The 70,982-nt window shown below is 40.1% G+C and overlaps 5 protein-coding genes across 12 annotated transcripts in view; 2 read left to right on the top strand and 3 right to left on the bottom strand.

The window, feature by feature from the left end:
- Positions 1–18,840, bottom strand: part of pacsin2 (protein kinase C and casein kinase substrate in neurons 2) — a 31,164-nt gene extending 12,324 nt beyond the window's left edge. For 3 of the 5 annotated variants that reach the window (XM_017693958.1, XM_017693960.1, XM_017693961.1), the window contains exons 1-7: positions 18,699–18,840; positions 6,623–6,713; positions 6,360–6,516; positions 5,316–5,551; positions 3,054–3,209; positions 2,585–2,760; positions 1,153–1,273 (exon numbers count right to left, since the gene is read on the bottom strand). In XM_017693958.1, coding sequence (XP_017549447.1) covers positions 1,153–1,273; positions 2,585–2,760; positions 3,054–3,209; positions 5,316–5,551; positions 6,360–6,516; positions 6,623–6,679 — 903 coding nt within the window. In that variant the 5' untranslated portion in view covers positions 6,680–6,713; positions 18,699–18,840. Of the gene's footprint in view, positions 1–1,152; positions 1,274–2,584; positions 2,761–3,053; positions 3,210–5,315; positions 5,552–6,359; positions 6,517–6,622; positions 6,714–18,225; positions 18,329–18,693 lie in introns of those variants that run through there. The other 2 variants (XM_017693959.1, XM_037538228.1) reach the window with 2 other exon arrangements.
- Positions 18,841–30,252: 11,412 nt separating this feature from the next.
- On the bottom strand, positions 30,253–40,657 carry ttll1 (tubulin tyrosine ligase-like family, member 1). 3 transcript variants are annotated; one of them, XM_037537060.1, is made up of 10 exons: positions 40,413–40,657; positions 39,541–39,747; positions 39,223–39,431; positions 38,736–38,916; positions 37,889–38,026; positions 37,682–37,790; positions 37,062–37,205; positions 35,325–35,411; positions 34,459–34,622; positions 30,253–31,588 (listed from the first exon to the last, which is right to left on the bottom strand). In XM_037537060.1, the coding sequence occupies exons 2-10, from the start codon at positions 39,666–39,668 to the stop codon at positions 31,468–31,470; spliced, it is 1,281 nt and encodes a 426-aa protein (XP_037392957.1). In that variant the 5' UTR covers positions 39,669–39,747; positions 40,413–40,657; the 3' UTR covers positions 30,253–31,467. The 3 variants fall into 3 exon arrangements, with proteins under 3 accessions (XP_037392957.1, XP_037392991.1, XP_037393028.1); XM_037537094.1 differs by having other exon boundaries at positions 40,536–40,657; XM_037537131.1 differs by lacking the exon at positions 30,253–31,588 and having other exon boundaries at positions 34,455–34,622.
- Positions 40,658–43,719: 3,062 nt separating this feature from the next.
- Positions 43,720–49,820, bottom strand: LOC108425362 (zinc finger protein 99-like). Its single transcript, XM_017693956.2, has 9 exons — positions 49,668–49,820; positions 49,279–49,472; positions 48,989–49,093; positions 48,615–48,710; positions 48,379–48,489; positions 47,514–47,634; positions 46,545–47,382; positions 46,414–46,466; positions 43,720–46,262 (listed from the first exon to the last, which is right to left on the bottom strand). The coding sequence occupies exons 1-9, from the start codon at positions 49,684–49,686 to the stop codon at positions 43,855–43,857; spliced, it is 3,945 nt and encodes a 1,314-aa protein (XP_017549445.1). The 5' UTR covers positions 49,687–49,820; the 3' UTR covers positions 43,720–43,854.
- A 279-nt stretch (positions 49,821–50,099) lies between these two features.
- zgc:171422 (uncharacterized protein LOC100001353 homolog) lies at positions 50,100–56,196 on the top strand. 2 transcript variants are annotated; one of them, XM_017693953.2, is made up of 8 exons: positions 50,100–50,190; positions 50,648–50,850; positions 50,969–51,061; positions 51,347–51,442; positions 51,539–51,649; positions 51,765–51,885; positions 52,349–52,918; positions 53,696–56,196. In XM_017693953.2, the coding sequence occupies exons 1-8, from the start codon at positions 50,187–50,189 to the stop codon at positions 54,934–54,936; spliced, it is 2,439 nt and encodes an 812-aa protein (XP_017549442.1). In that variant the 5' UTR covers positions 50,100–50,186; the 3' UTR covers positions 54,937–56,196. The 2 variants fall into 2 exon arrangements, with proteins under 2 accessions (XP_017549442.1, XP_017549444.1); XM_017693955.2 differs by having other exon boundaries at positions 50,189–50,280.
- A 5,821-nt stretch (positions 56,197–62,017) lies between these two features.
- On the top strand, positions 62,018–70,274 carry LOC108425360 (endothelial zinc finger protein induced by tumor necrosis factor alpha-like). The gene is made up of 9 exons (XM_017693952.2): positions 62,018–62,130; positions 63,426–63,628; positions 64,096–64,176; positions 64,422–64,517; positions 65,219–65,329; positions 65,580–65,700; positions 66,220–66,862; positions 66,968–67,023; positions 68,887–70,274. Exons 1-9 carry the CDS (start codon positions 62,127–62,129, stop codon positions 70,101–70,103), a joined length of 2,532 nt encoding a protein of 843 aa, XP_017549441.1. The 5' UTR covers positions 62,018–62,126; the 3' UTR covers positions 70,104–70,274.
- Positions 70,275–70,982: the final 708 nt, after the last annotated feature.

Below are 70,982 nucleotides of genomic sequence, written 5' to 3'. Positions count from 1 at the left end.
AAGATTTCCAGCCTTTTTCAAACCCAAAGTTCCCACTGTGTGACACACTAAAACACTATTCAATTTTCAAAACTTTCTATTAGCTGCAATACACTTAACAATACTTACTTTTATTGGTCCAATTGGGCATTTAAAAAAAATCTAAAAATGAGTTGGAATATTTAAATAACATGAATGAAATAAAGTGCCACACTGAAAGTAAGATTTAGCACAATCAGTCATGCAGCTTTGAAGCAGTGCACATACACCGATCACCCAAAATCATAATAATAAATTGGCTGAGAGCTGTCTAGATTTTTAAAGCAAAAAATCTGCCAATTCCAAATCTTGTCTGATTACAAAGGTGCATCACCACCAGTTAAGTTTGTAATACTAAAATGAATGAACTGATGATGCATGATGCAAAGTGTCTTAAATACCTAAATTACCTCTTTTTTTGATTGTACAATTCTGTCATGTTCTATTTATTTTAAAATTACAAAGTGAATCTTAAATAAGAAAGATAATCAGATAGAAACCATTTTTAAAGCAATTCTTATTATATATTTAGCTCTTCTGTTCTTTTGAAACAATCAATCAAAACACCAAGCAAATGCCATACATTGTAATTAAGTTGCTGCTGGTGTCTAGCTGTGCGACACCAATAACAGTATATCAGTATAGATGACACACTGCCCAGCACCATGCTGACCAGTAACTTTCACCTAACCAACATATGTATGTCTTAAGTCATAAAGCATGAATGATAATACGTCTGTGAGAGTAAAAGGAACTTCTGGGAGAGAGTGACAGAAAAACAGAGAGAGACTGTGTACCCAGTACAACAGATGCAGATGCCAACACTGTGTGTAGGTGCACAACTGCGCACTACCTGCCAGACTGGTTCATCTCTCTGTAACTCAACTGATACAGAAAGATAAAGTTACTCTGGAAAATAAACTCCCGTCTCAGGCTGCTACAGTAAAGCTTCACATGCTGCTCTAAAAATGAGCCCATTTCACTTCTTAGACACTACAGACCTTACTTCTCACTAATCGTCAGCTCAGCAGGTGGAACATTAACTGATCCATCCAGGCAGGGCATTTCACTATTACTCTGTTCCTCATTCCTCAAACTAGTCCTGCACTAGGAAAGAACTGTGCATGTGTGTACCTCAAACTGAGGCCAGTTCATAGGCATGCCCGGGCCATGGTTGGAGCGGAACCATTTCAGATCCTCCTCTGCGTCAGCTGCCTGGATTGTGTCTTCCAAATTCTGATACACAGTCTGGAACCTGAAGAGGGAACACAGGCTTTATTCCACCATACAGTGCTTCAGGGTGTAGACATCTGCTACCTGACCTGAGCCAGACAAAATATCGGTTTTCAGGCCAACTTTTCACATGCAGCATCTGGATGGGGCTTGGGTTTGTTTTCTAATGAGTGATTTTATGTAGTAGGATCTCTTTCTCGTAACGGTAGCTGCATTCGGATTTGCTCTGGAGTCTGAAGAGTGGGTGAATATGCTCCTGAAAGAAATCACGAATAATCCTAGGTTGGTGGAAAGGTCACAGCGGATCCTTCCCCTTGCTTGTTAAGCTTGCCCAAAATATATTAAACATTTACACAGTATCATTAACAGATGATAAGAGGTGGGTGGATGCTGTTCTCTAGCAGGTGTGGTCAACAATTCCACAAAAATATACTGATACTGTTAAAAACTGCTCAATAAATAATAAAAATGTTAGTGTTTTACAGATGTGTAAAATATCAGTTTATTCAAGTATGACATTTTCTGTTTCTCCACTTTATCTGCAATGAAAACCCATGTCTGTCATGACCCATCTGTTCATATTGTGCACCAATTTCATATGTATTCATATTCATGTGCAGACCTTTAATATGAGGTCTTTTCTGCACAAACTATTGGACAGTAAAATGTTGTGAGAGGCAAGAGTTATTGGTGAACCAATAAAGGCTTTGGTTCCGCTGACCTTAAAGAGATGGTCCGTCATTTTAACAGCACTTGACATGAACATATGAATATTAGTAGTGACTTGGTATAATATTTTATTATTCCTAAAATGACTATAAGGTTGATGTGAATCTTTTGATTTTTCCTTCTATTTTGTGATGCATTTCCAAGTGAAACACGGTGTCAGGATGATATGTGGGGATGGCAGAAAGGGGAAGAAAAACATGATATTACTGGTTAACATTATTTACACCGCCTGCTGGTGCACAGTGCCATAATCAAAATGTTTTAAAGGCAGGGAAAAGTCACTACATGTACATTTTTCTTCTAAATGAGATGATGAAGCATGCTTACATAAGTGGGTGCAATTGTAACAAATGCAATTTCCCCCTGGGATCAATAAAGGATTCTGATTAATATGACCAGGCCCCTGTACTGACAAGATGATTTCAGTTTACATAAAAGAGAAAGGTAAAGCCCTTTACCTTTGTATATGCTTGGTAAGTTAGCTGGCTTAATGTGCTCTGATGTTTTTGATGTATCCCTCATCTTTTGGTTCTGCTTTATGTTGGAAGGAGACGCCAAGTCATTTTTAAATATAATTTCTGCTTAAAGCTGTGTGTGGTCTTACTTGTGATTGGTGGAAAGATCAAGGTGCTGCTTGATGTCCAGTATGAGCTCTTTGAAGAAGCGCAGTCTCTTATCCTCAAACTGCTGCCACTGTTCAAATACTTGCTCCATGTTCTCCATGTACTGTGGAGTCACTTTATCCAGCTCCTCCAGAGACTTCTCATAGCGCTCCTTAGACTGAAATGCCCCAACACAAACATAATCTTAGTACATTTATATTAAGTTATTCCTATCCTTCACATACACAACATGGTAAACATTAGACATTATCCTACAGACCTTCATTTCCAGCCTGTTTGTCAGTTTGCTGCTGTGGTTGAACCATTTGCATTTCAAACCCCAAAAGGATGGGACATTTTATGAGCAAGCGGCATCCAATAAAATATCCTGGATTGCTAATTTAACTGCAGCTCAGCTCACTGCCAGACACACATTTGCAAAAACACACATGCAGAAATGTACATACACACCTTCTGCACCTCCTGTTGACATTTTTCCACTTTGTCCTGGAGTTTTTTCTGGGCCTCTGGGTTGGCGTTGCTTTCTAGCTTGCTATTGTTCTCCCTGCTGGTGGCCAATTTCTCTTCCTTGCAGGCTGCATGGTAGGCTTTCTTCATTGTATCCACCTGAACAGGACAATAAGCTTGTGCTTATTACACAAGTAACATTTTAAAGTGTTGCATTTAGCTTTGCTTCTACACTGAAACACATTTTTGTGTGGTTATGGACGGTTTGTATTTTTCAATGTGTCACATCCTACAGAAACACCTTGCACAATTTCAACCGGGCTTTAAACATGAAATTCAAAGACGACAATGACCTTGACAAAGGAATGTAATTACTTGGGATTCCATGCTAGATGCTACTCATTATAATGCAATTGTAGGCCTAACAATTGTCACATAATTGAGTGATGACAATGGTAAATGCAATTATTTTCCACACTTGCTAGCTTTACAATTGTATGTTTATGTTGCAGAAAACAATGTGAATTGGGTGCATTTTGATGTTGAGCAAATACATGTGAATAAAAGAAAGTAGATGATGCATTTATTTAGACACGTCATTTGACAAAAACCACAAAAGTTCTGCCAGGTGCTATAGCACCTTAAGAGGGCAGCAGTGAGTGATGTTTGTTTATTTGACTTTAAGTGTCTTAGCTGGGAGCTACAAAGTGGCAAACAATTAGGAAGCAAGAAAGCTAAAATCAGCCAGGTTTGCTACTTTAGGCTTGCTTATTGTTGCACACAATGAACCAAAAAACTACAATTCAATTGTTAATCAAAATTACTTATAAAACACAGAAGAACATAGCTTTGTAGATTTGTTGACTACCTGAGCATTTCTGCTTTGTGCTTTCCTCTAAGGGTGCACTGCCTTTACTAGTTGTTGTTACCAGACACTTTCAAGGTTTTACCATTTCAAAATTTGATACTGTTTTGAGGCATCAACTTTTACATATTATGCAGGACTTTAGTAAATTACCTACATTATATACACAAATAAAACCTCTCTTTTATTTGGAAAATATAAACACAATATGACCGCAAAACATAAAAAAAATTAAGGTAGAGGACATAGACTGGTTAGTGAAAGACAAATCACGATTGCCATCAACAGCTTCTCTTAACATATAGCGCAACTAATCCTACAGTGCTCTGAAAGCCTAGTATTATTGCCTCTGGAAATAACTGTCCTGTGTTACAGTAAATAAGAGCATGTCTGCCAAAAACTGCAGATTATCATAGCTTCTGCAGGACAAGCAGACTGCACACCAAAAACTGGTTCTCTGAATTCTACTGAAAGTCAAAGCAGTTCTGCAAAACGCAGCTTGACGACGCAATTGTGTGCAACTGCTTTTTGCTTCACTGACCTTGCAGTCGGTCACAGAGATACAGCCTGTACAAACAAGACAAAGTAATGTCTGCCAGACTCATTCAAAGGGGAAAAAAAAATGTATGCACCTAGTTACTCAGGAGAGCTTGATGAAGTCAAAATAAATCTTATAGACCTCAAATCCAAGATCATGTAGTCCTTTATATCACTGAACTGGCAAAGAAGCCTTCCCCAGGCGAGGAAAAACATACTCCTTTGCAGCAAGCATGCAAAACCCTAGTCATACAGATTTGTTAATAATCCCCAACAAGGCTTTTAGTTATTATGAAAATATTAATTACTTGGATCAGTCAGACATTAAATGACTGGTTCAGAGTTTCTGAGAAGTGACAAGAGTTGGGAATGATGATTTCTGAGCAAAGCTGAAGCTTTGGGAACCATTAATTAATTTAGCCATTGTGAGTTTTTTTTTTTGCAGTTTTTAATTGTTTTTCCGACAGATAAACCTACTAATAAGACAGTAGTGTCCAATCTTAACTGCAGAGGGGCAGTGTGGCTGCAGGTTTTCACTCCAATAAAGCAGGAGGTCACCTGATGAAATGTTTGACCATCTGATTAAACAAGTAGAATCAGCTGTGCTTCAGCTTCGTTGGAGTGAAAACCTGCAGCCACACCGGCCCTTCGCAGATAAGATTGGACACCCCTGTAATAAGACGTCTTCTAGCAGGCACAGAGATGATAAGTTGTTTGTCACTGTGCCTGATTACTGTTGCTCTGTTTGTCTATCATTTGTTGAGTGGTTTTGCTCATTATTTGTCTCGTTATGTTAACTGTAACTGATGCCTTAATAAAAGCAGATCTGTATGAGGAGAATTATTTGTCTGTTGGATCTGTACCTCTTTGAGCTTCTTGGCCCAGGGCTTTTGGGCCTTGCGGAATCCGTCCTCGGCCTCCTTAGTTTCCTTGAAGCCACCGATCATCTGCTTGTGGTAGGCGTCTTTTTGCCAGTTCTTCACCTTTTCGAAGTCTTCACCCATCAGAGCAGCCTTTACCTCCATGTGAAGCTCACTTACCTTTTCTGCTTCTGTCATCATAGCACACCAGGCCCTCTCCACTGTGCCATACTGAGGTCCTGCAGCACAGCATCACTCAAATCAGAACATTGCTCTCTTTAAATCAGTCTTAGCCAAATTCATTCTGCCTTAAAATGACACAGGAATGAGTTTTGTCCATAGAGCATCACAGGCAAGTCTGTTTGAGATTACTCATTAACTCGTTATACTTTGTGGGAAGTGCATGATGATTTAGACATCCAGTTTGCACAACACTAATCTTGTGACTACAATCTTTATTTTCTAGCTACAATAAGCTCTCATAGCTGCAGTGCAAAGCTAACACAAACAAAACCAAACAGACAAAAAATAAGCAAAGTGATAGCAAGGGGAAAAATTGTGTACATTTTTTTTTTTTTTTCTGAACTATTGCTTTACGCAGGAACTACAGAGCAAGGCTCAAAAAGACCTTGCCAGAAACACAAAGACACAGAGCTAATAGACATTTTTGCAGTCAAATGTTTTCCAAAACACAGTGAAGTAAACAACTCAATTCAAGTTGGTCTGGGGACTGTGCAGGACCAGAACAATGCAGCCAATACAGGGGTTAATGACACCAGTAGAACGAAACAACATATGACTAAGTAGTCTAGATGACAGTGTCTAGAAAAACACAAACAACCAAGACAATGGTCATCACAATAATGGCTGCCTGCCTGTATGTGTATTCCACCCAATCCCCAGCGTGCTATTAGTAGTGATAGAGATCATTTCGATTCAAGCCAAAACAGAATCGTTCATACCTGACCTCATCAATTCTGTTTTTTATATACTTAATAGCATTCCAAGCTGGGTATCAGGGGGCATCCCTAGATATTTGAGGCTCACCTTTTTCAATAAGCTGTCTCCAACGCTTGGCCCATTCGGTAAGCTGCAGTGCGTACCCCTTTTCGATGCGGGCCCGCTCATGGATACAATTCATTAGGTCATTACACAGCCTGTTCCCATCATCCACTCGTTTTACGGTCCTCTTGTAGTTTCCAACCTGAGCAATCAAAGAACAGAACAGAAAAGAGCAGTATGGATATCAGTCCAACTACAAATGCACAGACGAATGCATGTGTGTATGCATATAGGTGTATTTATACTACCTCCCAAAAGCTGTCACTAGAGACATCGATCAGTGAGTCGTTGTAGGTGCCAGACATGGCGGCTTTCTTCTGTTACCCAGTGTCCTCAGTTCTGAAACAGAAACAAATACTTAATTTTACTGTGAACTGCTTTCCTTCTCTCTGTGACTGAAACTGTTATACTTAATGTAGAATCAACTGTAAAATCTTGATAGGATCAACCACCTGTGAGGCCAATTTCATTTTACTTTGTTGGCTGCCCATTTCATGAGGTTTGATGGCAACTGTGCTGGTAAAGAAGCTAGCCAGCTCCATCCTTCAGATATCCCACAGTATGTCAGTGTGACATCAACAAATTGATTGGTAGCATTTATAGCATTTTTGAGTCATCTGTCCCTACCAACATTTCTCTAACGTAAACAACAAAGGTAGGCTTGGGTCATAAAATAGTAACAGCATTTCTCAAAAATAAACATTCTTCATGCAACAATAATATACATTTGAAGTATTTTTCATAAATTGATTATGCTATTCATAGACATATATAAACTCTGCTCAGACATATATAAACTTCGTTTCAATAATACTTCTCTCAGGTACCTTACACTTTTGCACACTTCTGTATTTCATATATATTTTCTAGCTAGATGCCTTTGCATATTACATCAGAATAATGTCGAGTTCAACTTGTAGTTAAGTATTACACAATTATTAATCATTGTTCATATCAAACATTACCACCCATTAACTCAGAGGCGTCAAAACTGGCATACAAACGAAAACAATGTCTACTCATTACATCTGACTAGACGGCGCAAAGATAGTACAAGTGTACGAACAAGGACACACAGTCAAACTCAGTCTCTTCCTCCACTCGTTATGGAACACTGTTTTCCATGGGAAGTGATGAAAATTCCTGCCATTCTTACAGTAACACTGACCCCCTGCCCCTTCAAAGCTGATTTACCTCCACAGGGTTCCTCCACTCACTTGACATCACATACACACATCAGAACACCCGGCACCTTATGAACACCCACCGATCTCAAAAACCTTATCAGAGAAGCAGCAGGGAAACTCATACTTTCCATAAATTTTACCACTCAAGCAGTGTTACACAAAGGCAGGTAGGAACAGAGGGGCTAATGGAAAAAAAGGGAAGAAGGAAAGATTTTTTTCATAGCCTGATTTCTGTAAGCCTGTCACACAGTTGGTTCAGTGTGTTGGCTGGCTTAGCAACAATCACCACAGCATGACTCAGAGGCCATATACGGTGTTTACACACAGACACACACACACACACACACACACACACACACACACACACAGAGAGGTCCTGTGTCAACATCTTCAAGGAAGAGGAAGAGACCTGTTGTCACAGGACAGACGTCAGAGTCTGTCATCCACACACACAAAAAGATACACCTCTGTTTCCAACCCATCAGCCACCAGCATAAACATAACTACCTTCACTCAAACATTGCTTTTATACCTAGTGAAGGCATGGAACCACACGCACATAAATTCTCTCTCTCATTGGCACTCCTGGTTAAGTAAAAAGGAATATAAGGATTTCACCTTGTGGTGAGCTGGCTTCATCCCACAATGAAAAATTAAACCTTTAATTAAATTTATTCTGAGGGAAGAGAGGAAAAAAAAACCCAAAATATTTCTTACACAATATGTGCAACAGTTATTGGCACCCCTAGAAAATCTTAGAAACAAAAATGTAACTGAAGCATTTTACTTACTTTTTTTTTTTGATCAGTGTTTAAGAAATTTCAAGCAGTAATCATGACTTCCTGTTTCACTGGGGTATTATAAACTCCCTTAGTCATTTTTTTAAAATAGGACAGAAAAGCAAACACACAATTCAAATAAGGGAAAAGTATGTTGATATTCATAAGTCAGGGAACAGCTATAAAAAAAATTAGCTACTTTCCCAAATCTGCAGCTACGAAAATAATGAAAAAGTTCCAATCAACTGGAACTGTGACAAACTTGCCTGGGTGAGGACCCAAGTTTATTTTTACCCCCACGCACAGTGAGGAAGATGGTAAGAGGGACAAAGAGCCCCCAAGGGTCACTGATGGAAAGTTGAAAGAAAAAAAAAGAAGCATCTTGGGTTCACCAAGTCTCCAAACTACCATCAGATGTCACCTCCATGCCAACAGATTGGAAAATATGCCAGGATGAAACCTTTCCTGTCATCTACCCATAAATGTCAGCACGGTGGCAGTGGATTTTGCTAAGCAGTACTGGGACTTTAACTGAAACAACGTTCTATGTTCAAATGAAAATTATTGGCAAAAAAGAGCTTTTTGGGAACAAAAATTCAAGGTGGATTGGGTGTAAAAAGAAGAAGGACTACGCTGAAAAGAATCCAATGCCCACTGTGAAGTATGGTGGAGAGTCTGTGATAACGTGGGGCTGTTTTTCCTCCAAAGAATTAGAATTAACAACCATTTGTCACTGTGTTTGCACACTGTGAAATTAGACCTCTGCATTTAACCCATCCGTGCAGTGAAACACCCACATACATGAACACTAGTGAACACACACACTAAGGGGCAGTGCCCGGAGCAGTGGGCAGCCCTAACCACGGTGCCCGGGGAGCAATTGGGGGTTAGGTGCCTTGCTCAAGGTCACTTCAGTCATGGACTGTCACAGGGCTGGTTCCCTAACCTCCATCCCATGACTGCCCAAAGGCCCTGGGAACCAACCTCATTAGGGTATGTGATATCATGGACTCCAATAAACATCAAAAATCAATTTAGTAGGAGATGATACCACATAAACCTACACACAGTTAGTGAAAATGAACTGGAACACCTGACAGTTTTGTTTTTTTATTAGCACAAAAAATGGGGAATCTTGCCTCACTTGCCCCTAAACAGGATAAGAAGCCCCCATAGTTATTACTGCATCAACTTTCTAGGTTTAAATACAGAATGTATAATTTATAGGTCAAATCACTTGTAGTCATTGCATTTTTCAATAATAGTATTATTAAATCAAAGAACACCACAATAAAGCATTATATTAAATATATTAGATAAATAATATATTTTAAATAGAAATTGAAGCCTCCATCACCCTGACTCCACATTACTGTAATACACTACAATACAAACAGAAACCTTTGAAATGTCAATTTGTTAATTCATTTAATAGTTAGTCATTATGTTAATTACATAATGACAATATACAACTTCATCTTTAAGGTATTATTATTATTATTATTATTATGACAACAATAACAGTAACAATTTAAACAAAGCAATATAATTTAACACTGTATATTTTTTACTTTTAACATTTAAGGCAAAATAATTACTGGACATAACAGAACAGACCAGGTGTGGATTTAACTCTGCTGATATACAAACCCATCTCCAGCAAAATGTGACCTAATTCTAGCTAATGATCACTACAACTAGCATGCAGCTAGCATGTAATGCTTATGCTAGCTATCCAGTGAAACTTTTGGGGCACTAGGATGAAGGGGGCTTTTTGCCCCATGTCTGGGGGGCATCTTACCACAAAGGTTTACATTTTCACTTCAAAGAAAAATCCCTCAAAGCCAGCTTTCTTGTACAACCTAACATAAATGCATAGATCACTAAATTCTAGTGAAAAAAAGATTTGCTCATCTGACCAAAAAATGTTTCTAAGGCAACAAATCCCAGGAATACAGAGATCCAGAATAAATATAGTATTACTTAGAACAAAGCTAATCAGTAAATGTGTTGAAAAGCCTAACCTTAACCTTGGCAACCAAACAGACATGGTTTCTTTCAGTTTAAAAACATGGGAGTTTTTGTTCAAAGAAATTCATTTAGTAGTTCATTTAGTAAACACACATCCTGCACCTGGTCTGCACTCTGCTTGCCTCCAGCTAAAGGGAAGGAGATGTCTGCTGGAATGATAAAGAGCAAAGAATGTCATTACATTCATGAAACAACATCCTGCAACTGTTATCACTGAGGCAGCATTACAGCACTGCAGAAATATGTATTGAGTGTAATACTCAAACCTGTGCTCTGATTAAAGACTTGCAGGTATTCAGTGGAAACCAGATGCCTCAAACTCAGCCATGGTTATACTTTAACACACACTGAGGTTTTGTAACTCTGAGCACACATGCTGGGAGGCTCTTCCGTTGCTGTTGGACAGGCGCTGCAGCGGAACACTGCTGACAGAGACTCCTCTGTCACTATCTCATCCCTCACTCTCTCGCTCACCCACTTCCTTTCAATCACCCATTTCCTCTCTCCTCTCAGATGCTCCCAGTCATCCAGACCAGCCTTTCTCCTTTTCCTGTGCACCCCAATCCTATCCCTCACTCCCGTTCCTATGCTCTTGCTCCATCTCTATTTATCCACCTATAGCCATCAAAGTTAAAGTTTTACTGTTAAAGTAAAACCTCTAAACTTTACAAGAGGAGGAAAAACACTTGACTCACTATAAATAATACTGCATTTCTTGTATTGGTCTGATAGCATCATGGTACTTACAGACATTTTCATGGTAAACAATCATCGTATTTCATTTTTCTGAGGTTTATGAATAAGGTAGGAAAAGCCAAACAAGCCAGAAAAATAGACAGCAGTCCTGCATTTAAAATGGCTGTGAAAAACCACAAGTACAACAGGGTGGGATAACGACAAGGCCTGCCATAATATTTTTAAACAATTATGGTATTTAAAACTCATCAAGTTTTATCACATTTCTATTCCATACCTGATCGACCAAATAACCACATTTCTCTCATTTATATTTCCCCTAGGCGAATCCCTGGTGCTATTTTAAGTGCCAGTCCATTACTCTTTTAGCTCAAGTGAACTGTGTTAGATGAACCCTTGGAGGAACGAAGGATCGAGTTGGTTTCAGCAACAGGACTTGTCCAGTAATTGTTTGGACCGGACACATTTCCTTTTTCAGACCTTAAAACAATCTGTTTATGAGCCGTACCAACTAACGGCTTAAAAATGCTTAATATTTCAAAGCCATGTTTGCTTTGCTGGGTTTTAGGTAGCACACTGCTCCATCTTGTATACATCTCTGGTGGCACATCACTTAACTCTGCTAAAGCAAGACACTTTACTGCGACTCTACATCGAAGTTTATAGCCAGACAAAGAAATTATTCACAAATGTTATGTATAGGACGCTCAACTCTGAACTGTGGTGTGTGGTGCTGTTTGGGTCTGTAGCCCGGTCGCTAAGCTAAAGTACAGTTAGGTAATTTCCCTTTGATACCAGTTACTCAACTTCACTCCTTCATATTTGAATCATTATCACCTAAACTTGCGTAGGTCCTCAGGTGCTTTAGTCAGCCAGAATCGACTAGAGCTGTTAGGTTAGCCAACAGCTCTAGTTCCCCCCTTTAGTCAAGGTGATTATCAGCACCTGGTGGTTTTATGTATGTTTGCATATACTGAGAAAAAGTGATGCACTAGATTTTCTGGATTCATTTTGATAAATAAGCAAAGTGAAAGACAAAAATTGTTGATGTAACATATTATAAATGTGTTGTATATTTTTTAATGTATTATAAATGTATCGTATAGAGCATATTTTTTTTTTAAATAAGTCAGTGAAATGTATCAATTTCAGTCTACAGGCCAGCTAGAACACACACACACACACACACACACACACACACACACACACACACACACACAAGCCAGAAATAGCCACACAGCTATAGTTCACTACTCTCTGTGTGTTATATTTTTATCACAGTCAGGAGTTCCCCATACAAGATAAACCCAAGAAGAGGAGCCAGGTCTGTTCATGGTAGGGGGAGATGCATGTGTGTGTGTGGGTGTGTCCTGTATGCTTTGGCTGTCTCAGCAGTAGTATCTTGAGTCAGCAGCTTCTCTTACTTCCCTGGGGCGTTCCTACTCAGTGTGAAGACACACACACACACACACACCCTGAGCAACAAATACTACTTTCAGATGGACACACACTCACAAACATCAAACAGTCAGGCTACCAAACAATCCTCAGTTAGTGACTATGCTGTCTATGCTAAAACGACAGAAAGTGTTTTTTCCATAAAGCCGTAAAGCTAAAGCTGCTTATGTCAAATAGACTAAAGTATACAATGACATTTGCTGTTTCATTCAAAGCTTGATTCAAATGTGGTGCTTCCGAGACACTATACTGTCTGGCTATACTGGGCGCTCCTAAACCCAAAGAACATTGTTGTCTACTCAGATACATTTTATCCCATTTTAATAAAATCCAAGTTCCATTTTTTTCCATTTGAACAAATTCCAAACAGTAAATATTTACATAATGACATACAGCATCACTCTTTTTCCCTGTGGTAATTTCCATGACCTAAGCCTGTCCATGAGGTGCTCCACAGTTAAAAACAAAATACATTCCTTACTCAAAGACCCAAATAAGTAAAAAATGCTACTAAGACTTCAGATAAACAACCTACCCCACCTGTCCTATGGTGATGACCACAAGTGTGTTTCAGACCTGTGGAAGAAACTAAAATATGTGCATCATTTACACTTAAACAAATACAATACATCAATATAGTTCTGTCATTTAGTTCATTTACTCGCATTGATATAATACATTTTATTTATGTGGAAATATTGTGCTTATTAGTTAACTCTGCAGGTGACTGGGGATTTTCCCTGTCAAAATAACTGTCCATTCAAAATGAAAAAGGACTTCTTACTCGCTGAGGTTGAGAAACGGAGGTCAACAAAAAACACAAGGTCATAATTGTGTCATTTTGGTGAGAACTTTTCAGTCACAATTTTATCTGTGCATTTACACTGACAGGCTGACAAATTCAACTGTGACTGGACAATTTGGACACTGCATAAGAGAGGGAAAAATGGAGGTGCACCTTTCAGAAAAAGCCAGACCAAATGCAACTCACATGATTGTAAGTGAAGGAAGAACACCACGGTGCAAATTACAAAGTGAAAATATAGACAACCTTATTTTCCTTACTTCTGCAGAAAAATGAGAACAGAAAAGACGGTTACTCCAGCACTTCACACTTCTCTGATAAAAATGACCAAACTGCATCACTATAAAACAATAATATTACATTACAGTCAGTGAAAAGCTGCAATATAAGAAGTCCAGTAAAGACATCAGGGGGCCCAACATGCTACATGCCTCATTACACTGCCTGCACTGCCAGTAGTGAGAGCTGTCCTTACTAAAAACAAAATCCCTGAACATTAAGAAAGCGTAACACTACCAATTAGGCCTGGTGATGGTTAACCAAGCTACCACAACTTTTGCTTTTGTTTTTTAATTTGACACATAGGTGAAAGAATATATTACAAGGTGGAGGAGTAGGACTATGCACTAATAAGGACTAGGGAGGAAACAGGAGTGGGTAGAAGTAGGACAGGAAAACAGTAACTTGGCACATGGTGTATGGTGGCATGTCTAAGGTTTAATTCTAATGTCTTCTGGGTGATTTCAGTCATTTCAGTCACTAAAACTCAACTTAAAGGCCTTAGTCTGAAGTCTTAGGAACTTCCGAAATGCAAATACATGCACACTTGCATATAACACATTCTTTTAATTATAAGAATAAAAAGGCCCACTAGTGGCTGAGCCAGAGGTACCCAACATGCTATGAGATTCTACAAGAGAAGAAGAAAGTGGAAAAAGAAAATATTTGCAGACTCTTGGACAGAACACTCAATCATTGTGTGAACACTGCTTAAAGGTCTGAGGGCAAAAGCACTCTGATAAGCACTGAAGTCAGGGAGACATATGACTAATATGAGCGCTGTGCATGTTAAAACTCTGGCCCGGCTCACGCTGCGTTTATCAGCAGTGATTAAGACATTCCACATTCTCGAGATTTGGTTTACGTAGTAGAACCTCTGTAGATAAATTACAGCTTCTCCCTCAGGCCTTTTCACACGAGCTGCTGCACCTTCCTTGTATTTCTATACATCTCAACAGAAAACAGAGCGAAGGTGCCCTTCGAGTGCTTGCTGATGTCAGTGGATTGCAAGCTAGAGTTGCACTCCATGGACTAAATGCATAATGTGCAATGAAGTTGTTGAACAATGCAGTGATGATGTGAGATGCGATACATTAATGTATGTCACAACGAAGAATACGGTTTCTGGTCTCAGCCCAGCAGCAAATTTTCGCCGGCAAGAAGTCAATGTTAGCATAGTTGTTTGGTTGTTCATGTGTTCACTATGTAGCAGTTTACAGTCCTACTCTAATGAGCCAAAAATATCATGCCAAAAATGATTACACAAATAATATAATAATAATAATAATACACAAACAAATGCTGTCTGTTCCTTTCAGTCTCCTGCACCAGTTATTGCAGTTTCTTTGAGGAACAATGGAAAACAATTTTGTAATCTTCGCTTATGTCGAGTATCAGAGGAGAACTACTGGTTTGACACCTCTCAAATACATGACAGCCTGGAAAGTCTAATCTCCTAAGACCTCCCATCAACACATCAATGCCTATAGCCTTTCAAACTTTACAAATTGAAGCTGTTATTAATACAACCCACTGCCCAGTGTTCACCACAGAAACTCACAGTAATAAAATACTGTAAGTTGACCACATCTAATCAACTACAAAAGTTGTTTTGGAAGGCCTTTGTGAATTTAATGCCTAAGAGTGTGAGTGTTTGCTGTCTCTCATCTATAGTATAGTACAGTAACACTGAAATCTGAGAAAGTAGCCACTACAGTAAATATCCCTAAAACGAGGAGAGTGAGGATGAGTACGAGATAAAGATCAAGATAAAGAGAGTGGAATGGAGACGGGTGAAGGGGGATTCTTTCAGCTATGCTTGTTGACCCCCAAAAGAACCTAAAAATTAAACACCACACACACACACACATATTGAAACATCATAATAATTTAGTCTTACTTTAGTTACACATGCTTAATTGCATCTCATATGAACAACTAAGTACTCCAATTGCCGTAATTGCAGGCTATGTAAAACACAGGCTAAGAGCTCCTAGATTAGCTATCCAGTTTGGAGGCAACTTAAAGCTGGGACTTAATCAGCCTACTCCAACATACAAAGACAGCTAATACCTGTAAATGAGGAGCATGCCCATAAGGGAAACTTTAAGGTTTGCCCGGTAAATAGAAAGCAAAATGGGAGCTGGAGTCATCGGAAAGCATACAGATTAATAAGTGAAAACATCAGTGAAAAGATCTAAAACATAAACGACACTAGTATGGTGCTATTCCTTACGACTTCAATATACAACTGATCTGATTAGGTCATTTTTGTCACCTTTGCTTCTGGCAACACAACAAGCTTACAAACAGAGCTGCAACGTAATCATCATAAGAACAAATGAAAAGCCTTAAACCTGCAGTGAAGGGCCTTCACTCTCAATATCTGAAAAGCTCTTACATGATATTTTAAACTCAGCAAGGAAACACAACAGGGACCTCTCATGGAGCGACATCTGACTTTTGCCCTTATTGGGAAAGTTTACCCCCCTTTCATTCCTGTGGAGATGCGTTACCATGGAAACCAAAGTTCAACGACCCCACAAGACCTCCCATCAATCCCTCAAGCAATTCAGTCCCGAGTTTCAGAGAGTGATCCTACTGCAGCTGTGCAGCCTGCTTTGCTCGGACAACATTCGTGGGAACACTCTGGGACATTTCTGTGCACCAAATATGCTTAGTTCATTCTACAAATATGCCCTTGTGTTTCAATCAACACTTCAGCGGCAACAGACCAAAATCAAAGTTGACCGACTGCAGAGTTTATCTGGTGTTCGATGACATGGGCTGTCAACTGCAAGCATCACTACGAAAAAGAAAATAATTCTGATAACGAGACAATCTTCTGAGGCCATTTCAGAGAATGACATTTTAGGAATGCTCCATTGCAAATGCTCCCGATTACATCAATGCTGGGTGGGGGTAGTGGGAGGGGGTGGCTCAACATGTTATCAAGTTCATCCTATTTTTGGGAGACTCCCAAGTTCAAATCCTTAATAGATCATCTTTAATTAGATTTATGTCCGGTATGTGAAATGCTGAATAAAAGTTACTAAAGATATACTTCCTCAATTGTAAAATGAGAGCCTACAAAATGTTTTCCTGGGAATTGTGTCTGATACAACTTATCAAACCCTTGAAACCCTTAAATGAGACAGCATTAAAAATGTCCTAGCACTGCATATTTAGATTTTTCCCAAACTGCCCACCCCAACCTATTTGCTAGGGGAGAGCATGGAATGACCTGAAGTTTCCAGATACTGTCCCACCCTTAATGGGATCCCCGCACTGAATGCCTCTGAGCACAGGCCGGGCCAAAACAATGACCCTCTCTCCAAACTTTAGCATTCGAGAGAGAGTGCAACACTATAATGGGGGGAGGGGGGAGGTTGACTCTACATACAATGAATAAGGGAAAAAATTACACTCTGCCAAAGTAGACTTTTCCAGCTTACTTCCTCTCATTCCCAGAAGCACCTGAGGCTGCTGCTTTCACGGTCAACAAAAGCAGGAACCACTAGGGCACAAGGGTGCTTTCACTTCTCCTAATGCTACCCTCCAACACACACACACTCATAATCGCACACCACTGCCCACAAGAGGTGAAACACTTATTACAGTGACCCCTGCAAGTGTACGAAAATAGTCCTGAATGTTCTTCACAGTTGAAGTTGCTAAGCACTGCAAAATAACAGACAATATATTCCTATTACATGATGAAAACCTCTGTCAAAGTTTCAGCAACTAAGTTTTTTTTTTAAAGCCTTTTGAAAATGAATTTTATTGGATTAAGGATTTCAACCATATCGGTCACACAAACTGCACTACTGTAGATCTAGTTAAAGCTCTTTAAAGGGACAGACCTCATTTCTAACACAGATGTGCTTAAAACAACTGGCCAATTAGAGACACATTGGACATCAAAAGGTATTCAGACAACCCTCCTAGTTAGTGGATTAAGCTAGTTTAAGGTTCACTCATTACTGACACAGATGTTCAAATAAAAACACAACTTGTGTAATCTCCATAGAAAAGCACTGCCAAATGATCGAGCAGCCATATGAGCCTAAGGTCACCATACTCAAAGTGTGGGCTAGAGGGCAACAAAGGCCCCCAGCAATGGGCTGTAGAACAGCCAGTACCTCCAGGACGAGTTGGAGGCAAATCCTCACAGCAATGTTCCACCATATAGTGTAAAGCCTTCCGAGAAGACTGGGTGGGGGGCAAACTCCCTATTAATACCACTCATTCCAGAAGAAACGTTGGACGAGCAGGTTTCTATAGATTTATGAATATACAGTGTTGTTGTCAGCAATGGAAAAAGACAATCTACATGTTAGCCTGCTTTGGGTATTAGACTGAGGCTCTAACAACGTTATAGCCCACTGCCCCACCCTACTTCAGCCAGTTAAAGGTCTGAATATAGCGCAAAATTCATGGGCTACCAAAAAAGGATCGAAAAAAAATAAGCTTAAGAAGCGAGAATGACACAAAACAGATTATTCAACCCCCGTTAACGTTAATCTTAATTCATAAAAAGATTAGCCAAGGTGGCTAATACGCTACTCAGCAAATCGGGTCTGTTCGAAGTTCAAACCTACATGTCTACGTCTCACCTCAGAGATACGGACACACCGAGGGCTGGTCAGACAGACTCTCGGCGTCGACAGCTGCCTGCTTTCACAGCTGTAACACGCTGATAACGAGCCGCTAGGAACAAGGACCTTTTACGTCTTCGACACCCAACGTTAAACTGTCACTACTTTCCTCTGCGATGCCGCCGCTTTCGTTACCTACCGATAGATATAGGTTAAAGATATTTTTCTGTAAATGTGTTCCGTAACGTTTAGCTAACGTTAAATCAACAACGCAGCGGCAAAGTGAACAAATTCATCAGCGGAATATTTAGCTAATAACGTAGCTAGCTTGCTAGCTTAAATTAGCCAGCAAGCTAAACCAGCTGGCTAACTAACTACGCTAGTTAGCTGACTGTTAGTGGCAGAACAGCAGACTTAGAGGAAAGTTTTAATGACGAAGTAAAAAGTTTTAAAACACTTACTAAAAGCGGGCTTTTACACACGTACCTTACCTTAATCGCAGTACGTCCAAAGTTACACGACGTGTCGTGCGGAAATAAGAAACCTGTTAGATATTTTGTTGCTTTTTGCCTCAGTTTGTCATAGCCGCTCAGTCCATGGCCAGCAATGAGGCAGCAGTGCGGCGTCCTCCTCCTTCTCTTCCTCAGGAGGCGCGGCTCTCTGACCTCATATGCCTATCAAACTACAGCGGTGTTTCCCCAAACCCAGACATTGGAGTCTAATATCCATATCAAACTACAGCGGTGTTACCCCAAACCCACACATTGGAGTCTAATATTCCTATCAAACTACAGCGGTGTTTCCCCAAACCCACACATTGGAGTCTAATATCCATATCAAACTACAGCGGTGTTACCCCAAACCCACACATTGGAGTCTAATATCCCTATCAAACTACAGCGGTGTTTCCCCAAACCCACACATTGGAGCCTCATATCCCTATCAAACTACAGCGGTGTTTCCCCAAACCCACACATTCGAGCCTCATATCCCTATCAAACTACAGCGGTGTTACCCCAAACCCACACATTGGATTCTAATATTCCTATCAAACTACAGCGGTGTTTCCCCAAACCCACACATTGGAGTCTCATATCTCTAATAAACTACAGCGGCGTTTCCCCAAACCCACACATTGGAACCTCATATGCCTATCAAACTACAGCGGTGTTTCCCCAAACCCACACATTGGAGTCTCATATCCCTATCAAACTACAGCGGTGTTTCCCCAAACCCACACATTGGAGTCTAATATCCATATCAAACTACAGTGGTGTTACCCCAAACCCACACATTGGAGTCTAATATCCATATCAAACTACAGCGGTGTTTCCCCAAACCCACACATTGGAGTCTCATATCAAACTACAGCGATGTTTCCCCAAACCCACACATAGGAGCCTCATATCCCTATCAAACTACAGCGGTGTTTCCCCAAACCCACACATTGGAGTCTCATATTCCTATAAACTACAGTGGCGTTTCCCCAAACCCACACATAGGAGCCTCATATCCCTATCAAACTACAGCGGTGTTTCCCCAAACCCACATACTGGAGTCTCATATCTCTAATAAACTACAGTGGTGTTTCCCCAAACCCACACATTGGAGTCTCATATTCCTATCAAATTACAGCGGTGTTTCCCCAAACCCACACATTGGAGCCTCATATCCCTATCAAACTACAGCGGTGTTTCCCCAAACCCACACATTCGAGCCTCATATCCCTATCAAACTACAGCGGTGTTACCCCAAACCCACACATTGGAGTCTAATATCCATATCAAACTACAGTGGTATTTCCTCAAACCCACATACTGGAATCTCATATCTCTAATAAACTACAGTGGCGTTTCCCCAAACCCACACACTGGAGTCTCACATCTCTAATAAACTACAGCGGTGTTTCCCCAAACCCACACATTGGAGTCTCATATCCATATCAAACTACAGCGGTGTTTCCCCAAACCCATATACTGGAGTCTCATATCTCTAATAAACTACAGTGGTGTTTCCCGAAACCCACATACTGGAGTCTCATATCTCTAATAAACTACAGTGGTGTTTCCCCAAACCCACACATTGGAGTCTCACATCTCTAATAAACTACAGCTATGTTTCCCCAAACCCACACATTGGAGTCTAACATCCATATCAAACTACAGCTGTGTTACCCCAAACCCACACATTGGAGTCTAATATCCCTATCAAACTACAGCGGTGTTTCCCCAAACCCACACATTGGAGCCTCATATCCCTATCAAACTACAGCGGTGTTTCCCCAAACCCACACATTCGAGCCTCATATCCCTATCAAACTACAGCGGTGTTACCCCAAACCCACACATTGGATTCTAATATTCCTATCAAACTACAGCGGTGTTACCCCAAACCCACACATTGGAGTCTCATATCTCTAATAAACTACAGTGGCGTTTCCCCAAACCCACACATTGGAACCTCATATCCCTATCAAACTACAGCGGTGTTTCCCCAAACCCACACATTGGAGTCTAATATCCATATCAAACTACAGCGGTGTTACCCCAAACCCACACATTGGAGTCTAATATCCATATCAAACTACAGCGGTGTTTCCCCAAACCCACACATTGGAGTCTAATATCCATATCAAACTACAGCGGTGTTTCCCCAAACCCACACATTGGAGTCTCATATCAAACTACAGCGATGTTTCCCCAAACCCACACATAGGAGCCTCATATCCCTATCAAACTACAGCTGTGTTTCCCCAAACCCACACATTGGAGTCTCATATTCCTATAAACTACAGTGGCGTTTCCCCAAACCCACACATAGGAGCCTCATATCCCTATCAAACTACAGCGGTGTTTCCCCAAACCCACATACTGGAGTCTCATATCTCTAATAAACTACAGTGGTGTTTCCCGAAACCCACATACTGGAGTCTCATATCTCTAATAAACTACAGTGGTGTTTCCCCAAACCCACACATTGGAGTCTCATATTCCTATCAAATTACAGCGGTGTTTCCCCAAACCCACACATTGGAGCCTTATATCCCTATCAAACTACAGCGGCGTTTCCCCAAACCCACACATTCGAGCCTCATATCCCTATCAAACTACAGCGGTGTTACCCCAAACCCACACATTGGAGTCTAATATCCATATCAAACTACAGTGGTATTTCCTCAAACCCACATACTGGAATCTCATATCTCTAATAAACTACAGTGGCGTTTCCCCAAACCCACACACTGGAGTCTCACATCTCTAATAAACTACAGCGGTGTTTCCCCAAACCCACACATTGGAGCCTCATATCCCTATCAAACTACAGCAGTGTTTCCCCAAACCCACATACTGGAGTCTCATATCTCTAATAAACTACAGTGGTGTTTCCCCAAACCCACACATTGGAGTCTCATATTCCTATCAAATTACAGCGGTGTTTCCCCAAACCCACACATTGGAGCCTCATATCCCTATCAAACTACAGCGGTGTTTCCCCAAACCCACACATTCGAGCCTCATATCCCTATCAAACTACAGCGGTGTTACCCCAAACCCACACATTGGAGTCTAATATCCATATCAAACTACAGTGGTATTTCCTCAAACCCACATACTAGAATCTCATATCTCTAATAAACTACAGTGGCGTTTCCCCAAACCCACACACTGGAGTCTCACATCTCTAATAAACTACAGCGGTGTTTCCCCAAACCCACACATTGGAGTCTCATATCCCTATCAAACTACAGCGGTGTTTCCCCAAACCCACATACTGGAGTCTCATATCTCTAATAAACTACAGTGGTGTTTCCCCAAACCCACACATTGGAGTCTCATATTCCTATCAAATTACAGCGGTGTTTCCCCAAACCCACACATTGGAGCCTCATATCCCTATCAAACTACAGCGGTGTTTCCCCAAACCCACACATTCGAGCCTCATATCCCTATCAAACTACAGCGGTGTTACCCCAAACCCACACATTGGAGTCTAATATCCATATCAAACTACAGTGGTATTTCCTCAAACCCACATACTAGAATCTCATATCTCTAATAAACTACAGTGGCGTTTCCCCAAACCCACACACTGGAGTCTCACATCTCTAATAAACTACAGCGGTGTTTCCCCAAACCCACACATTGGAGTCTCATATCCCTATCAAACTACAGCGGTGTTTCCCCAAACCCATATACTGGAGTCTCATATCTCTAATAAACTACAGTGGTGTCTCCCCAAACCCACATACTGGAGTCTCATATCTCTAATAAACTACAGTGGTGTTTCCCCAAACACACACATTGGAGTCTCACATCTCTAATAAACTACAGCTATGTTTCCTCAAACCCACACATTGGAGTCTAATGTCTGTAATAAACTACAGCAGCGTTTTCCCAAACCCACACATTGGAGTCTAATGTCTGTAATAAACTACAGCAGCGTTTCCCCAAACCCACATATTGGAGTCTAATATCTGTAATAAACTACACTCAAAAAAATGACCCAAGCCCTCATTTGGTGTGCCACATTATTTTTTTGCTTGATTTGCTCGAACAAATTGGTAAAGTTTATTGGTAATAAATATTAAATGCATTTAGATATAATTGTTTCAACACAATACATTTACCCATCATTCATGAACCAAATACAAATCTGTTCGTTTAAATTCGGGACCTTCTCGTGCGCATGCGCGTTCCCACACTGTAAAAAATTATTTAGCCTTTAAGTTATGATAACTTACACTCTTTAGTTACCCTAACTATTCATATTGAGTTTTCGGATTTCAACTATAGTTTGTGAGTTTTTAGTCTTTCAACAAGTATTGTTAAGTTAAGTTAATGAAGCAGATATGTTAAAGAGTCAAATGAACTTCATATTGTGAGTTATGCCCATGCCAGAGAGACCGTCATAAAGCGGCGTGAGGTAAGTGTGGAAGCAGTGAATTGTCCGTGAAGTTGAAAACCAGCCTTGTAATGGAGTTTTCTTGCACCTATACATACAATAAAATTTATTCAATAAAATTTAAAAAACTTAACTTACTGTTGGCCAAATTAATTCGCTAGATAGGTAGCTAGCTAGAGACTGGTAATTTAGCTAGCTACGGGATGTCTTCCCGCCCATTTTAGTCTTAGGTGTAGGTAGTGAATCAGTGTATTTCGGCAAAACACAATCTTTTATTACTTTACTCTTTTTATTGTTTTCTTGCCGAATGAACGAAAATAGCTTGCCTAAACATATTGTAATTGGTACGAAAATCCGAACAGTCCGAAAATGTGCTTTCCCACACTAGAAAAAAACGAACCATGGTGCAGTAGATTCAGACCGAAACCACCACCTCTTTAGGTTGGACCAAATCATGATCATTTGGTCCGGGTTGTGGTTAGGAGCACAGAGGATTTCAAAAACCGATGGCCTGCCCTTTTTGAGCAGAGTGAAGTAAGTGTGTGTGTGTGTGTGTGTGTGTGTGTGTGTGCGCGCGCTTTTTATTTTCCAGGGGGATCAATGGCTGTCATTTGTATTTTGCAATAGCAGTGTTTCCATTTATTAATGGCAGTACAAGTAAGTCTTTCTCTCTCTCTTTTTTCAGGTAAATGCAGAGTTCTTGCGAGTCACAACCAAACCACTTCGATCCAAGTTCCTCTCCCAGTTTGACAACTTCACAGCGAAACTGATGCAGATCCTCCAGAGCAAAGGAGGTGTCAAGGGACAAAGGATCAAGCGCTTCCTGGAAATGGCCGATTGGTTAGTATGATTACATGACATTTTTTTCTCTAATTTGGCTCATTTCCAGAAATGACAATTGCATTATTAAAACTAAAAGACTGTTTGGCAAGGGCGTCTTTCACTTCTATACAACAGCTCACTACTCATGTCTCAACTGGTATTTCACAAAACTGTTCACTCTTACCAAATAAGAGTCTGTATCAGTATAGTCAGGAACTGCAACCAATGGTCAAATCAATGGTTTGGTCAAATTAATGAGGCACAATTCAGTTGTGGGCAATTGCACGATCATTTAGGGATTTGTGAATGTTTTTAACTGCCATTATTGTTTCTGTGTCTTGTCATTCATCTTTTAGTGTAGCGACATTGACTTGAGGAGGGAGTGCGTCCTGCGCAGCCTGGTTGTCTATCTAAACGAAGACCCAGATGCGTTTTTCAAGGAGTATGAGGTAAGTGTCTTTCAGTTCTTTATTGTGTAGTATAGTCTTAAGTGTCCTGTAAAAGATGATGGGTTTTCACACAAGCAGCAGTGCATTCCAGGAGATGGCATACAGTGGGGGTGCTGACTAAGAAACTTTTCTTAGTTTCTAACTTTTCTTCTCTCCATTGAAGTCTCTAGCCAATGGTGTGACCAAGATGACTATCACTACTGTAAGCATGTACAGTGTGTCACAAAAATGAGTACACCCCTCACATTTCTGCAGATTTGTAAGTATATCATTTCAGGGGACATGAAAGGAATTTCACTTGGACACAATGAAAAGTGCCAGTGTAAAACTTGTATAATGCTTCAAGTTATTTTTCACTCAAATTAATTCAATATTAAGGTCTCAAAATGTACCCACAAAAGTGAATACACCCATATGTTAAAATCCCATTGAGAGGATCATGATCTGCTTCAGTAGTCACAGTACGTGTTGACAGTGCCATGCATGATTCTATTGGTGAAATTCAGCTTCCTGGTGTTGACTGCATTCATGCAGCCCCAAACCATGTCAGTCCCACTACCATGCTTGACTGTAAAGATGGTACACTTTTCTTTGTGCTACTCACTTGGTTACCGCCACACTACACAGGAAAAAATGAAATCTTAGTAATCTTATTTTTCTAGTTTCAAATAAAAACATCTAGTCAATCTTAATTTAAGTACAAATCACATAATAACTAGTACTTTTTTAAAACTAGAACTTAGACTATTTAGACTTTTTTTTAAGACATTTGTCCATTGGGTGAGTCATATTTTCTTAGTGAGATCTATTTACTTATTACCAGCAATACTTGCTTGACATGAGTAAAAAAAGAAATCTGATCAAGAAAAAATGGCTGCATTTTTGGTTGTTTTTACATCAATGGCTGTATTTTTATTTATTTTGAGTGAACAATAAATTGAAGAATTATACACGTTGTACGCTGACTGCTTTTCATTGTCAGTGATATTTCTTTAATGTCCCATGAAAAGATATACTTGCAAATCTGCAGAAATGTGACGAGTGTACTCACTACTGTTATACACTGTAGTTTATAACTTTCTGATTTCTTAATGCTTTTGTCAAACTTGTTCTGTTTTGTTCAGTCCACTGAGGAGGCAGAAGGGGACATCACAGCCACAGTCATGGGGATTTACAGCATCAAGAGCCAGATGGCGTTGGAGTGGTAATCGAGGGTGTCAAGGTTATGAACAACATCAGTACCGTCATCAACGCTTTCATTGTCCTGTTTGGGCTGATTTATGCCCTTGATCTTGCCTACCCAGACAGCATGAAGTACACGTTCGAATTTGTCCAGAAGATTCTCATGAACCTGGATGGACACAAGCTTAATGTGAAAATTCAGGAACTGAAAATCAAGCTATTTGCTTAAGATGCTATCCACTTTCAGCTTTTTGTGTATTGCAAAGTCGTCCCCCCCCTCAATTCACATTCAAAGTAGGATGCTCCATGCCAATGCCCAGCTACAGACTACTCACCAGCGTACACGCACACAGACCACAGAGTTATCCTTTTTGCTATACCCATGGAGTCCTGTGGGTAACACTTTTTGGGCTACACTAAAGTGTTTTCTTGATGTTCTTCATGTTCAAAGCAGGATGCTCCATGCCAATGCCCTGCTACAATGTCCTGACTTGTCACCAGAGACCAGTGCGTACGTACACACACACACACACACACACACACACACTCTCTTATAATTTTTGATATGTGGGGAACACATTTTTGTCCATACAAATGTAGTGTTTTTCTTGATTATTTGTGATGCTTAGTCATTCACATTCAAAGCCCCACTATAGACTACTCGCCAGAGACCAATGCGCACATGTGCATGCGCACACGCACACTGTTGTCTTATTTTGCTATTTACTATGTGGTTGGTTAACAGAAATATTCGTGTTTTTCTTTGACTATTTGAGGTGTTTAATCACCCCTTAATTGATGTTTAAAGCATTCTCCATGCCAATGCCCTGCTACACAGCAAAAAGTGAAATCTTAGCAAGCGTATTTGTATAGTATAGAATTTGTCCAGAAGATTCTCATGACTCTGGATGGAGACGTGAACAATGTGAAAATCAAGCTATTTGCTTATGACACTATCCACTTTCAGCTTTTTGGTGTATTGCCAAGTCACCCCTCAATTCACATTCAAAGCAGGATGCTCCATGCCAATGCCCTGCTACAGACTACTCACCAGCACACACATACAGACATACACACGCACACCATTTTTTCTTGGTTAGATTTTTGAAATTGTTAACAAGAGAAAAATCTGATCAAGAAAAAATGACTTCTAGTTAAAAGTTCTAGTTGAAAAGTACTAGTTATTAGTTGTTTTTTTTTACTTAAAAAATTGACTAGATGTTTTTACTTGAAACTAGAAAAATAAGCTTGCTTAGATTTAATTTTTTGTAGTGTACAGACTTGTCACCCGGGACCAAGTGAGAGAGAGACAGACACATACACACGCACACACCTACAGACAGACGCAGATGCCCCCCCCCCTCTTTTCTTTGCTTGAAACATTGAAATGTTTGAAGGGATTTTGTGTTTTTTTTTTTTACTTCAGGGCTGATGGCACATGGTGCCCAAGTTCTGGTTGGGCAGAGTTGTGCTCTTTGCTGTTTTGAATAATAATAAAAAACAACAACCAAATTTTGTGTTTTGTGTCTGAAGTGGGGTGGGGGGGACAACTGAGGTAATATAACAAATTTATTTTGGATCAACTGTCTTAGGTTTCATTGCATAAATTTAAATCGTTTTAGGCCATTTAATATATGTATATTGTTGTGGCTACATTAGATAAAGATGTGTTTGACCAACTCAATTACATTGTATTACACTGGGGTATTTCAGTTATTGTGGCTACATTTAATGAAGATGGGTTCGACCAACTCAATTACGTTGTGTTCCATGGAGGTATTTAGGTTGGGTTGAGGCTACACAAAGTCGATGTGTGGAAATCCTGCCCACAATTCAATTGAGTTAATCCAATGAGTTATTTTTTTGAGTGTACAGTGGTGTTTCCCAAAACCTACACACTGGAGTCTCATATCTTTAATAAACTACAGCGGTGTTTCCCAAAACCCACATACTGGAGTCTCATATCTCTAATAAACTACAGCAGTGTTTCCCAAAACCCACACACCTAAGTCTAATATCTCTAACATGACAACGTTAAAAGCAGTTACTCCGTTCTTAAAGGGGAAATCCTCCGATTTTTTGAAAGTTCTACATAACTAAATGGCTGAGATGTGAAGAAAGTCATTCAGAGTAGTTTGATGTGAAGTTAACACAGGAACTGGTTATATACGTGCTGCCTGTCGTTTGACACATTTTCTTCTGACAGTTTTGTGATGAAGGTTGTGCTGAAAATGTGTTTTAATCCATTTATTTTAATGCATTGCTGGCAGAAGGGTACAAGAAGGGGATTGTAGAGCAGAACAGTCCCCAAAGAAAACTTACTATTTCAGATTTACCACCACTGTGCCATCATCAACTTAATGTATAAAACTCAGTTGGCTCACTGGTGGTTTTGGTTAGTAAATAAAATGGCTATATTTGTGTTGTAGACATTGTGAGCCCTGGTTCCTATCAGCACCACTGTAAAGAAATTAGATTCCATAAGTTACGTACTATAGAACTCAGGCTGTTTTTGAAAAGGTACTTTCACTTTCCCTGAAGTAATTATACATTTATTCAATTACGAGTTTAGGTTACTCAGCCCATTTCTGCTCTCAAGACATTAGGGGTTGGTAATAGCACTATTTTTCTTTTCAGTTCCAAACCAGTACTTTTAAAAGTCTTCATGCTGCAATTTAATGATTACAACAGTGAAAACCAGCAAATGTGGACATCAAAGCCTGTGCATTAGAATGACATAACCTGCAAAACAAACAGACTTTTTAACTATTAAAGTGAAAATGACACCAAATGATCACCATTATTCACTCTCTGTATCCATACCTGTGTGTGGATCAGAGGGGCATGGTGGGAGGACAAGTAGTTCATCTCTTACTCATTTATTTAATCAATCATTTTCAGTTTTTATAACTCATTTAGTTTTATTATAAGGCATATATCCAGTTTGTGTGAATAACATTCAGTATCTATGTTTTTGTTTGACGTTTGATTCCCACAAAGAAATTCCAGAAACACAAGAATTTCTAGTTCAGTATCAATACGCCCATCTGCTTTTCATGAATTCTAAACTGATTCTAGAGTCCATCTATACATATTTTATCTTACATCTAACACAGAGTGCAGACGTGTGGTTTGGACAGCTCATTGTTTCTCTAATTCCACAGCCCTCACTTTCTATCAGTGTCCGTCTGCACTGTTCATCTTTAGAAGACAAAGTTAGTTTAGATCAGTGTTTCTCAACCCTGGTCCTGGAGCCCCACTGTCTTGCACACTGTAACACTCCCACTTTAATTGAATAATGGGCTGTTAATGAGCCAATTAGATGGATCAGTTGTGGCTCAACTCATCAGCTAACTGACACTTTCTGAACAGAAAAAGCTCTTTAGAACAGTGTGTCCCAGTTTCAGTCCTATAGTCCTAGTTTAGGGCTCATTCAGCTCAAATACATCTACTTAACCTTTTAAAGGGCTTGGTCAAGAGCTGATGAGCTGGAGTGTTGGAGTAAGAAAACTATTAAACTGTGCAGCGCAGGAGACTCCAGGATTGGGAAATACTGCTCTATTTTAGCGTTCATCTAACTTCAGGCCAGCTGTCTGCTTGTACTGCTCATGAGGAACTAACTAACTGATAAGTAACCATTTAGTGAACTCTCAAGTCTTTTTGAAGCTGAAGATACTCAACTGTACAGCATAGACACACTAGAGGACTGAAGGTTGGGAAAAACTGAAAGGCCCTGTTTCTCAGTACTGAGACCAGGATCCAGTGCTGCACTTTTCAGTGTTTTTCCTGCTCCAGCAAACTTGCTGAAACTCATTACTAAGCCTTTATGAGGGGAAAATCTGTGTATTGGTGCATGAAAAACATTTCAATGTGCACTGCAGGTTTCGGGAACCTTGATGTTAATCGATGTACAAGGTTGTAAAGTTGACCACAAATAAAAGAGATTGCTCTTTAGCACAGATTTAACTCGTAGATCTAAAATAACACGGCAAGTCAGTGAGTCAGATATAATCCGTCTTGTTCTGACTGCAATTGTTTGCTCGGATTTTGAAATTCGACCATTCAGTCTTATCTAACCCTTAAATGAATTAAAGACAATCAAGGTATAATGTCAGTGTATCTGTGGGAGGGGGAAAAAATAATTAAATTCCCCTGAAAACATTCCAATGCATTAGTCTAACAACAGGCTACCATTTTCATCTGGGTTCTGAAACTTCATCTCAAGCTTTTGAGGAAGTTGATCAGAAATGAGATAACTATTATTTAGAAACAAAAGACGGTTAAACACAGGTGTAGAAGAGCAGCAGAGGATGTTGAAAATAGTCCCATTTGAATGGGCTATTTCTGTCATTTTCTCTCTTAGTCTTAAACAGAAACAGGACTGTAGGTGCAGTATCATATTTTCAAGCCAAACATAGACATAGCATGTGCTGCACTTATCACTGTAGGCATGTTAATTTGGTCCCATGTGATGGAACACCAATGTTATGTTAAAAATAAGCTAGTACTGAACAGTATAGCAAATATTTTTGTAAATTACTGTGACAACCTCAAATGGCTTATTCATTAGCAACTACGTCATTGTTCACACACTTGTTTATGAAGCAAAAAAAAAAAAAAAAGAAGTAAAAATCAACTGTTCAAATAGCAGCATGTGGGGGGTGTCTGATAACACTGCAGAATGTCTGAATTTGGTAGATGACACAGCAGGAACGAAAAGCTTTTATTCAAACGTGGTCTTGGCCAACTTCACTGACACATGAAAAGGTGGAGACTGAGAGCAGAGCCAGTAAATTTGGACAGTTCATTGTATCTCTGACATTTTATGCAAGCTTAAGTAAAATAAGGCTGCACAGTCCATACGTAAGAGGGCACACAGCCAGTTATTTTGGAAGCAAGTTGCTAATGTCTTTGGTCAGAGTGCCATTGTCATTGTGTCCCCGGCCTTTTTACAGCAGGCGCTTCATAGTGCAATAGGACTGACCACTGAACAGTATGTAAGGCAATACATAATACATAATAAATAGCTGAACATAATCTAGAGTACATTCCTTAAACAATAAACAAGTCACATAAAAAGACAATACAAAATACAAAAACAACGATCCCTTGACAGTAGCTTAATCAGCCACATTTAAAAGCTTGAAGACTAGAGGCATGTTTCTCTGATGGAATCACTTTGTCCCTTTTATTCATTCTTTCTCCATCAGGATTTTGCAGTAGATTTGATGATTCAGCGTGAGTTGGTAGCATCATGCAAAAAAAGGGGGGAATTCTTCTTCCTAGGCTTTTCCAGCCTCCTTGGAGGAATCTTAAATGTCATGCAAAAGGGTGTATCGGTGAATTCTCATTCTTCTCAGTATGTTAAGGAAGTGCAAGAACATTTTGATGATCAGCCACAGACAAGCCCAATCTAAATTTCCAGTCTTTTTGCAGACATGCGTGTTACCCAGAAAATTAATCTAGACTGTAACAGGGATAACGCAGACTGTCTGAATTTGCTTGTGGAGTTCCTCAAAATTCATAGTGAAACTCACGTGATGATGTAAATGAAACAGAAAGAGTTCATTATAATATTATAATAGATATAAATAAAAATTTTAGACAAACAAATGTCATCCAAATTAAGTAACACAATTCTTGTGCAAATGTGTAGGTCTTGTTGTCAACACCAACCATGAATGTGGCTTAAGCTGAAGTGCCCTCTCATTAGCGGTTTTCACACACTCTCCGCCATGTGGCCTCGCAGATTTGTGTGGACGTTGAGGGCACTGAATGCCACAGGACCACAGTCAGCCAAGGTCCACAGATTTAGATTGGGCAATAGAATGAGCACATTTTCCCACAATCCTTCTATCCACCATGAGATAGAAGCTGCAGAGGTGTGCCGCTTGAAATCATGATCTTACTTCCACGTGGCTGGGATGGGACGAACGCTGCTTGACCTTGTGCTCTTTGACCCAAGAGACTGACCTGAGCGGCTCCGCAGGTCAGCGTTCTCGCTTAGTGCCTGTTCTTCATCATAGCTGACGGAAAAATAAAGGAGAAGAGTGAGGTGCCAGCACAGATATCATAATACCATTTACCATGTTTCCCTTGTATTACAAGCCTCAGTTCAACTACGAGGCAGTCTGTATGCAAATAATAAATAAAGCTTCATCCTCTATAAATGAAAGGAGAATATTTTGAAGTAATGCCCTGGCCAAAAATGTAATTTACAAAACCAAAATGTACAGTAAAAAAATTAAAAAACAATGATCCCTTGATGGTGATTTGAAAATCACATTTGAAGAAGTAAGGACTAGAGACTATTTTGCCAAAAGCATTCGATCATCTGCCTTCACATGCATATGAGCTTGAGTGACATCCCATTCTTAATCCATTGGTTTTAATATGTTGTCCACCCACCTTTTGCAGCTATAACAGTTTCAACTCTTCTGGAAAGGCTTTCCACAGGGTTTAGGGGTGTGTTTATGGGAATTTTTGACCATTCTTCCAGAAGCGCATTTGTGAGGTCAGACAATGATGTTGGACGAGAAGGCCTGGCCCTCTGCTCTAATTCATCCCAAAGGTGTTCTCTCAGGTTGAAGTCAGGACTCTGTGCATGCCAGTCAAGTTCTTCCACATCAAACTCGCTCATTCATGTCTTTATGGACCTGCTTTGTGCACTGGTGCGCAGTCATGTTGGAACAGGAAGGGGCCGCCCCCAAACTGTTCCCACAAAGATGGGAACATGAAATTGTCCAAAATCTCTTGGTTTGCTGAAGCATTAAGAGTTCCTTTCACTGGAACTAAGGGACTGAGCCCAACTTCTGAAAAACATATTCCCCTGAAAAACTATAATCCCCCCTCCACCAAACTTTACACTTGGAACAACGCAGTCAGACGAGTACCGTTTTCCTGGCAACCGCCAAACCCAGACTTGTCCATCGGATTGCCAGACAAAGAAGTGTGATTTGTCACTCCAGAGAACACGTCTCCCCTGCTCTGGAGTCCAGTGGTGGAGCTTTACACCACTGCATTCAACGCTTTGCATTGTGCTTGGTGATGTAAGGCTTGGATGCAGCTGCTCCGACATGGAAACCCATTCCATGAAGCTCTCTATGCTCTGTTCTTGAGCTAATATGAAGGCCACATGAAGTTTGAGAGTCTGTAGCGACTGACTATGCAGAGAATTGGCGACATCTGCGCACTATGTGCCTCAGCAACTGCTGACCCCACTCTGTCATTTTACGTGGCCTAGCCCTTTGTGGCTGAGTTGCTGTCATTCCCAATCGCTTCCACTTTGTTATAATACCACTGACAGTTGACTGGAATATGTAGTAGTGAGGAAATTTCACGACTGGCCTTGTTGCACAGGTGGCGTCCTATCATGGTACCATGCTGGAATTCACTGAGCACCTGAGAGTGACCCATTCTTTCAGAAATGTTTGTAGAAGCAGTCTGCAGGCCTTGGTGCTTGGTTGCATACACCTGCGGCCATGGAAATGATTGGAACATCTGAATTAAATGGATGGGTGAGTAAATACTTATGGAAATATAGTGTATTTCTCTGAAGAAATCACTTTGTTCCTCTTGTTAATTTTTTCTTTAACATAATTTTGCTGTAGATTTGATGCTTTCAGTGCCAGTTACTGGCATCATGCAAAAAAGGGAGATTCTTCTTCTATTTCTTTTGAGCCTCCTTGGATTTGTTTTCTAGTGTAAACATTAGTAAATTGTTAGTTAGTAAACTATTAAGTACAAGTTATACATTTCTTGTATGTCTGAGAAGTTTAGTCATAATACACTTACAGAAGGAAGGTGAAAGTTAAAAACAAATGACAGAAAAAAACGAGAGATTGTAAAACTGGTTTTCATAAAATCATTTAAAGTCATAGAGAAAATGGGGCTCCTAACAACAGTGCAAGACCAGGTAGACCACCTACTGTCACAGTATACATCTTTAGGAGAAGCTGACCTTTTGCATGAAATTTAAAAAAATAAGCATTTCTATCTACAACTCAATGCTATGTGACTGAAAGGATGTGTAGCTGTCAAGAAGCTGTTACAGAGAAAAGAAAAAGAAAAGGAAGAAGAACATTTGCAAATCAAAAAAAGCAGTTGTGATCTCAGACCAATGAACTGACCTCCCCAGAGCCCATGTCTCAACATCACTGAATGTGTTTGGAATTAATTGGATCACAAGAAGCAGAAAATGCAACCAACTTCTAAGACTAAACTTTGGAGGTGTGGAAAAATATTTCTGCAGATTTCTTTGAAAATTGATGGCAGTCTCCTGAAAACAATGGAAGTTGTAATAAAGGGAAAGGGTGGACAATAAATACCGAAATTTTATTATACTCAGTCGATGAGTCTTCCCTGTAATTTTACGGTTTAATCTTTTAGCTTTTTTCTGACACTGAAAAATGACCTATTACTTAATGGATGTTTTGTCTGGAAATTAACTTTTGCACAGCACTATATATCATACTTTTATCTATTAAACTTCAAGATTCTATTTTTAGCTATGCAAAATACTTTTGTCCATTTCCATAGATAACAGTGCATCATACAGAGTCAAAAGCCACATAAGTAGATCTATTTAAGGTTACTTAACAACTTGACATGGTTTCTGGCAAGTGTGTGATGAGATGGGCATGCAGTTTGCACAATGCTAATAGATGGCTATAAGGTTCCACTATTTCTTAGCTAGCTTATTAGTCTTGTAGCTACAATGCTTCAGACATCACACATGCCTTGGCTGTTAGACTTCATAATTAGTCTTATTTTAAATGCTAGGTGTTGGGAGTATAAAATAAAACATGTCACTGTGCCTGAATGGCACTGGACAAATACTTTTATACACTGATTGTAAATCCCTGCAACCTTATTGGTGGAGGAGGTCATCACTCACAGCACTTGATAGTTTCCCAGAGCTTCTTTGGGTGGGGTACGGTTCCATCGGCAGTCTGGGATTTCACCATTGGGAGCAACAATGTTGAGTGTGTCGTTAATGAGATTGTACTTCAGAATGCGGTCATTAGCTGTGCTGGAGGTGAGTGAAGGAGAGGCATTCACCTGACAAACAGACAGAGACATAAAAGTTAGGATAAGCAGGTTAAGAGGTGCTCCCACATGTACTTTCTATAAACTCTTATATTACTATCTGATGGAAATGTAAAAACACTATCACTGTGCTGCAAAATTGAGGGCAGGCATACTATAGTTAAATTTCTAAACGCAGGCACAAGCTGTACTGTGTTTCACTTCCAGATTAGCACTGCTAACTCACTTCTTCAGCACAAACATTACTACGTAAGGATGGTTCTCCAAAATAGATATAGATAGATATGGACATGTGAGACACACTTCTGTAATATGATCTTCATGGGAATTTTCCACTGAGCTATTGCTGTGCATACCAATGTTGCTATGTGACCAAATCCTACCATTAGTAATCAAAAAGGAAACCAGATTTTTAAAAAACTAATAAAAGGTTAATTTTGCATAAGAAATCTCATGGGAACCTTCCACAACGTCAATCATTTAGTCCCAACAAAAGTCTTATATACACATAGCATCCAAATTACTGGATCGCTGGTAATTACTATCACACGAGTAATTATTAGTTATAACCAGCAACCTCAGTCAAGGTTAAAACATTAAGCACATAAAGAAACTATATATAAAATGTAGGTGCATTTATGTGGCCTAACATGAAGAAATGAAGAAAGAGTAAGTTTGCATGCTTTTCTGTGCATGTACAGATGTAGTACTCACTTCAATAAGCCACGGCTTCAGCTTGTCATCGATGATGATGTCATAGCCGTAGCACTCGAAGCAGTGTTTGTCATTGTTCATAACAGGCTGTGGGAGGAATATTGGAGAAAGGAAAGAAAGGAAGCTGTACATGTGGTAGTGCGTTGTAGTTAGCATTTCCAATAACACTGCAAATGAACACTGTATTCAAGAGTTTTCCAGAAGGGAAGTATAATAACAAGGAATGAAAGGAAGTTCTCTAAGAAAATGTTGACAAAATAGTTTATATTAAAATGTAAACTATTTTGAAGCTAGTAAAAACACAGAAATGTCCAGAGACAATTTTTCAAAGAGATTATAAACTTCAATTCAGGGGTTTTTACAATATATCATTTATTGGGTCTCAGAACTCGACAGGCTTTTGAATGAACTTTTTTTTCAAATTGCAACCTGTATTTTCTGTTCTGTTATCAGTGATCTGCAACTCGCTGAAGTTCCTGGATTCAATATTTTGGGCAATTGTTTTGTAGAAGAAATGGGTTATTTTTTCTTCATGATGGAAATTGCTCTTAAATTGTTTATAACTGTGCTTCTCCTTGCTCTACTAGCATGCAACCTGATAAACTGACCAGTGTATTGAGCCTCATGACAACCTGCTTTTCTGGCACTGACACTTTCATGGTCCTCATGTTGAGAGATAACAGAAAGAAGCTCCAGATCCAAATGCCACATCTAGAATCCTTAACGCTTGTGTCTTCTTCATAAATGACTCAACAAGTAGGCCAATACACGCCCAAGCAGCCAACTGTCCAATTATTTTTAGGTTCTAAAATTAGACAATGACACTATATAAAAAGAGGGACTTCCTACATGCCTCACTCAGTATGTTCACACATTCCACATCTAATTAAAGCTAAATGTGTGCACTTCAGTTCCATAGTCTTTGTTTTACTTCAATGCACTGGAGAGAGATACAAAAAAAAAAAAAGAACAACAAAAAAAAAAAAACATTTGTGGATACAGTACTGTACCACTCTTCGTTAGTCCATTGCCAGTTAAAACTACCACTAAGAACAAGTTATTTATTTTCAGGATATTTCTGAGAAAGTTAGATATAAGATAATAATCCACATGCATAAAAAATGGGAAAACAGGAAAAAGCAGGAGTTTCCTCATATGGAGGTCAAATACAGAGAAAAGGTGATTCCTAACTCTGCAAATCCTGGTAGATCACCAAAATTGTCTCCATCAGATAAACGGTACTTAAAGCTTTCATCTTTGAGAGAAAAGAGAAAACTGGCTCCACTCTTGCTTCAGATCAGTTGAAAGATAGTTATTTGAAGCTTTTGTTTGAAGCTGCTGGTACACTCAGAACAATGGACTGACTAGTGGAGAGTCTAGAGCTCAACACCACTGAACGTGTTTGGGATTATTTGGATTGTGAGAAGCAGAAAATGTTATCAAACTTCTAAGACTGAACTTTGGAGATGAGGAAAAATATCCCTGCTCATTTTTTTGAAAAAAATTAATGCAGGTAATCAAAATGAAAGCTGTAATTTTTTGCAAGGCAAGTGTGGATTTGGCACCACTAAATACTGAAAAAAACTGTGGTAGTTCAGGCTTCTGTGTAATTTTCTGCCTTTTTCCCATGGTTTGAAAAATTAATCAAATGTCCTCAATGGGCATTTTGACCAAAAACTAAATATATGGGTATTATCTGGAGTTTGCACAGTACTGTACATGCCAAAATTCACTCACAGCCACAGCTTTAAGTGACTGCACCACGATCCAGTGAATTTGGTCAAAGACTTGGTTGGTGACCTCCTTTCCTCTGGTGCTCTCAAGATACAGACGCAGGTTACTGACCGTCCATTTACCACCATGCACGTGGTTATAATCATCCTGCAGAAGACACACAGACCTTACTGTTACATGCACACAAACATACACAAAAAGAGTGAGTGCTAAAGTCTTAGGCATCTGAGAAAACACGTTACTCCACTCATCAGGAAAGTGCATGTATTTGTTCAAAAAACACCAACATTATAAGCTATTAAAGAATACACTGTGGCTTGATGTGTGTTATTGTGTTATCTTAATCATTTCCAAAGCTCTTCTCAAGGAAGTTTAAAATGTATATTTACCAATCAACACTTTTTATTTAATGAACGCAGTTTATTTAATGAATCCTTTATTAAACTACATCAGTAATACTGTTCATAGATTTTAACAATGCAATGGCTGGATTGCACCAAGAAGTCAGCAGGCAAGCCTGTTCTTCTAACCAACATATTGACCAACAATTACTGTTTATAACTTTTTTTATACATTCAACAAACTGTATGTTTTACCGCATACATGTGTCCTTTCATACTTACCCCATGTTTCTGGATTGCAACATTCGTAAGATGCACAAACATGTTGTCCAGTTCGCTAGTGCTGGGGGTGTATTTAACAGTGCAAAATCGACAAAATCCAAGTTTATACCTGACAAAGCAAAAACAGCAATTGACTTACGTCCAATTTTATTGTTCTTAAATAATGACACTAAATTTGGATGCATAAGGCTCCTGCTCAGTACTTACATGTAACATTTAAGCGGCCTGTAGGTCGTAACCAGAACATACAGTCGCAAATCAAACTTTTTCCCACCAATCAACAACGGATTATCAATATACAGCGAGATCACATAAGCTTCCTTCCCGCTGTTAGCTGCCACAAACCTAAAAGAAGTAACAGAAAGCATGCTCACTTTTGATGGCAGGCAAACCACAATGAATTAAAGCCTAGATGAGAATGGAATAATAGCTTGAAGAGTTTAGACAAACACAGGTATGTCTTTTTAAGTCTACTTCTGCATGCATTGTAGAATAACGGCATTTACAGTTAATGCAAAATGAGTGCCCCTGGTGAGATGACATGTTTTGTTGATTGTCTAAGTAAAAAGAAGTTAACACATTTTCTACAGAGAACACTTTTGCAGCTTTTATTGCACAATTACTGTGTTTCTCACTGAATTTAACATATGTGGAACTACGTGTTTCACTTTGAACATCACAAAAAACATGGAATATGACTGGGTGTGCTCAAAAGAAAAAGGGATTAAAAACCAAAATCTTTGTCTATTTCTTAAAAATGAACAAAATAATGGCATTACAGGCCATCCAACAGGCTAGCCTGCTAAATTTCGGGATCAATAAAGTATCTATCCATCTAGCCTGGAGTTAGATGTGCATTGTAAACGTTAACACGCTAAACAGCATAATCTGCAATATATACACATATGCTGTGCATTGAAAGAAATACTTTGTCAAAAGAGCTTATCCGCATGCAACACACAGCCAAAAAAAAGGCATCTCCATGAATTTTGATGAGCACACATTTAAACTAACTTTTCAAACGCTACATTTTGCATCCCCTAGTGGAGCTTACGTGGAAGTGCGGCTGTCTCTGGACCATTTCTTGATCTGTGACAGTTTGTTGATGAGGAAGATGCCTTTACCCTGAGCCTTTCCACATGGCTTCATGATCCATGTGCTGGATGGACTCTTACGGAACTCTTCAACAAACAGGTTGTAGTCAGCTGGCAGCATGAACGTCACCGGCACAAAATCTGTCCTCAGCAGACGAAAAAGAAAAACAAGAGCAAACAAAAAGGCATGATTGCAGATCATGAGAAGAAATGCAGAAGTTGGAGAAGGTAAGGAGGGTGTTTGCAAAAGTAAACTATTTATGATGGAACAGATGAACAAAAACAAAATCAAACAACTGATCTAAACTTGTCTTTTTTGATACATGCAGTTCCCCAACATGAGAAATTAATATAGACAGACAACAGAATGTACAAGGTGCACTGAAGATAGGAAAGAGTACATTACACATCAACAGAAGACAGACAAGCTGCTATGGGTTTCCATACCCAGGTAAATGTATTTTCCATTTTCGTCTTTCTCTGCCAGAGGACTTCCCTCCTTCTCCAAATCCTTCCTGTAGCGTTTGATGTTCTTGATCATCAGATCCTTCCTTGTCAGCTCATAGTGGTTCGGAAAATGGTTTACCATCTGATCGTCAGACAAACGGTAGCCCGTGTCCACACTAAACACATTACGAATGGTCTGGATGCTCATCCTGCAGTGGATACATCCAAATGCAAAGGTAAACAAGAAATAATGAAGCATGCAAAGCAGCTTAAATACTTGCTATTATAATCATGGGATAGGAGTAACTGTTGTCTTGCCAGTAAAAGTTCCAGTCCTCGCTGTCTGTCACTTGCACCCATCCTCTCTTCTCAAAGTTGTTGACAAGAACAGATTTCTCGATGTCCGTCACCCACTTCACCTTAGCAGCCATGGTGCCTCTTGGCATGAACGTGGCTGCACCTCATGTCAAAGCCAGGCCGACATGGAACAGCTTGCACTTTGAAGTCTGTAATCCAGAGCGAACACTGAGGATAAAAAAAGAATTTAGCATAAATGAGCAACACTTTATCAGTTATTTTTTTAATACGTCTGAGGGTTTTTTGGGAAATGCATGGTTCTAAAGGTTCTAAATGTGGGACAGAAATGTATCAAGTTTTAGGTGTTCAAAACAGTCTTGAACAGCAATTCTAAAAATAACCATTCTGTTTTTGTTAGCCATGGTACTGATACTCAATGACAACCTATCTACTGCTGTTATTGCCTGGAAGGGCCACAAAGTTGTTGATAAGAGCCTGGTCTTAAGTTTCACAGGTATTAATTGTTTTATATCAGAGCTTTCACTCTGGTTTCACTCTGGATTAGAGACTTCAAAGTGCAAGCTGTTTCCATGAGAGCTGGTTCCTTTCAAGAGAGGAGCACAAACTATAATGAGAGGGATGTGAAGAGGACATTCTGCACAGTATCGACTGACCAAAACTCCTTGACGGTCAAAGCGAACTTAGAAATGTTTCTCTTCTGCACTCATCAGACTCCAAAAGAGTTACTTACCAATATATTAACATTTCTGAAACTAATCCTCTAGATAATGAATGAAGGGTTTTACCACACCTAAACCTGCCTAGAGACCAATTCCTCAAACGAAGTTAGCTACAGCTGCTAACCTGCCGGTGATACTGGCCGTCACGCTTACCGTTCAAGGCCGGAGGAGGAGCGTGCTAGCCGGGTAGGTTGGCTAAAGGAGTCCGCTGGATTAAATCAGATTAAAATGTCTCTCAGCTACAATATGTTCATTTTTAATGAATGTGGCTCGCACCACTTTTTTTCGGTTATTCCCCTAATCGTCTCTGTCGTTTCTACGTGCACTTCATCTCTTTCTCCTTGGCTGCTTGGGATGCTTTGGGAGGAAGTCCATGGTAACCACAGGAGCCAGGTCGCTCTTCCCCAAGCGAACTAAACTGTTATCAAAATAAAGGTCCCCTGCTCATCTATTTCCACTTACAAAATAAATACCGTGAGCCAGTTTTCCCCCCGAATCCCCCCAAGAAGAAGTTTATCCTTAGCTCAGGTGCAGGAAGAGAACAGCATAAGAACTGCTGGTAATGTTCTCATTTTACTCAATGCCACAATAAGTAAAAAATTAATATTGCTTTAATATTTGTCCTTAAACTAGCATTTAACATTATTTGTTGTTATGTATTATTTTGTAGTGCATCATTGCATCACCACAGTAATAAAGTATGACTGCTAGCATAGCCTGATGTAGAGGCTAATAAATCAAGAAGGGTCCTTGGAGTAATGTTACCTATCTGGCTTCATGGGGGCAGTTGTGGGCTGGAGGTTAGGGAACTGGCCCTGTGACTGGAAGGTCGCTGGTTTGATCCCCAGTGCTGACAGTCCATGACTGAGGTGTCCTTGAGCAAGACACCTAACCCTCAATTTCTCCATGGGTGCCGTGCGTAGGGCTGCCCACTGCTCTGGGCAAGTGTGCTCACTGCCCCCTCTTGTGTGCGTATTCACTAGTGTGTATGTGGCGTTTCACTTCACGGATGGGTTAAATGCGGAGGTGGAATTTCCCTGTTTGTGGGATTAAAAGAGTATTACTTCCTTTAGCATTAAACAACTAGGAAAAAGTCAAAGAGCCCATCCCAAATTGCCAAGTTTTTCAAGAGCTGCTACCAACTTAAAAATACATCAGCAGGAGGTTTTCCTAGTTTTTAAACTGAAAATTTCTATTGTGGCACTGCTGTAGAACAATAGTTCAACCATTCTTGCTAAGGTTGGTAACAATGAACTGTAACAGTTTCCTTGTTACTTTGAAAAGTATGTGTGTGTTGGTAGTGGGGTGGGAACTATAGCGTTACCTATGTTGAGTAATATTTTAATTTTACAGTACCTTTAGGGTCGAGAGAAGACATCTCAGGCCTGCTCTGAACACTATGTCGCTCATCACTGATGCGTGTGTGGGTTATTTGTTCAGTAAGCAGAAGATTTCCCGCATGCAGTTTATTTCATTTCAATTTTAAATAAGAATTTACTTACTGTTGATTTCAGCCACGAATGAATAGCCACTAAAACATAAGAATGTCTACAGGTTGCTGCATTGGAAAGATTACTTTCAAGAGCTAGAAAAGTAGCATCGCTACACCCTGTTTTTAGGGTCCTATCATCAGCGTTAAATTCAGCCTGGGATCAGCCTTACCTCTTGTACCTCGTTCATATTCCTGCTCCCCCACACTCCACTGGATACTATGTTTCACTAGGTAAACATGCTACGCTATGGAAAGAAAATGTATTATGCTTTGCGATTCAGGTTGACCATACAACCCCAATTCCAATGAAGTTGGGACGTTGTGTAAAACATAAATAAAACCAGAATACAATGATTTGCAAATCCTTTTCAACCTATATTCAACTGTATACACTACAAAGACAAGATATTTAATGTTCAAACTGATAAACTTTGTTTTTTGCAAATACTCACTCATTTTGAATTTGATGCCTGCAACAGAAGTTGGGACAGGGGCATGTTTACCACTGTGTTACATCACCTTTCCTTTTAACAACACTCAATAAGAGTTTGGGAACTGAGGACACATTGTTGAAGCTTTGTAAGTGGAATTCTTTCCCATTCTTGCTTGATGTACAACTTCAGCTGCTCAACAGTCCGGGGTCTCCGTTGTCGTATTTTGCACTTCATAACGTGCCACACATTTTCAATGGGAGACGGGTCTGGACTGCAGGCAGGCCAGTCTAGTACCTGCACTCTTTAACTACGAAGCCATGCTGTTGTAATACGTGGAGAATGTGGTTTGGCACTGTCTTGATGAAATAGCAGGGATGTCACTGAAAAAGATGATGCTTGGATGGCAGCATATGTTGCTCCAAAACCTGTATGTACCTTTCAGCATTAATTGGGCCTTCACAGGTGTGCAAGTTACCCATGCCATGGGCACTAACACACCCCCACACCATCAGAGATGCTGGCTTTTAAACTTTGCGCTGATAAGAATCCGGACAGTCCTTTTCCTCTTTGGCCTGGAGGACATGATGTCCATGATTTCCAAAAACAATTTGAAATGTGGACTCGTCAGACCACAGGACACTTTTCCACTTTGCGTCAGTCCATCTCAGATGAGCTCGGGCCCAGAGAAGCTGGCGGCGTTTCTGGGTGTTGTTGATATATGGCTTTCACTTTGCATGGCAGAGTTTTAACTTGCACTTGTAGATGGAGCGACGAACTGTGTTCACTGGCAATGGTTTTCTGAAGTGTTCCTGAGCCCATGTGGTAATATCCGTGACCGAATGATGTCGGTTTTTTTAATGCAGTGCTGCCTGAGGGATCGAAGGTCACGGGCATTCAATGTTGGTTTTCTGCCTTGCCGCTTTCTCCGGATTCTCTGAATCTTTTGATGATCTTATGGACTGTAGATGATGAAATCCCTAAATTCCCTGCAATTGCACGTTGAAAAACATTGTTCTTTAACTGTTGGACTATTTGCTCACACAGTTGTTCACAAAGTGGTGAACCTCACCCCATCCTTGCTTGTGAACGACTGACCCTTTCAGGGATGCTCCCTTTATACCCAATCATGACATTCACCTGTTTCCAATTAACCTGTTCCAAACAGGTGTTTTTTGAGCATTCCTCAACTTTCCCATTCTTTTGTTGCCCCTGTCCCAACTTCTTTGGAATGTGTTGCAGGCATCAAATTCAAAATGAGTGAATATTCGCAAAAAAAATTAAGTTTATCCATTTGAACATTAAATATCTTGTCTTTGTAGTGTATTCAATTGAATATAGGTTGAAAAGGATTTGCAAATCATCGTGTTCTGTTTTTATGTTTTACCCAACGTCCCAACTTCATTGGAATTGGGGTTGTAAATCATTTATTAATTTAATTTTCCCAACTCAGAATCCTAAGCTTTATAAAAAGTTCCAAATCTCATCACTCGTTCATGTTTTAAATGCTTCACACACTCAATACTTGGAAATAGCACACACTTTCCCATATTTTAATATATACAAAAGAATACCTCATACAATAAACAACAAATACAAACAAAACCACTACAATTTGTGGTATTTTAAAGGTGCTAATTCATAGATGTAGATATCCAATGTCCTTGAAATCTTATTTCTTTTCTAGGAAACACTGACTTTTCTGATGTACCCTCAAGAGGTTTGTTCGATTAAAGGCCTTTCCACAGTCACATTTGAATGGCTTCTCCTTTGTATGTACAAACATATGTCTTTTCAAGTGAGTGTTGCACACAAAGCCTTTATCACAAACGCTGCATATGTATGGTCGCTCTCCTGTGTGTATCCTCATATGTGCGGTCAAGTAGCATGTCTGTGTAAAGCTCTTGGAGCAAAGTGTACACTGAAAAGGCCGCTCTCCGGTGTGATAACGCAAATGCTTCCCTACCTCCCCACTGGTCAGGAACGTTTTGTCACATTTGGGGCATCTGTATGGCCTCTCTCCTGTGTGGGTGCGATGGTGTCTGTCCAGTGCTGATGCTTGCGAGAACACCTTCCCGCAGAACTCGCAGGGAATGTTCGCTGGCTTGGAATGCTTCAGGAAATGTCCACGGAGGGCATGCTGCGATTTAAAGCACTTTTTGCACTCAGAACATGTATACGGTCTCTCATTTCTATGGGAAACCGAATGCCTCTGTAGCTGGATCTTATTGCTGAAACACTTCCCACACTCCTCACAAAGGAATGGTCTGTCTCCTGAATGAAGTTTCTCATGGACGTTCAGCCCACTGCGATGTTTAAATCTCTTTGAGCAATGAGGGCAGTGGTAAGGGCGCTCATCGTTATGTGTCCGAACGTGCACAACCATAGAGCCCAAGTCTGCATGAGCTTTATCACAGTGGGGACACTGGTATGGTCCCTTGAGTTCATGGACTTCATGGTAGTGCTGCCGGAGATCGTCAAGTCGCCCAAAAGTGTCAAGGCACAAAGTGCAAGGATAGCTACGCTCTCGCTCATGAACTACCTTGTGTTTTGATAGTTCACTAGGGTTTTGGAAGTATTTTCCACATTTGGAACACTGAAGGGGGTCTTCTCCCCAGTGAGCATGCACATGTTTCCTGACCTCAAGCAACGTCCTGAATAAGGAACCACATTTCACACACTTGTAGCGTTGCTCTTTGCTGTCACAAGTTTTCTTATGCTTTTTCAGAGAAAACAGGTCTTTACATTTCTTGTCACATTTTTCACAGGTGAAGACTGACCCACAGGGTATGGCCTTTGTAGATGATGCTTTGTGTTCCTGCCATTCTTGATCATCATCTTCCTTCATATTTTCACTGGATGGGGTTTTACTGAGCAAAGGATCCAGAGTACTATTGGTGGCCTCAATGCTCTTGCAACTGGACGCCACGTTGGAAGACCCATTGTGCTCTTTGGCATGAAACTGCCCTGCAACTTTGGGTTGTTTTTTCCCTTCACAAACATCCTCATGCTTTTTCAGGTTGTAAGAGTACTTAAAGCTGTCGCCACACTGCGAGCACTTATGAGGATGGGCCCCTGAAGGGGATCTCAGGTGCCTTCTCATGTCTGAGCAAACGGAGCTTGAAGTTAAACTGATGGTTGGCTTGGATGCTTCAGTGACTGACTTCTCTTCAGCAACATGTAGTATTTGGTCTCCTAAATCAGAGACAGTACCTGGGCCAGGGCTTGAGTTTCTTGTAGCTTCTGGACCCTCAGTGTGAGGCTCCTCAGAGGATTTGACAAGGTTGGGAAGATCCTGAGGATAGTTTTCTCTTGAACCAGTAATCACCACTTCATTGTTCTTCAAACTGTTGTCCTCATCACACTGCTTTTGTTCAGACTTGTGTAAATCAGCCTCAGGGCACACAATCTGGTGTATCCTCATGTTTTCCAAATACTTGTAGGTCTTTCCACAAGGGCATGTATGGAGAAACCCTTCTGAGTGAGTCTCCATGTGACTTTTCAGGCTGCTGGAGTTTGGTAGGGTTATTCTACACACACGACAGAATATGGTATCTTGTTTACGTGTGGTCTGCTGCTTGGCAGGAAAATTGGGAAGCTTGTTTTCATTACTTGAAATAGGACTAGTTTCACTACTGTTCTCTGTGACTTCATTTACATTGCTTTGGTTCAACACCACATAACCCTGATTTGCACATGCATGCTGCTGATGTCGTCTTAAATCAAAGGAGTACCTGAACGTTTTCTCGCAATACAGACATGTGAATGGACGTGCCACAGTGTGTGATGTCTGATGCCTTCTCATATCTGAGCTTCGAGTGAACGTCTTCCCACATATGGGACAAGTTTTGCACACTGGAATTCCTCTGTATAACCTAATTTTGGTGATGGGCTTGTTCTGGCTTTCAGAATGATTGGGTGCACTCGTGTGTACGTTTTTTTCTTCTTCAGTCTTACAGAGCTGTTCATAGTCTTCTGGGTGATGGACAATGAAGTGGTGGTGTAGCTGTTTCTCCTCACTGTCTTGGAAATTGCACAGAGAGCAGGCATACACCACAGAGGACCCCTTCACTTCAATATCTAAAGGAAACACAACGATTGCACTTAATTCAGTACAGTAGAATGACTGCACTCCGTGTAGTGATTTTTCATGGAAAAGGACAGGGTCGGTCTAACAATCCAACAAAATGTATTCAAACTGTGAATCTGAAACAAAAAAGCTTGTTCTTACATGTCTTCTTTAACTTTTGAAAGACACTGGAAACATTTTTGATTTCTGGCTGCCTAGAAGAAAGAAGGCAACAAACTGGTCACTGAATTTGGTCACAGGCAGAGAATGAAAATGTAAATTTACTGGCTTACTTGTCAAATGATGCACAGGGCTCAGCCACAGTTGTATCTTGCTCCTTTCCCTTGCACAGTGGTTTTTTATCTTGAGTACCTTTCCTCGGCCGACCTCGACCCCGTTTGGGTGGTTCAGGCTGAGGAAATGGTTTGCCTGTCATATCAAGCCTGTCTAGCTTAACACAGGGTTGTTTGACCAAGCAGGAGGTAACCAATCCAGATAGCTCTTTTGATTCCAGCAGCATATCATTTGAGTTTGTGATTGCTTCTTCTGTAGTAGCTGAGATGTGGCCACACTGATAACTAGCGCATTCATGCGTTAACTCAATTTTGCCACAGTCAGTTTTGTTATCCACCACACAATCCTTAGGCATTACACTATTTTCCTGACAAACAGTGATCTCCTTTATACCGTTACAAGATTCTATATCCTCAACAGTGACTTCGCTTTTGAGGGTATCTTGTTTTTCAGAACTTTCTTCCAGTACAAAGTCAATAGCTCTCAAGTCCCCAGATTCTACCTGCTCATATACAACTTCTGTGACATTCTCGGTATCTACCTTATCAAGACTGTGTAGCTCATACTCTTTGTTGTCATCAGCATCAAAACATTCTATTCCATCAACATTTTCGTCACATATATTTGACCCGGTCCCCAGGTCATCATCAATGTACTGAGCTATAACTACAGATTCCACCTGTACCTCTTGGGAATATGAGGGAGGGTAGTCTAGCACTGGCTCTGACTGACTACCCAAGTGGATCTGTTCTTCAATAACTACTTGTACTAACTGAGGACTACCAAGACAGGAGAGTATGCAATCATCAGGGGTGGTGGACCATAGCTGTGATTTTTCTGCAGAGAGAAATATAAAAAAATGGAGTCAGAAAAAAATCAGTGATGGCTTTGCTAAGTTAAGCATTAAGACTACACAACTGATACTACATTAGTTTAATAACATTTAAGCTTATGGGGAAAACGGAAACCTTTATTTTCTACACTGGCAGCTCTTTGATGTTTAAATAAGTTTCTCAGCTGGTGAGATTGTGAGATAGACTGAACACATTCCTCCATGACTGTAGGTGCAGTTATGAGCATGTGGGCAATCTGGGGGGGAAAAAAAAAAGAAAAAAAAAGAATAAAAGGTCAAACAAATATAATCAAAACCACTAATAGTGTTATTACATAATCCATCCATCCATCCATTTTCTAAGCCGCTTCTCCGTCAGGGTCGCGGGGGTTATTACATAATATGTAACATAATACAAACACTATATTTTTAAAAAATATATATTTAATTGAAAATAGTACAAAGATAACATATCAAATATTGATCATTTTAAATTTGGTGCCTCTAACAAGTTTCAAAATAACTGGGACAGTGGCATGCTTACCACCGTGTTGCATCACCTTTTTTTTTTTAACAAAACGCTAAGCGTTTGAAAACTGAGGGGACCAAATGATGTAGTTTTGAAAGTGAAATAATTTTCCTGTTATTTGCATGATACAGGATTTCAGCTGCTCAACAGTTTGGGGGTTCCTTTATTGTATTTTTTGCTTCCAAATGTGTCAAATGTTTTCAGTGGTCACAGGTCTGAACTGCAGGCAGGCCAGTTTAGAAGCATAACTCTATTGCTATAGAGCCATAAGGCCTTCCCTGAAAAGACGTTGTCTGGTTGGCAGCATATGTTGCCAAACCCTGTATAGTGTTCAGCATGATGCCTTCACATATGTGCACTCACTGAAGTCACCCATGTCATGTGCACTAATGCACCCCTATACCATCATCAATGCTGGCTTTTGAACTTTGTGCTGACTTCTGCTAAGTAAATGCTACTTTGGTGTTCATACCTCTTCCAGCGTAGGTTGTGGGAGAGCATTTTCTAGTCTAGAGAGAAACAGCCACATCAGCTTCTTCAAGGCCATATTGAACTTCGCACCATATTGCAAGGGAAAGACATTCTTTGGAAAGGAATAAAAGTTTACTTTTTAAAATCTGACAATGTAGTGTTCAAAGTAAATACCCCAGTTTCCTAACAAAAGATAATTTAATAGAATAATCTAATCCAATGCTAAACTGTTCTGACCTTAAAGAACATGCTTCGCTCAGCTGCGTCCTTCATGAGAATCTGCACCACAGCCACAAAGTTTGTTCCAGATTCTTCTACATAGGCATCACTTGACTACAGCAAGAAAACAAAGCACACAAAAATGAATATGCTGAGACATGGACTTAACACATTGTATGAACAATGCAGACTTTGTTATTGTTCCTCACTGTTACTACATCACAAAACTTCTTAAACAGTTGTTACTTGACTGCAGGATTCTTACTTTACCATAATTAAAATAAGAACACAGCAGTTATAGAGTTACAGAGTCTTCCAGTGCTTTTAAACATACAGGGAGATACATGAACAACATATACTTGAACTGACAGTCACCGAATAATTGGTCTAACCTCCAGTTCCTTATTCAGTGAAAGGAGATTCTGGATGTGCTGCAAATGGGCCTGAACTATGTCGGGATCAGCTGGCCTTTCCATGCTGCACAGCTCCAGAACAAGCTGAAATGGGGTATTTATAGTTAAAAAGTGCTCTTTTCTAATAATGCATTAAAATTATAACAAAACTAAGCCACTGTTCTGATATCGCTAAACACACCAGCAGCTCAACAAAGTAATAGTAATACATCCCACAGAAGCCACACAACTGCATCTGTTAGGAAGGGTCTATGGACAAGTTTACTCACCCTTGCTCTGAGACCTATGGTCAGCTGAGCCTTCTGCCGGTAACTTAACAAATCTGGGATGGTGTCAGTGACCAGTGACACAAACTCCTCCAGCACGCCATAGTTTGGGACATCTTCTTGCTGGATCAGATGCCATATGGCTGCTGAAAGGAGCCTCACAGGAGGAACCAGGCAGTGCAAAAACAGCTCAGCACCTACACAGTTACACAGAGTGCATACGTTTTGAAATGATGAAAGACGATTAATAAGATCTAAGTGACATAAATGATATGTAAGCGAAAAGACTAAAGCCTGGTGGCAGCTACATTTCAATAAATACAGTGGGTGTCAGCCTGCCACACTCCAAACTTTCATACAAGAGCTGTCAGCCAGTAAACACAAACATTTACCGCCTTCCGGAGCTTGCATGGTGTGCACTCTGCTAATTTAATCTAGTCATGACACCAAAACTCTTCGAAAATCGTTGTAAAGCAGAAAGCATTCATTATTAACCGCCCATGTTGCGTTTTGTTTTGCTTTTGACCAGCCTGTGGGTCTGTTCTTCGTCGTCTCCCATTTGGCGGGGTTTTTTCTATCTTTCCTGGCCGCGCGTCGCCGCCTACAGGTCCGGATCAAGAGGGGACAGAATGGAGCTTAAAAATTAAAATGGGAAATATAAGAGACTTTATATCTATTCTTATATCGATTTATCAGTTGCTTCGAATGCAACGCTATACGCAATTTAAATGAATGAATAAATTGATTAAATAAACGAATAATTGCGCAAGGTTTCCGCTTTTTTTTGTTTGTGGACACGCGCATGCGCAGTAGCATCTCCCAGCCTGCAGCTAACAGCCAATGGTTTCAACCGACGACAGTAAAACGAGACGTTTCTATCAGAAACTTCAACGAAATTATCGAAGAACACGATGAGTATGAGTTTTTGACTGCTTTCCTGAACTATGTATGCAAGACGTGTCGCATCTGCCTAGTTAAGTCTTATATAAAGTCGACACTAAGTTGGTAAGCTAACGTTTGTTGGTTTGACACTTAGCTAGTTAGCGCTTTAGCTGGTAGGCTAGTCTAGTGCTGTTTAGCTAGTCTCAGGCTTTTGGAGAGTGATCCATAAACTTTTATTGTTGATTTTTGCTGGATTTGTAATACTTTCCAGATGTAGACCCATGTGTCGGTGTGGACTGTAGCTATAAACATAGGGACTTGAGTTGCAATGGCAGTAACAAGGTTTGAAAGTTACTGGGCTAGCGAAATTAGTTCACTTGGTCAGATTGTGTTAGTGTTGCTAAGGAGACTTAACGTTATTAGGACCGTCATGTGACTTTTACGCAAGTACAGGTTTTTATGCCGTCGCACGGATGTTGGCTCTTTACAGGTTCTGCCCCTCCGATTTCTTCTCTGCGCCTGTTGGTTCCACCTCTGCGCCTGATGTCCGCCTTCATGTGGCAAATTGCTCAACGCCAGAATCTGGAGCATTATGGAAAACTGGAAGAATTTGTGTCCGTGGTGACTAAGCTGGTCCCAGAAGTATTGACCAGCAGACAGAAGGCTACGCTGATAATGGGTCTGAGAGCAAAGGTGAGCAGAGAGGGTAGGGATGGGGCACCCTTTTACTCCTGTGGTCTCCTAATAAAATAAAACCAATTCTGATGGGTAGACTAATGCTGTGTTCACTCTCTGACGATTCTTTCCTCAGATGATTCTGGAGATGTGCCGAGATGAAGTGCCGGCAGACTTTCAGACAGTGAAGTCACACATAAACAGTATCCAGTCCTCTCATTCGTCAAAGGTGAGCAAGTTCAGTGGTGTAGTGTTGTTTTGCCAACTGGGTGGGCAATGCCAGAATTCATCACTCTAATATGCATAATATATAACCTTAATGATTTTTTGAGAGGCATTCATTTAAATTGATAAAGCAAGTGACATAGGATGAAAGGACATGATAAAAATGGCTTCTCAACCAAGAGAGCAAATCCAACTAAACCGTATCACAAACAGCCACATTCAAAAGCATGAGATGGAATTGTGGAGACTTATTCCTCTTATATGACTATCATACTGTTTGTATTCCTAGGGCAGTGATCCAGAGGTAGAGAGCTTACAGGCAAACCTATTAAAACTTGTGCTCAGCTTGCTTGAGGACCCTGCCAAGAAGGAGCACTTCTTTCAGGTCAGTGTATGTCAGAGGGCATCACACATAACATGTTAATAAATGGATGCAGTATAAGAATTGTGAAAAAGATTCTGTTTACCTTGAAATCACCAGGAAGTGTTTCCATTTGAATATGGTCCTGACTTTGACAAAGCTCTGCAAGTTCTGGTGGGCCATTTTCTCTCCAGACTGGAACAGCTGCTGCCCGTTCCAAACTTCAAACAGGTTTGACCGTGCACACCTTAGTCTTTTGACCTTAAGCCTCCCAGCGTATTAGGGTGCAAATATATGATTGGTTCCATACTTCAAATGAGTGAAACATTATCAATATTTTTTCCAGACTTCATCATTGCTGGGTGCCTGCCACTGGGAGCTGAAAGAGTGTGTGGAGTCTGTTTGTAGAACAGAGAGTTTGCTACCCTTGATGCAGAGTGATATTTGTGGACCTTTGGAGGATAACGGTAAGATTTCATTTCCTCCTTATATAGGCATTCTAGAAATGAATTTTGAATCAGAGTCATATATTGGGCATGTACATTTTTACATCAAAATTTTGTTCTGTATAGTACTATCTAAAAGAGACCACTGTTCATTATTTAATTTCCATTCTAAGTGACCAAGTTACAAGAGTTCAGAAGATACTTCTGAGGAGATTAGGTGTTAGATTATAAACTTGTCTAATGTTAAAAGGTAAATAAATGAAAAATAGGAATTTCCCAGACTGGATTTCCAAATAAAGCCAAGGAAATAAAAGATCTAGATTATTCTGTATGAAAAGTCTATACACAAAGTACATACCGGTCAAAGGCTGAAGAGAAAAGCAGCATCTTTAGTCTGGACTCTGACCATTCAGTAATACAAAGAGAATTGAGTTGAAGTTGATTGAGAATTGATTTTGTTATTCTGTGTGTTTTTGCTTATAAGTTCTCCCATCAATAGTGGAGGAGAGAATCATCTCCTCGTTGTCCCTCCCTCCAATGATGGACACAGTTCTGTCCAGCCAGAGTAGCGACCAGCCAGACACACAGCCCTTTCTCGGCGCAGAGAGTCCTTCCCATGCACCTCAGGTTGTAGAGCATGAGTGTGAAGTGGAAGACTCTTGTGAGCATGATGAAGAACTCACATCAGGTCTTGATGAAACTGCATCATCAGAACATCCAAACACCCTTCAGTCTCCAAGAGCCAATGAAGGAGCAACAGAGGAAGAAGCAGAGAGGCAGAACTTTGAAATAGAGATCACAGAAGCTATTAAGCATTTGGAAAAGGAGAGCAAAATGCCAACTCAGGTGGCTGAATCTTTGCCAAGCACCGAAATGCCTGAAGTTAGTGCAGAGCCAAAGAATACAGAGGGGTCAGAGAGTGGTGTTTCTGAAGCTCCCGTGGCAGCAGTGGCTAATACAGGTCAAGAATCCAAAATGCAGATCCCCAGAATTCCGCTTACGAAAATCACCCTGCCATTGGAGCTTTCACGTTCAACCAGGGATGCTCAGAACAGTGAGTGCCGTCTGTCTGTCTGTCTGTCTGTCTGTCTGTCTGTCTGTCTGTCTGTCTGTCTGTCTGTCTGTCTGTCTAGGGATGTAAAATAGGGATGTAAAAATGCTAAAGTGTTAGCGCAGTTTTTGGAAACATTAAAATCTGAGGGCTATTTACAATTAGGGGCTGAGGAGACCAGGTAAGGACCAAATTAATCTATTATTGTACATCAAAATAACATCAGGCAAATGGAGAATAAACAGTGGCACAAGCAGCTGTTTAAAGAGTGGTACTGTGAGAAGCTCTCAAATGTTGTCATAGCTTGGGAAACCTACAAATTGAAAAACTACAAATATTGATTCAGTTTGGGGGCCTTTATTGCCTTATTGCAGTTTGAACAAAACCATTCTGTTTTATCTTGTGTGCTGACCCAGTGAAATCAGTCATTTGAAATAGTGACGTACATCATGACTGTGAAGTGTTTTTGCGATTTTGATTGGCTGTTTCATAGAACCTGTGCTGCAACCATTGTGCTGGAGTTTCAAGCAAGTTGCATGCTTTTTAGTGCAATTTAGTTGCATGTAGGTTTCAAGCAGCAAAAGTTCCATGAAAGTTTCACTGTATGAACGTACACCTTTTTTCAAGTTTAGTTTCCTTACTGATTTGTAAATAAGACAAGAAGTGTCCATATAATTCCAAGTGAAGACAAAGTAGTGGTTGATTTCCAGGAGTAAAGGCTGACTATGTTTGGTCATGTTTCAAAGTTATCTTTGTTTTTTTTTGTCCCCGTTCTCACAGATGATGTCCCTGAAGAACCTGGCTCTTTCCAGGAACCCAGCAGTCCTTCTGCACCTCTCTCATCTGGAAAAACATCTTTACAAGGTTCTTACCTTCTCAGCAGGCGACTTTACAAGTGTACAGAGTGTAGCAAGCGTTTTAAATATCGCTCTGAACTTCTTAAGCACCAGCAGACACACAGCAGCAGAACTCCGCCAAAGTGCTGCGAATGTGGCCAGGTCTTCAACGAGGCAAAACAGCTGTCTCTCCACCGACAGAAGAGCTGCAAGATGAGAACGTACAAGTGCATCAAGTGCGGAGCGGGCTTTAAGTCTCTGTCTAACTGGTACACCCACCAGCGGACACACAAGGTAGTTTGCACACACAAATGCCCTGAATGTGGCAAAGTGTTCCGCAGTCTTACAGGTTTGGTGGCCCACAGGCGAGAGCATACAGCGTCTACTGTAAACGGAGGTTACACTTGTGACAAATGCGATTTGACATTTGGGTCATATCGGGCCAGAGTGATGCACCAGAAGAAACATGAAATCAAACCTCAGGTGCCTCCACGGAAAGAGCGGGAACCTGGCAAGTGTCGATTCTGTGATGAAACCTTTATCGTTGTCAGCGATTTGAGAGTCCACTTGAAAACACACCCGGAGTACAGGCCACATCAGTGTGACCAATGTGGAAAGTGCTTTGCTTTACGCAGCAGCCTGTTAGCGCATCTTTCAAATCACACTGGAGAAAAGCCGCTGCTTTGTACACAATGTGGGAAGCGCTTTTTCAACAAAATTCAACTCAAATCACACATGAGGTGCCATTCGGGTGAGAAACCACACATGTGCCCTCACTGCGGCAAGTGCTTCTCACTACTGGGCAACTTAAACATCCATGTGAGAATACATACGGGAGAAAAGCCTTATGTGTGCCGCCAGTGTGGAAAAGGCTTCATATCCGCTGGAGACTTGCAGGTCCACCAGCGCAGTCATACAGGTGAGAAACCCTACTGCTGTACTGTCTGCGACAAAAGGTTTGTGGTTTCAAGCCACTTGACTGCGCACAAGCGCGTCCACACGGGCGAACGACCTTTCTCCTGCCCCCAGTGCGGGAAGACCTTTGTTCGGAGATACGACTGGAGCAAACACATGTACACACACTCAGGGGTCAAGCCCTACCCTTGCACCATCTGCCAAAAGAGTTACACGCGCCGCACTCACTTGAACAGACACATGCAGAGTCATGTTGGCCACCAGTGTTGATTGATGTGTGACTGAATGACTGGTATTTCTGAAAGTTGAAGCAAAAGCTGGTTTCGTGAGAAGTACATACTTGAAGGACATTCCAGTGTGAGCTTAAAAAGCACATTTGCCCCTATGTCTTGACCAAATGCAGATGATATAATGAATCAATAAATGCTGGCTGTATAGTTTGTTGAAGTATCGTGTGTGCTTTGTTTTTTTGCTCAGAGCAAGTAGGTTATTTGCCATTTGTTGTTCTATTGACAGTTTAATAGGTTCATGGTTATAATCAGCAAATATGTCAGTCGTTTTCATGGCAATTCAAGTATAGTGAATAAACGCTAGCAGCATCCAAAGGAAGTGTTCAAGGGTAACTTGGTGGCAATTGGGTACATTACCTTGGTGGCCCCATGACAACTAGTTTTACAGAGTTAAGTAAAATGATCAAATATTGTGAAATTAGCTTGATCTTTGTATGAAGAGTACATTATTTAATTAAGAAAACTTCACCTTCGAGCAAATGCTTTTAGCTAATAAATGTTTTCTTTTTGTAATGTATGCCAAGCTCTGAGAATAGTTATCCAAGGGAATTAAAAAATTCTAGTGGTACTGAAAGCTGTATAATTAACCGGAATTTTTTGTTACAAATTGTTACTCATTTAACATTCACTGGTTCATTGTTATTAATAAATGTTCACATTGTATAATGTTTATATTATTGTTATTTTGTTGTACGTTTAATGTGGTTTCGTTATGTTGCTTGTGTTAAATACCTGCTCTGATTGCTCATGTATTTGGTCTTGAGGGTCAACCTGTAAATCTGTATCAAATATAGTCAGGCCTGTGACCCAGCTCAGGTAGATGGTGGTAACGTATAGATACAGCACCTTTTTCATTTTGATTTTCAATTAAACATTTGTGAACTTAAATGTGAGGTATTTATTTAAATTACTGCACTCTGTCATTACAGAGTAACAGATGGATCTTATTTTCCCATCTTATGTATTTTATATAATCAGTCTGTTGCCATGGACACAGAATCAACTTTCTACAGTCCTCTGACCTAAGTTTCACTGAGTGAGCTGAAGATGGACAGATTTTGTATGGAGTAATCCTCTCAGATTCACTCAGATTTCGTTTTTCCACCTCATCCAGCTGTATAGGAAAACACAGCAAAGGGAGAGAATACAAAGAAGAATACCAGGAATGCCAACAAATGTGACAGATGGTTTGAATCACTAAAATGTATTTTTATGTTGAATAAATTTATCTTAGGGAAAAGAGGATATATATTTCTATCATTTATCAATCGTAAATGTTTACTTTCATAGCCTGTTTTTGCTCATCTTTGCCGAGAGCGAAATGTTAGCTAGCATCTTCAGTGAATGGAGTTAATGGAGCTAAGTGGCTAAAAACAATAACTGAGTGTATTTCTTTTATGCTGCAGTAGGACTAACCGAGTGTGTTTCTTTTACGCTGCAGCAGGACTAACCGAGTGTGTTTCTTTTACGCTGCAGTAGGACTAACTGAGTGTATTTCTTTTACGCTGCAGTAGGACTAACTGAGTGTGTTTCTTTTACGCTGCAGTAGGACTAACCGAGTGTGTTTCTTTTACGCTGCAGCAGGACTAACCGAGTGTGTTTCTTTTACGCTGCAGCAGGACTAAATGAGTGTATTTCTTTTACGCTGCAGTAGGACTAACCGAGTGTGTTTCTTTTACGCTGCAGTAGGACTAACCGAGTGTGTTTCTTTTACGCTGCAGCAGGACTAACCGAGTGTGTTTCTTTTACGCTGCAGCAGGACTAACCGAGTGTGTTTCTTTTACGCTGCAGCAGGACTAACTGAGTGTGTTTCTTTTACGCTGCAGCAGGACTAACCGAGTGTGTTTCTTTTACGCTGCAGTAGGACTAACCGAGTGTGTTTCTTTTACGCTGCAGTAGGACTAACCGAGTGTGTTTCTTTTACGCTGCAGCAGGACTAACCGAGTGTGTTTCTTTTACGCTGCAGCAGGACTAACCGAGTGTGTTTCTTTTACGCTGCAGTAGGACTAACTGAGTGTGTTTCTTTTACGCTGCAGCAGGACTAACCGAGTGTGTTTCTTTTACGCTGCAGCAGGACTAACCGAGTGTGTTTCTTTTACGCTGCAGTAGGACTAACCGAGTGTGTTTCTTTTACGCTGCAGTAGGACTAACCGAGTGTGTTTCTTTTACGCTGCAGCAGGACTAACCGAGTGTGTTTCTTTTACGCTGCAGCAGGACTAACTGAGTGTGTTTCTTTTACGCTGCAGTAGGACTAACCGAGTGTGTTTCTTTTACGCTGCAGCAGGACTAACCGAGTGTGTTTCTTTTACGCTGCAGCAGGACTAACTGAGTGTGTTTCTTTTACGCTGCAGCAGGACTAACTGAGTGTGTTTCTTTTACGCTGCAGTAGGACTAACCGAGTGTGTTTCTTTTACGCTGCAGTAGGACTAACCGAGTGTGTTTCTTTTACGCTGCAGTAGGACTAACTGAGTGTGTTTCTTTTACGCTGCAGTAGGACTAACCGAGTGTATTTCTTTTACGCTGCAGTAGGACTAACCGAGTGTATTTCTTTTACGCTGCAGTAGGACTAACCGAGTGTATTTCTTTTACGCTGCAGCAGGACTAACCGAGTGTGTTTCTCTTACGCTGCAGTAGGACTAACTGAGTGTATTTCTTTTACGCTGCAGTAGGACTAACCGAGTGTGTTTCTTTTACGCTGCAGTAGGACTAACCGAGTGTGTTTCTTTTACGCTGCAGTAGGACTAACTGAGTGTGTTTCTTTTACGCTGCAGTAGGACTAACCGAGTGTATTTCTTTTACGCTGCAGTAGGACTAACCGAATGTGTTTCTTTTACGCTGCAGTAGGACTAACCGAGTGTGTTTCTTTTACGCTGCAGCAGGACTAACCGAGTGTGTTTCTTTTACGCTGCAGTAGGACTAACCGAGTGTGTTTCTTTTACGCTGCAGCAGGACTAACCGAGTGTGTTTCTTTTACGCTGCAGTAGGACTAACCGAGTGTGTTTCTTTTACGCTGCAGCAGGACTAACCGAGTGTGTTTCTTTTACGCTGCAGTAGGACTAACCGAGTGTATTTCTTTTACGCTGCAGTAGGACTAACTGAGTGTTTCTTTTACGCTGCAGCAGGACTAACTGAGTGTGTTTCTTTTACGCTGCAGCAGGACTAACCGAGTGTGTTTCTTTTACGCTGCAGTAGGACTAACCGAGTGTGTTTCTTTTACGCTGCAGTAGGACTAACCGAGTGTGTTTCTTTTACGCTGCAGCAGGACTAACCGAGTGTGTTTCTTTTACGCTGCAGCAGGACTAACCGAGTGTGTTTCTTTTACGCTGCAGCAGGACTAACCGAGTGTGTTTCTTTTACGCTGCAGCAGGACTAACCGAGTGTATTTCTTTTACGCTGCAGCAGGACTAACCGAGTGTATTTCTCTTACGCTGCAGTAGGACTAACCGAGTGTATTTCTCTTACGCTGCAGTAGGACTAACTGAGTGTATTTCTTTTAAGCTGCAGTAGGACTAACTGAGTGTATTTCTTTTACGCTGCAGTAGGACTAACTGAGTGTATTTCTTTTACGCTGCAGCAGGACTAACTGATTGTATTTCTTTTACGCTGCAGTAGGACTAACTGAGTGTATTTCTTTTACGCTGCAGTAGGACTAACCGAGTGTATTTCTTTTACGCTGCAGTAGGACTAACCGAGTGTGTTTCTTTTACGCTGCAGTAGGACTAACCGAGTGTGTTTCTTTTACGCTGCAGCAGGACTAACCGAGTGTGTTTCTCTTACGCTGCAGTAGGACTAACCGAGTGTGTTTCTCTTACGCTGCAGTAGGACTAACCGAATGTGTTTCTTTTACGCTGCAGTAGGACTAACCGAGTGTGTTTCTCTTACGCTGCAGTAGGACTAACCGAGTGTGTTTCTCTTACGCTGCAGTAGGACTAACCGAGTGTGTTTCTCTTACGCTGCAGTAGGACTAACCGAATGTGTTTCTTTTACGCTGCAGTAGGACTAACCGAGTGTGTTTCTCTTACGCTGCAGTAGGACTAACCGAGTGTGTTTCTCTTACGCTGCAGCAGGACTAACCGAGTGTGTTTCTCTTACGCTGCAGTAGGACTAACCGAGTGTGTTTCTCTTACGCTGCAGTAGGACTAACCGAATGTGTTTCTTTTACGCTGCAGTAGGACTAACCGAGTGTGTTTCTCTTACGCTGCAGTAGGACTAACCGAGTGTGTTTCTCTTACGCTGCAGTAGGACTAACCGAGTGTGTTTCTCTTACGCTGCAGTAGGACTAACCGAGTGTGTTTCTCTTACGCTGCAGTAGGACTAACCGAGTGTGTTTCTTTTACGCTGCAGTAGGACTAACCGAGTGTGTTTCTCTTACGCTGCAGTAGGACTAACCGAGTGTGTTTCTCTTACGCTGCAGTAGGACTAACCGAGTGTATTTCTTTTACGCTGCAGTAGGATTTGTGCCCGACTGCGTTAAACACCCAAGTACTTCTAGCTAAATAAGCTTGTGTTAAGTATTTATCGTCAGCTAAATGGTTTTGGGATACTTATAAAGCTGTACATCTAAGTTTAAAACTCTAATGTTTCAAAAACTGAAGTGCTGACGCTTTAACCTTTTACATTCCCACTTCAACATTTTCCTGAAGAAAAGGGAAAACTTAAGGTCAAAATTCAGTGTCACTGCTACTGAGTGCTGATTGGTTGAAGAGCTCATCAGCTGGTATAATGAATGCACACCAGACTGTTATAAGCAGTTACTAGAGGTGGACAAAGTACACAAATCAAGTACTTGAGTTAAAGTAGAGATACCCAAGGTAAAATATTACTCCAGAAAATGTAGAAGTCCTTACTCTAGACCTCAACTTGAGTAAAAGTACAAAAGTATTTGCCTTCAAATGTACTTAAGTATCAAAAGTAAAAGTACTAAAAGATTAATTATGGCTCTGATGTCCTGTTATCAGTTTTATAACAAGACTCGCTTCATGAACTCATTTTAGGTGAAAATCCTCCAGTGTCTCTCTTGGTAAACCAGTCTTTTAATAGAACGTTCAAGGATTCAAGGATTCAAGTCATTAATTAACGTCATTAATAAGTGATGCTGACGTCTATTAAAATGATCATAAGCACAAAACACTGAAGGTAAACAGTTTCCATCAGGGAGAACCGAGTGGCTCTGAAATCACTTTTTACACACAAGCAAAGTTTCAGTTTAAGATTACTTTGTAAATTAGTTACAAGCTGAAAGAAAAACTGGCTTTAAACTCAGGATCACAAATAAGTTTTGCTTTACTGTGTTGATCTGTAGGCCTCTGTTCATAAACATAAACTAACTGAAAGTAATTTACTATAAAATGAAAGTGTTTGTATGAATTCAGATAAAAAGAAACGTGCCAGTCAAACTGCCTATGTGTACATATTTCTATATTGTGGTTTATTTACACAAAGTTAGGTTAGTTCATCATTTCGGTGACGTATGTTATCCCAAATTTTACGCTGCTGCGCTGACGTTGAACCGTGTGCTGCACTGGGTCGGTATGACCAACAGGTCAAAACAAGCTCAGAACAAAGTGACCGCTGTGCCCTGATTGGTCCTCTGGCTTTGCGCTTCTTTGTTTTGACATGTTACATTTTTATACACACAAAAACCAAAAGGAACGACAGATTTCTCAAAATGTAGTGGAGTAAAAAGTCAGATATTAGACTCTGAAATGTAGTGGAGTGAAAGTAAAAAGTCGCCCAAAATGGAAAAACTTAAGTAAAGTACAGTTAAAAGAAAAAACTACTTAAATACAGTAACAAATTACATTTACTTAGTTACTGTCCACCACTGGCAGTTACAGATGCAGTTTTTAAACATGTGCTGTTTTGTGTTCAGAAACCAAGTACTACTCTGTCAATTTACAATTTACAAACTGCGGTTTCTCCTGCAAACTTCCACTAGTGTCTGATCAACCTGGAAAACGTGACTGCCGAATGCCAGATGGCGCCAGCGAGCGAGTCCTAAATGAATGGGGAGCTAATTTATTTAGCTAAATACATAAAACGAAAAGTTACAGTAGTTTCTATCCACTTATCCAGCACGTTCCTTTAATTTTGGTAGAAGGGTGCATTTCACTAAAAAAACAGAGGGCGCACGCGAGTGAGTCCTCAATAATTGGGAGTAAATGGAGCTCAACGGCTAAAAACGAGAAGTTAAAATAGTTTCTAATCACTTCCCCAGAACGTTTCTTTTATTTTAGAAAGTAGAAGGATGCATTTGACCAAAAAAGAAAGAAATCTTATCTGTGTGTTTCCTTTTTTCTACAGTAAACGGGTTTTGGGCAGCAGGAGGCGGGCTTTACTGTTAGAGCGTGATGATTGACCGGTGAGCGGAGCAGCTCATTGGCTGATGTCTGATGGCTGATCACTGACGTCATGGACATACATGAGGCACCGTTTTAAACTCCTATACAGTTTAAAAGCTCTTAAAAACATAGCAACTGTGTTAAAATGTTTTATGATATTCATTGTTCAGGAAATGATCTTTTACATTTAAAATATTTACGCATTAATAAACTGATTTTGCTCAAACGCTCCATATCAACCCAGTCATTTTGGACTCACTCGGGAGCGCCCTCTAGCGTTTGAGACAACCGGAGGACATCGCAGAGCGGTAATTCTCTCTACAAGCTCTCTTCTATCGTTACCGTTGCTGAGTGCTGATTGGTTGACGAGTGGAGGCGCTCAGTGGCTGAAGCGCTTTGATGTAAAAAACGTACATGAGGCGCTGTTATAATATTTTATAATTGGACTTAGATTACAAATATTACAGCAGCGTTAAAATGTTTTACGCTATTCTGTGTTCAGGAAATGAACGCTGTTCTCACTAAAAATGTTCACGCATTTACAAACTGATTTTGCTCAAATGCTCCACGTCAGCCCGTTCATTCTGGACTCACAGGAGCGCGCCCTCTAGCGGTGGACAAAACCAGAGCGCGTTCCTGACCAAAGCAGAGCTCTGACCAAAGCTCGTTTGAGCTCCAGCTCTGTAGGGGGCAGTACGAGCACCATCAGCTGGTCTGAGGATCAGCAGTAAACACGCTAAAAGAAGCTGAAGTCGCAGGCGGTGGAGGTTCTTGTCGTTTCTCCGGTTCTGGTTGAAGTTTTTGGACGGAACTGCCGCTCTGGAGCGACATGGGTAAGAACCCTCAGCCTTTAGCGCTTAATCGCGCTCATAGGCTTCAGGTCTTATGTGTAGAACTGAACTGAGGTAAATAAAGCGGACAGCCGCGAGAGCCGGGAAGTTTAGAGCGATGCTACCTTCACTGTATGAACGCAGACCGCCGCACATCGAACAAGGTAACAGTACATGTTCAGCAGCAGCAGCGGCTGGTACTGTTGTTCATAGTCTGATTTGGATTATATGGATTATTTACTTGCTTTGAGCTTTTGCGCCAGTAAACACTGACAGAAAATTAGTATAACAGAACAGTAATAGGTAGCATAAAAACAAAATACTATCAGTGAATGGGCTCTAAATGAAATAATTTCTTTGTTTTTTTTTTGTTATAGTTTCTTATATAAAATTTCCACATCTAGAAATGTAAAAAAATAATATTTTGGGAAGAGTCTGGACATTGTGTTGGCAAGATAATATAGACAGTGAAATCCAGAGGGTGGGTGAATGAATGAATGAATGAATATCTGTCTGTCTGTGAAATATTGTCCTGCTCAGATGCGTTTTGCTAGTGTAGATCACACTGCAGGCTCTCCTTTGCCATCATAGAGTTAATGACAAAGCGAAACAGCTGAACATAGAAAGTTTAGAAAGCCTGGAAAATTATGAAACAAAACTCCGAGGGGGAAACGTCTTTAGAAAGGGAGTTTGTGAGTAAATGTTAAGAATCACAGTAAAAGGCCTTTTAAAAGGGAATTCTGATGATTTTTTTGCTGGTCAAGATGTAAACAAAGTCATTCAGAGCGATTTCATGTGAAGTGATTACTTGTAACACATTTCTTTACAGTGGTGCTGATGGGAACCAGGAGATGTGATTTCTACAACTCAAATATAGCCATTTTATACATTATCCAAAACGACCAGTAAATCTGTGTGTGTCTTCTGAGGTTTTATATGCAATGTTAATATAATAAACAAATCCAAGAATAAGTTTTCTTTGGACACTGTTCTGCCTTACAGCACCCTACATGACCCTCTTTGCCATGAATAGTAATAAGAAAAAAACATTTCTGCCATAATCTGATCTCAAAAGTACTCTAAAATAATCTCTCAGACATCAGGCCACATTTATGGACGTTTGGTTCCTATCACTACCACTGTGAACAACTCTGGCTTGGTAAGTTTGTCAAGAATGGAGCATTTCACATCTAACCACATTGAATGAATTAGTTTACATCGTAAACTGAATTATGGAGATCTTTTGAAAAGAATTTTCTCTTTTACTGATTTGATCATTCTGTAAATCTGTTCTGCAGGTTCTCCTCTTCCATTCTCGTCGCTGCGACTGCTGGTGCCGCCACTGCGTCTCATGTCTGCCTTCATGTGGCAGGTCGTCCAACAACAGAAGTTGGAGCATTTTAATGAACTAGAGGAGTACATCCTTCTCCTGACGAAGATGTTTCCGAAGATTCTGAGCGAACGGCAAAAGACTGCACTGGTTATGGGTCTCAGAGCAAAGGTAAGATTCAGAGATCTAGTCAGACTTTTACAGCTAATACATAAAGAAATGCAACATCAGAGAATATTGTTGTAGGTTTTCCTGTAGGAGTTTATGTGGTGAGATTCTTACTCAACACGAGTCAGTCAGTAACCGTGTTTCTCTCAAAATGCATGATGTCTTTTATTGCTTTGGTGCAGGTTTAGTGTTGCATTTGGTTCAGGTGTAGTGTTCTGTATTTTTTTGCATGTGCACAGATGTAGGAAAACAAAAGGTATTAGATTTATAGTGTATAAGCACGGACTTACTGGGATAAAATCCAGATGTCTTTAAATCTGGTAATGGCTTGAATTCCGATAATGACTTTAATCTGTTGTAACATCATAAGTGTATTGTTTCTATGACTGCCTTGAAACAGACAATGATTATTACTATTCGGGTAAACTTGCTTAGTGTCAGTGTTGGTTTGACCACTTTTACTGTTACAGATGATTCTTGAAACTTGTAAAGGTGAGGTGCCAATCAACATGGAGACAATCAAGGAGCATCTTCAGACAGTTGAGTCCAAGGTGAAGATCATCTCATGATGAGTAATTTCAGTTCTGCCAGACATACAGTGGGTTCTGTATGTAAAAAAAATGCTTATCTTTTGTATGATTTTGTAATTTTATACACAGCTTTAAATGGCAAATTATATATATTAAATTATATTTTGTTTTCCACCTTGGCCTCATTACACAGATTTAATATGCATAGTTTTATTCGCAGTTATTGTTAAAGAGAAGATGATCACCGTTTACACTTTTTTCATCAGGCCGCTGGTTCAGAGGTAGAAAGTTTACAGTGCAAATTGTTAAAGCTACTCATAAGCCTCCTGGAGGATCCAGTTAAAAAAGAGCACTTCTTTCAGGTAAGAATTTGTTGATAATTGTGGAAGGTTATCTCGTAAAGAGAAAAAAAACAGTTTGATTTGAGCATCACAACCTGTTGTCTGATTGTATTCTTAAGCTTGATTTATACTTCAGGACAAAAGTGCATGACGTGTTCTGCATCTTATTGAGAAGTCCAGGGAAATGGCAAATTAACTGCATTGTTTCTTTGGACAAATGGCAGGTCTGACATACATTGAGAAAATAATGGTTGCTATATTGGAGGAGGAAAACATTTTATGTTTAGAAAGTGGATTAGCTAAATGTATGTCTATATATTCCTCCAAATACTTTAGTTTAAACAAAAGAAAGAGTTGTAACTTAGCCTGTACTGGCACAATCTGTCACATCTGCCTCCATCAAACTGGCTTCTTTCCAATTTTCTTTCAAACTTATGAGGATGACATTTATGACCTTCAAAATGAAGCAGCTTCTATAAATGTGATGTTTGAAACCCTTAAAATCATTAGAATTGTTGAATACGCATCATCCTTTTTATGCAGCTTGCGGAAAAAAGTTATAATTATTTATACTGAATAACTCAATTTACTGATAATTCCTTAGAAGTGAGAAACTTCTAAAGTCAATTAAATGAAAATAACTGCAAATAAAAATTTTGACTGTACAATTTGACTGCTTTGTTGATCTCCTGTGTGCTGGACTGTCCGCATATTTCCCCCAGGAGGTTTTCCCACTTGAGTATGGTCCTGACTTTGACAAAGCACTGCAAGTCCTGGTTGGTCATTTTCTCTCCAGATTGGAACAGTTGCTCCCAGTACCAAACTTCAAACAGGTATTTAGATGATAATTCTGCTTTACTATCTCCTAACTCTGTTGTTAAGCAGACATTCTTTTTTCTGTTGGATGAATAAGATTATTCAAACGTCTTTTGGAAATTGAGTACCATGTACTTGTACACATTTTCTTGCATGTTTTGAATTGTATACTGCTTTCCACCTATCATTATAAGATTTAAATTATTCAGCGTATATAATAATTGCACTTTACAGATAATTGCATTTTCTGATTCTTTCTTTTTTTAGGCTGCTTTGTGGTTAAGTAGTGCACCCACTGGTTGGGAGAACTTGGTACAGACAGATTGGAATCCCAGATTCTTACTGCCTTTGCTTCGAAGTGACTATCAAGGAACTTTAGAAACAAACGGTAAGACGTTATAAACAACTGTTTTTTGTTCTAGTGTCATGTGTAGATTATGCAATAACACTGATGGCCATCATTGTTCCTCATTCGAATTGTGTTAAAATATTGTGAGAAAATAAAATGATAGAAAGTGGACAAAATTTGAATTAGTAGAAATTTGGCCTGTGCTGGTAACAGAACTCTTATTTGGGTGGAACTGTGTGGAAAATAGCCACTGTGAACGATTAAACCGTGACCTTGTTTATGCACTTTTCCTTCTGGTAATTTTGAGAAGGCTCCTAACAGTGAAACAGATGCGTAAGAAAACAGTGATGACACGTGAGCCTTGATCTTTGTCAGACAATACAATGTAATAAGAGTTCAGTAAAAGTGGTTGTATTATGTTATCATCTTTAAATTGGCCACGATAGTGTTAATAATCTAGTATGGAATAATGGAATAGGGAATTACGCACAACCTTTACTCTCTGAGGCTGCACTGTCTTATTTGATTGAAAGTTTCCTTTCTATGTTTTGTCAACAGGTCTCCCTTCTGTAGTGGAGGACAGAATAATCTCTACCTTATCGCTCTCTCCTTTGACTGATGTGGCCATGCCCAGGGAGAGTAACACTGATGACCAGTCAGAACTTTCCTCCTGTTTAGAGAGTTCCTCCCAGGATGTAAACCAAGATATGAACCAGGATGTAAGCCAAGAGAATAAGACAGAAGCTCTATCTCCCAAAATCCTCAATTTTAATCAAATAGAGGGCCACAGTGACATTGTTGTAGAGCTGGAATCATCCAGATGTGGCTTACAAGAAGAAGGAGATTTAATCGAGAATGACGTTGAGGAAAGTTCTGTCTGTGAAGTTGAAGAGGTGACAATGGAAACCTCTCAGAGTGAAAGTGAAGATGTGCAAGCATCCACTGAGCCGGACAGGCCTGAGAATGAAGCATCAACTGAAGTTGCTGGACCTGAGCCAATTTCAGAAATCTCTGGTACAAATGCAGATCTGAGGGACGTTGATGAAGGAGGTGTTGAAGCTGCTGATAAAGCATCTGCGATCAGCGCGGGGCCTCTGCTTAAAGTGGTTGTCCCGAGGCATCTGATATCAGTAATTAAACAAGTCCAGCTGCCTTCAGTTTCACTCTCACGGTGCATGTGCAGTGAATCAGGATCCCTTAAGTGAGTGTGTTCACATAAATTATGCAAGTAGACATTTGTTTGAAATGGAGAAAAATACAATTACAATTAATACAAGTTATAAAACTGTAATTACTTTTTTAACAGATTGGGCCCTGAAGTTTTGAAGACATCCTCCTCCTCCTCTCCTTCTCCTTCCTCAGGTAAGAAACATTTTATGTATTTCATTATAAATAATAATAATACTTGTGTTGAAGTTAACATAGTAATAATACAATAACACACTAAATAATTAATAGTTGATGCATTTTACTAGTTTCATCTTTCATTAAATGAAATCAAGTGATTTTCATGGTTTGACTGATGTGACATTGTGTTTACACAATGAAAATAACAGTGTTGAATTATGGAATGTTTTAAATACCTGCACCTGAAGCTTATTTTGTCCACTCATGTAGTTGTAACAAAATGGCTCTGATAGGATGCTCCCAGATGCGTAGTTTTGATCATAGACCTTTTGAGGTGGTTTTTGTTAATGGGATACCATTTTTAAAATAGCTGCCGCTCTGTGGTAAACAGAAATGTTCAAAAGTCTTTTTTGTCCTGTGTATGTTTTCCCTCTGAATGACACTGATCCTCTGAATTAAGAAGTCGTTAAGTTGGTGAAATATGAATAATATTACATCCACAACTGAAGGCTCCTGCGTATTGAACTGATATTGCATGAGGTGTAATACTGCACTCAGTTCTGTACCACCAGCTTCACACCACAAGTTGTCTGTAATGTTTGTCACTGATTTTCACAAGATAAAGAATTTCAGTATAAATGACTGGTAGATGGGAGTGGCTACTCGATTTATGCATTGCTGTCACACCAAGAGAAGCTCTGAAGGAAGTATGTTCAGCTGCTCACACAAAATCAAAACCTTTCATTTAGTCATGATTTAGTTTTCCTAGACAGAGTGTGTTATTAGCATTGGCAATAGCTTTCATCTACAGTCTGAAACTTTTCTTGTTATTTTACATATTGTAATGTTCAGATTCATGCACATGAGGTAAGACAGTACGTATTTGCCTGATTTGGGCCATAGAGAATACAAGTAAATGCTTCTTTTAATGCTTCCAAGCTCAAGGAAATAATTCTGGAGGATATTTACTGACATGGCAGTTCACATTAATGTAGCTGTTTATAGGGTTGTATAAAAAGGTATTTTGATAGTTGATTATTCTCTTGAATTAATCAACTAATAATTAATTTATTGGCCTCCATGTGGAATGTAATGTAAATGTGAAAAGCTGTAAAAGCAATATGGTGATGTTCTGACAAACTGAGGCACACTTTGCCAAGAGTTGAATTACCACAACAGAAGCAAATCTGAAGTGCTTTGTGTGTCTGCTCATGATTTTAAGCAGTAAATAATAGGCAATAGCTAAAAATAGGAGATACAGTAATAAATATTATATATTAACATTATTATTTATATTTTAACATGTTAGATCTCTAGATAAGCTTTGGGTGAACAGATTTCCTATATTAGCTGATGTTTTTTTAAAGCTAATTAACTAGCTGTACATAGTTAGCTATCTTATGCCTATAATGCTGCGATGGGATGAGCTGCCGATGGTTCAGCGGTTTTCTGATAGAGGTAGCTGATAAGTACCTCTAACAGAAACCAAAACGGCTTAGATCAGTGACTAAAATTATAAATGTAACATGATGAGCTTTAGTGATTTTTAGTGTTACTGCAGTGCTGAGAATGATCCACCACCCAAATAGTACCTGCTCTGTGAGGGTCCATGGGGGGTCATGACAGCTGAAGAACAGGGTAAAAGGGGGCTAACAAAGTATCAGAGAAACAGATGGACTACAGACTTTAATTGTAGATCTACAAAGTGCTCCTATATAGTAAGTGGAGCTGATGATATGAACAATGAGTGCAGAAACAAGGATAATAATGTTATGCCTGATCGGTGTAAATTATGTATGTACATCTGTTTATTAATGTCTATTTAAATGTATTTATGATTGTATCTAGATTTTCATGGTGTTATTGTCTCTATTCTAGGAAATGGCTGCAAAACTCAAACAAAGAGATCGCAGCTAAGGAGGCAACATCAGTGTTCTGAGTGTAGGTTATCTTTCAGGTGTCAGGTAGAACTGAGGGCGCATATGCGAAGGCACACAGAAAAGGGCCCCTACAAATGTCATCCCTGTAAACTGAACTTTAAAACGTATTTCCAGGCGTCTGTGCACCAGCGCAAGTGGCATAGCAAGATAACATACTCCTGTGCCCACTGTGATCAGACCTTCAAGTCTATGAAGGCTTGGTTGATGCACCGTAGAGAACACAAAGTCCAAACAGTGCACCGGTGTGCTGACTGTGGGAAAGAATGCATATCCCTGCAGTCTCTGGTGAATCATTCCAAGGTTCATAACCACTTGGTGAGCGAGCGTTTGCTGGATTCGTATAAATGTATCGCTTGCGGGGAAACGTTCTCTCAGAAATCTGACTTTTTGAGCCATATGGAAACCCACAAGGCTCATGGACGAGTTAGAACGGACCAGAACAAAGCCGCAAGGCCTTCAAAGCGCCCACCAGGAGAGTGTCGATTCTGCGGCCAGATGTTTTCCGTGATTGAGCTGCGGAACCACCTGAAAACCCATCCAGAGTTCAGGCCTCACCAGTGCGACCACTGTGGCAAGTGTTTTGCCACTCTGCAAGGCTTACTGGCTCACATATCAAATCACACAGGGGAAAAGCCTCACAGTTGCTTAAGCTGTGGGAAGAAATTTTTCAGCAGATCTCAGCTCAAGTCCCACATGAGATCCCATTCAAAAGAGAGGCCATACTGCTGCTCTTACTGTGGGAAATGCTTCCACAGTCTCGGAAACCTCACCATCCACACAAGGTTGCACACCGGAGAGAAGCCCTACGTGTGCTTGGAATGTGGAAAGGCTTTCAGTTCTGCCGGATGTTTGCAGGTGCATCGCCGCTGCCACACTGGAGAGAAGCCCTATCCGTGCAGCATATGTGGAAGAAGCTTCATCGTATCGAGTCATCGTACCATACACATGAGGTCACACACGGGCCTGCGACCCTATGTTTGTGAAGTCTGCGGAAGGGCTTTTGTGAGGAGACGCTGCTTGAATGAGCACTTGTACAGCCATAGCGACGTGAAACCCTTTATGTGTTCGGCCTGCCCTAAGAGCTTTACACGCCGTGGCCACTTGAAGAGACACATGCGGTGCCACGGTGGTGACCAAAGCAGTGAAAACATTTGAACTGAGAGTTTTAAACTTTCTTTAGTCTGTAAACTGAAAGCTCTACAATCATAAAGGTGGTTCCTGAGATGTAAAAATAGGTGTGGATCCAGTTTTACTGTGGCATTTATCATGAACTTTGTAAAAAGTGCTGGAAATATCAATAAATCATTGATTCCCTTTTGTTTTTTAGACTGGCCTTGCTGTGCTTCTCTTAAACATTCCTGCTTTTAGCAGTGCTGTGTCTGCTCCAGATCTTTGGGGAGGAGCACATTTTTTTCATCCCAGTAGGAATGGATTTCTTGTGTATTAAGGAAATAATTCTGATTTGTAAGTACATTTTTAAAGTTTATTTAAAATGTGGTTAAGGCTTATAGTCAAGATCAATACAAAAGGGGTTCAAGAAAAAGGAGACCAAGACAGAAGCAGGCTGGTTATTAGGAGTTATGATGCTGAATTGAAAAAGGTGCAAGTACTTATTAAATATTTTTAAGTAAAGTAAATATTTTTTATGTTGTGCAAGTAAATATTTTTTATGTTGTGACTGCAATAAATAAGTTTAATGAACAGAAATAAAAGCCCTCATAATTCTGGTTTTGAATACATTACCATGCAGTATGTTAAGAAAAGTAATATTAACCAATAATATTACGATATCACGTCCACCTACCACTGCCCCAACCAGTCAAGTGAAAATGATCAGCTAGCTCAGAGACCCTCCATCCGTCATACTCTGCTTACACACACACACATATATATATATATATATATATATGTGTGTGTGTGTGTGTGTGTGTGTGTGTGTGTGTGTGTGTGTGTGTGTGTATATATACATATATGTATGTGTGTTTGTATATATATATATATGTGTTTATGTATGTGTATGTATATATGTATGTA

This window comes from Pygocentrus nattereri, chromosome 1 (genome assembly GCF_015220715.1).
Source record: "Pygocentrus nattereri isolate fPygNat1 chromosome 1, fPygNat1.pri, whole genome shotgun sequence".
Classification (NCBI taxonomy): domain Eukaryota; kingdom Metazoa; phylum Chordata; class Actinopteri; order Characiformes; family Serrasalmidae; genus Pygocentrus; species Pygocentrus nattereri.
Note: the sequence above shows the minus strand (reverse complement) of the source record. Positions and strands in the feature narration are given on the sequence as shown.

Excerpts from the sequence above, each read along its gene's own strand:
- ttll1 (XM_037537060.1), bottom strand. The coding sequence starts at position 39,668 with ATGCCAAGAGGCACCATGGCTGCTAAGGTGAAGTGGGTGACGGACATC. Across the intron at positions 38,917-39,222 it reads TGGAAAATACATTTACCTGG|ATTTTGTGCCGGTGACGTTC; the intron begins GTATGGAAACCC and ends TGCTGAGGACAG. Across the intron at positions 38,027-38,735 it reads AGAGACAGCCGCACTTCCAC|GTTTGTGGCAGCTAACAGCG; the intron begins GTAAGCTCCACT and ends TACTTCTTTTAG.
- LOC108425362 (XM_017693956.2), bottom strand. Across the intron at positions 49,094-49,278 it reads CCATAGGTCTCAGAGCAAGG|CTTGTTCTGGAGCTGTGCAG; the intron begins GTGAGTAAACTT and ends ACCCCATTTCAG. Across the intron at positions 46,263-46,413 it reads TCAAAAGTTAAAGAAGACAT|ATATTGAAGTGAAGGGGTCC; the intron begins GTAAGAACAAGC and ends TGTTTCCTTTAG.
- zgc:171422 (XM_017693953.2), top strand. Across the intron at positions 51,062-51,346 it reads AGTCCTCTCATTCGTCAAAG|GGCAGTGATCCAGAGGTAGA; the intron begins GTGAGCAAGTTC and ends TTGTATTCCTAG. Across the intron at positions 51,443-51,538 it reads AGAAGGAGCACTTCTTTCAG|GAAGTGTTTCCATTTGAATA; the intron begins GTCAGTGTATGT and ends TGAAATCACCAG.
- LOC108425360 (XM_017693952.2), top strand. Across the intron at positions 64,518-65,218 it reads AAAAAGAGCACTTCTTTCAG|GAGGTTTTCCCACTTGAGTA; the intron begins GTAAGAATTTGT and ends TATTTCCCCCAG. Across the intron at positions 66,863-66,967 it reads AGTGAATCAGGATCCCTTAA|ATTGGGCCCTGAAGTTTTGA; the intron begins GTGAGTGTGTTC and ends CTTTTTTAACAG.